The sequence below is a fragment of the Clarias gariepinus genome, chromosome 1 (assembly GCF_024256425.1).
Source record: "Clarias gariepinus isolate MV-2021 ecotype Netherlands chromosome 1, CGAR_prim_01v2, whole genome shotgun sequence".
NCBI classification, from domain to species: domain Eukaryota; kingdom Metazoa; phylum Chordata; class Actinopteri; order Siluriformes; family Clariidae; genus Clarias; species Clarias gariepinus.
The window spans coordinates 10869181-10930616 of record NC_071100.1 but is presented as its reverse complement, the minus strand read 5'-3'; the positions used below and the strand labels follow the sequence as shown (position 1 = coordinate 10930616).

The 61436-nt window shown below is 39.1% G+C and overlaps 2 protein-coding genes and 1 pseudogene across 2 annotated transcripts; all 3 read left to right on the top strand.

Moving 5' to 3' along the window:
- The first annotated feature begins 692 nt into the window (after positions 1–692).
- Positions 693–24782, top strand: LOC128522120 (SUN domain-containing ossification factor-like). The gene is made up of 24 exons (XM_053495585.1): positions 693–1000; positions 5351–5474; positions 7620–7730; positions 7816–8027; positions 9816–9917; positions 10640–10751; positions 10973–11084; positions 11218–11339; positions 12653–12720; positions 13010–13117; positions 14046–14151; positions 15877–15897; positions 16877–16932; positions 17076–17158; positions 17351–17416; positions 18021–18098; positions 18536–18623; positions 19528–20856; positions 20970–21057; positions 21491–21595; positions 21708–21865; positions 21977–22065; positions 22410–22465; positions 23388–24782. The coding sequence occupies exons 1-24, from the start codon at positions 942–944 to the stop codon at positions 23856–23858; spliced, it is 3924 nt and encodes a 1307-aa protein (XP_053351560.1). The 5' UTR covers positions 693–941; the 3' UTR covers positions 23859–24782.
- Positions 24783–45653: 20871 nt separating this feature from the next.
- Positions 45654–51330, top strand: LOC128522104 (uncharacterized). Its single transcript, XM_053495584.1, has 3 exons — positions 45654–45681; positions 49089–49156; positions 49462–51330. The coding sequence occupies exons 2-3, from the start codon at positions 49146–49148 to the stop codon at positions 51062–51064; spliced, it is 1614 nt and encodes a 537-aa protein (XP_053351559.1). The 5' UTR covers positions 45654–45681; positions 49089–49145; the 3' UTR covers positions 51065–51330.
- Positions 51331–61277: 9947 nt separating this feature from the next.
- Positions 61278–61436, top strand: part of LOC128522136 (SUN domain-containing ossification factor-like) — a 6147-nt pseudogene continuing 5988 nt past the window's right edge.

Below are 61436 nucleotides of genomic sequence, written 5' to 3'. Positions count from 1 at the left end.
ATTCAACTTAATAATAAGAAGAATATAGACTTATATTATTATGATATTATTTATTTAATAGAAGTAAAGTGTCTCTTGCTACAACGTTTGCAAGGTTTCTACATCATATCGTTCCTTTCGTGTCTTTTATCCTGTCACATTTATAGTTCTTTGTCTTTTGTGTTTGATTTGTTGATTTTTTTTGTTATGTTATTGCTGCTGTTGTTATTGTTAAATAAGTTTAATGTGTTCTGTTTGTATTGTCTTAATAATAATTAAAAAAAAACGTGTACACTCCCGTACTCTAAACATCTAAATTGAAAAAGTTTTGACAAATTTTTATTTATATTTTCTTTTCTATATTTCTATATCTGTTAGATTAATATTTTGTTCTCATTTCACTAGTTAATCTTATTTTCTAACTTTTTTTTTTTTTGGATTTTACTAGTTAATTTTGATTCCTTACGTATTGCTTTTATTCATATTTATTTTCTTATGTATAAGCTTTTATTTTTTGTAGGTCACTGGCAGTCGTGTAAGCTCTTCACTGCATATCGTGCTGTGTCTGACTGGGACAAATACAATTTGAATTTGATTTGAATTCGTACTTTAGGGGTTAAAGGGGGCAGGTGCGCTTCTGAAACACGCCCCTCCTACCACCATACGTCACAGCTCTGCTCTGTCCTGATTGGCTGCGACTCTGTACACAAACAGTCAGCTGCCTGGAGCTCGGCGCTGTTTTCACTTGTCCACGTAACGCTGCTAATGCTAAAGCTAAGGCTAACACTAACACTGACACTACGGCTAAGCTGAAGCTCCGCACTGTGGAAACAACGTAACATCGCGTGCGTTGGTTTCGGCTACAATGTAACCGGCCGTGTGGAAGCGCGCGACTCGGGGGTAACTTTTGTTCCACGTCACTTCCGGAGACACGCAACAATGTTACAGCGCACTTTGGGCTGATGATGAAGAGGCTGAACGCGGCACTGCTGTGTCTGAGCGTCGTGTTACTGTCTCACTGGTGAGTCTTTATTATTATTATTATTATTATTGTTGTTGATCATGTTAGTGTAGGTGAAACTCATGTCGAGTTATATAGTGACACCTGCTAACAGCAGTGCTGATATTAGCCTCCTATAGCTGTGTAGTAATGATTATTAACCACACCAGTGTGTCTTAATCACAATAATCATTAGAAAGCCTTTTCATTTTGCCTGGGTTATGAGCTTAGATGACAGCACGTGACATTCTGAAGCACAAGCACTGTAGTGGTGATCATGTGGATAACACATCCTGTAAATGTGTCTCTCTTGTCTCTATATACACTGATCAGCCCTCTAATATGGAGTAGGTCCACCAAAACACTAATGATCATGTGTGTCCTGACCCCTTCGTATCACAACCACCATTAACCTTTTCATCAGTCTGATCTACACTGTAGCACTGGATCGCAGCCTTCGCTCCCCATGTGCATCAGGCCACCCCTGACCCTGTCTGTCGCAAAGGTCACCGTTTTTTTTTTTTTCCTTCCTTGAAACACTTTTGATATGTCCTGACCAATGCAGACCAGGGACATCCCATAGGATCTTCAGTTTTGGAGATGCTCTTACCCAGTCCTGTAGCTGTCACACTGTGGACCTCCTCACAGCAATATCTCATTACAGTGGTGTGCGGTGGGTGGGATATATTATTAACACATAATGTACACTTTGTTCAGATTGTGATTCACCTGAAAGAGGCCTTGGATATTCTATAGTAACCCATAACCCAAAAAAAATACACTAAATACCTTGACGTACTGTATGTGCAAACGATTTCATTACATGCGATATTGGACATGATCTCTGTTTTCTGTACACCACTATCCTGATGAGTAACTGATTGAAGGGGTAGGTTGTTAAACGGCGCAATGCCTGTCTGCTGTTCGAAGCTCCATATACTGAGGATCACATTGTACATTGTTTTGTTCAGATTGCTTTGTCCTAACAATAGTTATTACAAAATATTCTAGGCCCTTTTTCGAGTGAATCACCCTGTATTAGGCTGCAAGTAACCCTTTTATCCTGAAGCTGATGTGCTGAAAGCAAAAATAAAATGGACAAGCAAAAGGATTTGATCAATTTTAGATTGTGATGTCTAGACGACTGGGTCAGAGTGACTCCAAAACTGCAGCTCTTGTGAGATGTTCATGGTCTGCAGTGGTCAGGACGTACCAAAAGTGATCCACGGAAGGGAAACCGGTGAACTGGCGATGGCTCACTAATGCACATGGGGAGTGAAGTCTGACCTGCGTAGTCCGACCCAATAGAAGCGCTAGTGTAGATCAAATTGATGAAAATGTTAAAGCTGGTTGTGATGGAAAGGTGACGGAACACACAACGCATCACTGTTTTGGTGATATATGGGAGACCTTCTCAATATTAGGCATGGATGGACTGCATGGATAAGTGTGTGAAAGACGAGTGATTATCCTAAGTGAAGGAGTTCGAGTACCTCAGGGTCTTGTTCCCGAGTGAGGGTACATTGGAGCGTGAGGTTGCCCGGAGAATCAGTATTGCGTTTGGTTCACCGCACTGTTCTGATGAGAAGAGAGTTGTGCCAAAAGGCAAAGCTCTCGATCTACTGGTTGATCTTCATTCCGAACCTCACCTATGGGCATGACTGTTGGATCATGACCGAATGGACAAGATCCTCGGATACAAGCGGCTGAAATGGCTTTTGAGAAGCTTACTCATCCATGAGAAACTCCTCTGTGTGTAAATGAGCCAGATGAGGTGGTTCAGGCGTCTGAGAGTGATGTCATAAGGATTAAGGATAGATAGAGGTATGAAAAGAAATGTTATCGGATTTTATCAATTTTTATTTACATTTTTCATTGTGGAACAACAGTAAACACTTTGTCTTCCTGTTATCATATTCCTTTCCTTATCAGTAGGGCCGCACCATTAAAAAAAACACATTTTGTAAAAAAAAAAAAAACACATATCGTGGTAGCCATTTAAACTGTGACTATTAAATGTCCTATTTTGTATTCAAACACATTTACCTGGGCTGAACAGCAAATAATCGCACAAATGGTACTGTTAGGAGTATGTGTACTAAAATGTATTTACCACCTAATTAAAAAAACAAACAAACAAATAATGAAACTACTGACAAGCCCTATATAAATTCTTCCCTATGCGTGTATTAACTTAAAACAATTCTGTTTTAGATAACCGCATTGGTCCATACTGTGATTTAGATTTAGATTTTTACCCGATTAACTGTGCAGCCCGATTTATCCGCTCGTTGTTCTACTCTCCCTCTTGAAATTAAACCAAAAGAGAGCATGTTTTAGAAAAGTTTTTTTTTTTTGGTATTCTGGAGACTGAGTTCCAGCTTGACTTTTGTCAGTAAGTGCTCACACTGGAGACTCCTTCCAAAAATACCTCATCGTAACACATTATAGAAAACCTGACCACATTAAAAAAGTATGACAAAGTTTTCTCCATGCGTTTTAGTTATGGCTGTCTCATACACACACACACATACACACACACAATCTCTTACTGAATATTTTGAAATAAGTGACGTACAAGTATGAAGTCACCATTAAACACACACACACACACACACACACACACACACACACACACACACACACACAGTTTTGTCTATTATCTTATCTATAAGTACTTATTTATTGCCAGTCAGAAGGTCATGTTCTGTATCTTCTTACTGCATTATTATACATGTTTCCCCTCATGCATTTCCAATGTCCTGACATGCACTGCATATTCTGTAACTAAAAGTATTAGCCTCCCCAAGCATCAAGCAGCGCTCTATTCCTTTTTTTTATTTATTTATTTATTTTTTCCGTTATATGTTACTTCTGATCTGCTAGATTTCACATAACTGACCTGCGAGGATCCGTTTCTCTCATATCAATGAGTTTACATATTAATAAACGTGAGCTGATAATATCACGTGGTTTATGGCACAGGCAGGGATGACAAGGGTCAGCCAGGAGGACACGCGTGTTCAAGTGACGCTGTCCCTTACAGCAAGTTGGACTTCATGCCTGTCTTACACAACAGCTTCCTTTATTATTATTATTATTATTAATAAAAAAAAAAAATCCCGACAGCAGCTGCGTTTGTGTTGTTGGAATGAAGATTATGTGCAGCTTCAGGATTGAGCGCTGTGTGAGTGTGTGGCACATGTCTCGGGTTCTGCCTGAGCCTGAGCCGCCTTTAATAAGTGTTTGATTAAGAGAAAGCTGTGTGTGTTTTTTTTAAACCTCAAACCTGTATTTCATCAGGTTCCTTTCATTTGCATATACAGTATTATTGAAATAAGGAGCCTGAAACCTGGGCCGTGTTTTACAGTGATGGTGTTATTATGGTCAGGGCTTCAGTGCTCAGTAAAAAAAAAAAAAAAAAAAAGTCTAGGAAATGCAGTATTGGCACATTTTATATCGGGATGTTACACACATTTGGGAACATACGGATCTTTAAACTAAATAATGGTTAGAAAAACATTAGATTACACAAATGACTATTTAATTTAAGAACGCAGTGTTTAAAGACACTGATCAGTAATAACAACAACTCCAACACCAGATGAAGTGAACAACATGGATCATCAATGGACATCCAGAAAGCCTGTACCATCACAGTTTAGATATTTGTTTAAGGTATTCACATATTCTAATTTATTTATTTATTTAAATATTATGTATTAGCTGTTATTTGTGTTTATTTTTAGTTATTTGTTTAGCTGTTTATTTATTTGTAGTCAGTCTTTGTTTAATTGTTCAAGTGTTTGTTTGTGTAGTTTGTGTGTGTTTAAGGTAAACCCTCGCACATTAATTCATATATGAGGGTTTATATACTTATTGTTTATTTTATGTTTACCAATTAGTGCTTATTTGTTTATTAATGTATTAACAGTTTTAGTTGTTTATATAGTAATTCCTTTTATTTATTCATATACGTATTAACGCTTGATTATTTAAATATGTGATAATTTTTATATCTCTGGATATTTATTAATTCATGCATTAGCGATTTATAAATCCATAAAAATGCGATTTATGTGGATATTTATTTTAGATTTACTGTTAATGTATTTGTGACTGAAAAATGCTGAAGCGCTGCACAAGTGAGAGTTATAGTGACGTGATTATTCTGGTCTGAAGTATGGAAGAAGTGTGTTTTCTATCTGTAATATCAATTTAAAGTAAATATACTGTATATACCTATAGTTATTATCAATGGTGTTTTGAATTATTTTGTGATATTACACAGGAATGTTTGCTTTGCAGTATTAAAGCTACAGCTGTATGTGTTATATCATAGCTTAACTACGCATTATGGGCTGTTCACAGGCATCCTGTTCATCATGGCCACTGCACAGAGCAGAATCAGCTCGACCTCCAGAATCAGCCGCTCGCCGCACCGGACGTCCCCAATGAGCAGGACGAGTCCGAGGAGAACAGGGGAAACGACGGGGTACGCTCTTTTCCTTAAATAGTTTAATGGGTTTAATCATACTCAGTGTTTAGTTTTCAGATTATTTTCAGCAAATATCTTCAGTATGCCTGTATTTAAATATAGAGTGGTGTTTGAGGCAGACAGTAATAATCTGACATTTAACGAAGATTTAACATATAGTGTTAACATGCAGCATGAAGTCTCAGTGGCTTAAAAGTAAAATATTAAAGCAGTGCTAAATCTGGCCTTTAACTGCATGTTACCTCTTTTTTTTTTTTCTTCCACCAGTTAATACAATACAAAAAGATTTTTTTTTTATTATTATTATTATTTTTACATCTTGAGGGTTTCCCCCACATGGGAGACTCTTGTCCTCTAGTCTATTGTCCTCATTCACTTTCAATAACAGGGAGGTGGTTAAGGCCATGTGGGTGGTGAAGCAGGTGGTGTGGCAAATAAGCTCCATCCCGAGAGACTTGCACTTGAAGCAGAAAATGATCATGCAGTACCAGGGGCGTTCAAGTCAAACCGAGAATAACAGAACAGAAAAACTCCCTTTATTTCTCTATAGAATCCCCTGCTACACTAATGCACTTGTCCCAGTGTTTTACTAGTGCTTGGACACCATCAAGGCAGAAAGTTTTCTTAAGTCTGATCATGTCATGGCCTCCCCGGCATAAATTTTCAGGGATTTGGTGTTCCAGGGAGCGACTGCGATGGGCTCCTCGGCCCTGTATCGTAATTCATGGATGTGCAGCCTTCTTTAAAGCATTCGCACCATTCAAATGTTTTTTCTGCAGCTAATGGTCTCATCAGCATACCGTACTTAAAGTCTTCTCTAAGTGCTAATCGGTTTATGGATTCATTCACCAGAGATTTCATTCCAGTCCCAGTTTGACTTGAACATCCCATGTATAAGTAATCTTTCATGGGTATTTATTAAATCACCAGTAATTTTGTAACATCGCTTTCTAACAGCTTCTGTATGAAATGATGCAGCAAAGATCCTGTGCTTTCTTTTTCTCTTTTTTCCTTTTCTTTCTTGTTCTTTTTCTCTCTCTCTCTTTCTTTTTTCTTTCTTTCTCTCTCTTTTTCTCTCTTTCTCTCCTTTCTCTTTCTTTTTCTTCTCTCTTCTTTCTTTCTTTCTTTTTCTCTTTCTTTTTTCTTTCTTTCTTTTTCTCTTTCTCTTTTTCTTTTTTCTTTCTCTTTCTCTCTCTTGCTTTCTCTTTCTTTCTCTCTCTTTTTCTCTCTCTTTCTTTTTTCTTTCTTTCTCTTTTTTTTCTCTTTTTCTCTCCTTTCTCTTTCTTTTTCTTCTCTCTTCTTTCTTTCTTTCTTTCTTTTTCTCTTTCTCTCTTTCTTTTTTCTTTCTCTTTCTCTGTCTTGCTTTCTCTTTCTTTCTCTCTCTTTTTTCTTTCTCTTTTTCTCTCTCTCTTCTTTCTCTCTCTTTCTTTCTCTCTCTTTCTTTTTTCTCTTTCTTTCTCTCTCTTTCTTTTTTCTCTTTCTTTTTTCTCTCTTTCTTTTTTCCTTTCTTTCTCTTTTTCTTTCTCTCTCTCTTTTTCTCTTCCACTCTTTTTCTCTCTCTTTCTCTTTTTTCTTTCTCTTTCTTTCTCTCTCTTTCTTTCTCTCTTCCTTTCTCTCTCTTGCTTTCTTTCTCTTTCTCTCTCTTGCTTTCTCTTTCTCTCTCTTGCTTTCTCTTTCTTTCACTCTCTTTCTTTCTCTCCTTTTTCTCTCTCTCTTCTTTTTCTTTTTTCTCTTTCTTTCTTTTTTCTTTCTTTCTCTTTTTCTCTCTTGCTTTCTATTTCTTTCTTACTTTCTTTCTTTTTTCAGCACCATGCCATACAGCTATATTCATGGTGAGAGTCATGTAATGGGGAGAGTTTTGTTATTGAATGGTAAAACTAGATATGATTGTATTTCTGCATATTGGATAGTTTGATTGTGGGAATGTCTGCGAGTCGTGATGGGAACTCTCTCTCGTGTCTTCTTATGTTTCATGGCAGACGCTTTTTTCCTATTAAAATGTTTTACAATTAGTTCTTTAAATTACAAAACATATTAAAATATTCCTGCTTACGGGACACATCTTACTTGCACATAGTTGCTGCTAATTGTTACTATAGTGTTTGATTATGGAGCCTGAGCTGTAATGTGGTTGTTAAACAGGATCTGCTTCAGGATGCTCCTGCCATTTCCACTGTAGAACATCAAACACAGACAGACGCAAAAGACGATCTACAGACTCAGGAATACACACTACAGGACAATGTCGATAAGGTACTTCCTACACTCACTTTTATATAGATTTGTCTCCCATTGCTATTCTTCTGTTCATTATATTAATAAATCCGATCTTCCTCAGAACATTAAGGTTGACGAGGCCCCCGTGGAGCCGGCGATACCTGAGCATCATCCTGAATCTTCCATTTACCCTGAGGATGATGCTGGATCTCTGAACACACAGGTCCCCCCTCCTCCTGCTGTGTCTGTAACTGAAACTGTGTCTGAGACTGTTGATGACACTGAGGACCTGTCCTCCACTGCTACTGTCTCAGCTGGACTAATCGCATGCAGGTAACACCAGCGCTTAACTTTATTATGAGATATCAGGAACATCCATCTTGCCTTGTTATAGTCTGTGGACTGAGCCGTGCTATACATTTACATACAGGAGTCCATCCTACACTTACATTTATATTATTTATACAACTTAAGGGCCTTAATCAATAACAGCCTGGTGCTCCTGAGATCCAACCTCCAACATCTTGGCCACACACAAACACACTCGTCCATCCACAACTAAGAGGTCATTTGGTCTAGATAATTCGGCTAACAACTAACTTTTTGGAATGTGAGATGGAAAAAGAGAGCCTGGAGGAAACCCATACTGATGTGGGAGAACAAGCAACATTCCACACAGACCCCAGATCAAAATCAAAGCAGGGCTTCTGACTTGTGTTTGGTGGTGATTCATTTTACTGTATATTTCAGCAGATCCAATAAACTATCAAACCTCACATCGATCCGCCTTAAGTTGTCTAGATTAGTGTTTCCCAAACACTGCTGCCAGGATTCTGACTAGAACCAGAAAATCTGATCACATCACACCAGTCCTCAGGTCCTTACACTGGCTTCCTGTAACATTCAGGATAGATTTTAAAGTACTTTTACTTGTTTATAAATCACTTAATGGCCTAGGACCTAAATACATTACAGATATGCTTACTGAATATAATCCTAACAGACCGCTCAGATCGTTAGGTTCGGGTCAGTTAAAAATACCAAGGGTTCACACAAAACAAGGGGAGTCCGCCTTTAGCCATTATGCTGCCCGCAGTTGGAACCAGCTTCCAGAAGAGATCAGATGTGCTAAAACATTAGTCACATTTAAATCTAGACTCAAAACTCATCTGTTCAGCTGTGCATTTATTCAATGAGCACTGTGCTACGTCCGAACTGACTGTACTATCTTATGTTTATCTAATTTCTTAAACTGTTTTATTTTTATTTGAAATTATGTTTTTATTAGTTTTACTTAGTCTTTTATTTTTATTTTAATTAAATTTTAATTAGTTTAAAGTTTTGTTGCAAACTGCATTTATTTTTATTTCAAATGAAATGTAAAAGTTTTTGTTAAAATGTCTTATTGCTATTATCTTTTATTTCATTTCATGTTTTTCTTCTTCTATGTAAAGCACTTTGAATTACCATTGTGTATGAAATGTGCTATACAAATAAACTTGCCTTGCCTTGCCTTGCCAAAGTGCGGGCCCTCTACTGGACCATGAGGGTACCACACCTGACTGGCGAGGTGTCATTTATTATGGAAAAAAATGTAAATTTTGTAATTAGGTTTAATCTTCCAATAAAATAGTTTTGATTATGTCGTTTACATTTAAAAAGTAACCAAAACGAATAAAACAAAGACACAGTATTTAAACAATGTGATGTTTTTTATTTATCTTAGTCTCATAATTAAAAGTTTAGGTGGGTTGCAGAACGGTGGCGTAGTGATTAGCACTGTCGCCTCGCACCTCTACTGTCTGGGTTCGATTCCCGCCTCAGGGTCTGTGAGTGCATGGAGTTTGCATGTTCTCCCCGTGCTTGGTGGGTTTCCTCCCACAGTTTAAAGACATGTAGATTAGGCTAACTGTTGTAACTGATGGTCATTTAAGTCCAGGCTGTGCCCCGCCTCGTGCCCTAAGTCTCCGGGGATAGGCTCCAGGTGTTAATCAAAGAGTTTTTATTAAAGCTCAATATCTTTCCCTTCAACCTATTTACACATTAAACAGTATACAAACCTGTCCAAGCGACATATTTGAGTTTCCACCTCACAATCAGTTGTGCTTTCTTTCTCCTTAGTGACGGTGATGAGTCCTGCTCTTCCCCTCCGGTCAGTCCCGTCTCTCCCACTGCTGCCTGTGATGCAGGAGAAAACCCTTCATATGACGCAGACATCAACAGGTGCTATTCCTTACATCAAGATAACTAATTAATTAACTCATGTCCCAGCTCTTGAGTTCTTCATGAGCTGAGCTGCAGCAGGGAAAACCATTAAAATGCACAATGTTTTGAGCCACGGCAATAAGATTTTGTTACCAGAACAAATGATATTTTCCAGCAAGGTAACAGCTGTTTTACTTATAGTACTGTGCAAAAGTCTTGTGCACATACAAAAATATGGCATAAGCAAAAGATGCTTTTGAAAACATTTCTGCATAAAAGAAACATATATAAAGAGCAATAAAATAAACGAGTGAAAACTCATTTTTCTTAAAATCTTTATATTATATGGAGGAAAAAAAAGGAAGTTTTTACTCTCATAACTTTGCTTTGTTATTCTGCATAATTAAAAGTCTCGGTTTGACTTGAACCTTGTCAAATTTGTGTTTTTATATTATATAAGTTACCTGAACTGAGGAATATGGGATGCTTGTGTTTTTCCAAATGAACTGGATTTTTATAAATACCTCAATTCAAAAAGGTTTGCGAATAAATCCATGCATAACTGAAGCCTATTGTTAATCTTTTAAAAATGTAATAAAGAGCTCAAGACAAATGCTGACCAAAGTCCTAAAACTGCAATCTATTATTTATCACATAGCACTCACTGTTCTGTGTACTCGAGTCATATTAATTTACTTAACCAGGCCCTTGTTTTCTTCTCTCTCCATGTGTTATCATAGTCTTCCCATGGTTTCAGAGAACAGCAACACGTCTGGAACAGGGAAGAGTATGAAGGCGAGTTTAGGCCGGGCGAGCAAGGGAACCAACACCTCCGGCATGCTGAAAGACCAGGTCAGATTATAGCAGTAGTTGGTCAAATGATCCCCATTACTAATATGATAGTAGAAGCAGAAGCACAATAATAATAATAATAATATAAGTTTGGAATAGGAATTGGCTGTAACTGCTAAGTAACGCCCTTTGAATCCATCACCATGGTTTCTAATGTCCGCGCTGTGATTTCACTGCAATGTGGATAAACACACCTGTGTCTCTATTGCAATATTCAACAGAGTGATCCAATATTAACAGAGACGGATCCAGCTCTTCCCAGCAAAGATGCAGAAGACATTCCCACTTTTGACGAGTGGAAGAAGATCATGATGGAGGAGGAGAATGAAAAAAGTAAGAGCTGTGCATGTCTGATAAGATTTTATGATCCGTTTCCTAGAAATACATTCTGTTGTAATGCATAATGTGTAGAGCTCGTTACTCGGAACGCTAATGTTGTTTCGTGTTTTTATCTCGACTCCACCAGGTCAAACCACCCACACGTCCTTTAACGGGGGCTCTAGTGTTGTTAAAAAAGTGCAGAAGACTACAAACTACGCCTCAGTGGAATGTGGCGCTAAGATCCTGGCTTCAAATCCCGAAGCAAAGGTATTCAAACCTGCTGTAGTGTATTTGCATGAGAGCACTGAATAGCAATAACAAGAACTTTTTATTTTTTTTTACAGAATTTGCTTTGTTGAAATCATTCTCACCCTCATGAGTGAAATGTTGATCAGTTTTAAGCTTTCAAGAAAGCATTTATTATTGCTATTATAGGAATATTTAGGAAACCTAAACATGCAAATAAATACATCTTCGGATCCTTCAGTATTTGCCCTTTTCATGTTTTTTTTTTTTGTTTTTTTTTCACACTTGAATAGTTGAGATTATCAAACAAATTTTTATATTCCACAAGGATAAGCAGAGTAAATACAAAATGCAGTTTTTAAATATCCTTTATTGGGGGAAAAATATCCAAACCTACTTGGCACTATGTGAAAAAGTAATTGCACCCTATACCTAATAACTGGTTGTGCCATCCTTGGCGACAACAACTGCAATCAAGTGTTTTTACATTTACATTTAGTCATTTGGCAGACGCTCTTATCCAGAGCGACTTACATTTTTATCTTATTACACATCTGAGCAGTTGAGGGTTAAGGGCCGCGCTCAAGGGCCCAACAGTGGCAACTTGTTGGTTGTGGGGTTTGGACCTGGGATCTTCCGAGCCGTAGTCCAATGCCTTAACCACTGAGCTACCCCTGGCCCAGATGTGTTTTCAATAACCAGCAATGAGTCTTTGATTTGGAGGAATTTTGGCCCTCTCTGTTTTAATTCAGCCTCATTGGAGGCTCTAACCTGTTTAAGGTCATGCCACTGAATCTCAGTTGGATTTAACAAATTAACAAGTGCAAATACTTTTTTCTATGGCTCTGTACCTACTGGTTCCAAAAAGCAGTACTCCTATAATAATGTTGATGAAAAGAAGGCAGTTAAAGGGCCCATATTTTACCATTTGCGTAATCGTTACTGTAGGTCTTCTACTGGAGGTCATTTTAAGTGTGTTTGTGAAAACTCCTGCTGTAACACCCCTCAGATAATGCTGTTTCCACCTCTATTTTCCGCCTCCTCCAAATGCATTGTTTTAGTGTCTATGTAAATGAGCTAGTGCTAAGCCCCGCCCCAGAGAACAGCAGAGCCGAACAACAATCCAGGGCGTGTTGGTCTTCTTATATGATTTGGTGCAACAAAAAAGAGGGAGTTTTCCCCCTTATATCTTTGTTTGTAGATGCGTATGGAGATTTTGAGCCTTTACAGTTTTACACACTGCAAAATAGCGCAGACAGGATGTTTCCTAACTCATTTTCAAAGTTCTTGAGCTGGGATAATACTTAATTGTGTCTTTATGCTTTTTCCATTAGAGCACTTCTGCCATCCTGATGGAGAATGTTGATGTTTACATGCTGAACCCCTGCAGCAATAAGATATGGTAAGCCAAACACGAACCCATTGACTGCATGCGCTGCTTATGAACTACACTGTGTAGAAGTATTAGGTTGGGATCACGTTCACTTGTACTGTATATTACAAATACAAGACACTGATTCAGGGTAAAGAACAAACCCTTAGACATACTTCAGCTTCTCCCTCACTCTGATATTTCTTCCTGTTTTCTTTTTCTCCTCCCGTCTCTCCATCACACCTTTTCCTCACCCAACACTCACATTTCCACCTTTTCTTCAAGTTCACCCATTCTGTTCCTCTGTGTGCACCTCTAGGTTTGTCATTGAGTTGTGTCAGCCCATTCAGGTGAAGCAGCTGGACATTGCCAATTTTGAGCTCTTCTCTTCGACCCCCAAAGACTTTCTAGTCTCGATCAGTGACAGGTCAGAGCATGAGAACGTCTGGTTTGTTGGATGTGTGTGACATGAGATTTTTACGTCATATGTTCGGGGTATATCTGTGCCTGTAACTGTGCCTCTTAGTAGTCCTTTATCCATTTAGTTACTTTTCATCCTTTCACTTGTAAGTGTGTCTGAGAGTCTAGATACAGTATAGTACAAAAACGCAAAATATATGTTAAGCAAAACTACTCCAGTATTCATTCTTTCTAGTATTTGTGCTTTTTTTCTGATTATTCATCATTTATTCACCTTTGATTGATTCTGATTGGTTAGATGGTGCTGGTCAATTTTCTATTTCTATAGCAGCGGCTTTGGCAATGGCTATGGTTTATTTTAATGCACGTGTTCTAAATCGTTATTATTGCTATTGTAACGGTGTACAGCAAATGTTCCATACAGTATAAAAAGAAGGTTTTTTTTTTTTTTTTTATAAGCAGACTTTTATTTAGTTTTAATGGAAGGAGTCTTCAGTTTTTCTTTCAGACTAGAAAGATCTCATGATAGAGGAGGTTCTTGCTTCTTTGTAACATGAGTTACAACCAGACTTACAACCTACTGAGAATATCCTGATAGGACTGGTGCAGTAAATTGTGCTGGTGTTGGTGGAGTTAAGATTTCTCAGTATAGAGATTAAATATAGAGGGTAGCCAGTATACAGCACTGGAACAGGTTCGACCCTTTGTCACACTGGCGGCACCATAAAGCACGGACACGAGGTTACAAATATTAGATCTTATTAAAATTGATTTGACTTTTTCAATTTTGGTTAATTCAGTAAAACAGTAACAAGACTAATGCATTTCTTTGTTCTTTTATCCATGCAGTTCTAACCTGCATTGATGTTTAATTATCATGCATTTTAAATATTCTGAGTTAATGGGTGCATATAAGCATTCTTGTTTGTCCACAGATACCCAACCAACAAATGGGCCAAGCTTGGGACCTTTCATGCCCGGGACGAGCGCACGGTCCAGAGTTTTCCACTAGACGAGCATTTATATGCCAAATATGTCAAGGTAAAGTATGTGAGACAGATTTAATATTGTCTGTGCAAAATCTGAGATGATTAGACAGCTATCAGATCAAATGTCAAAAGGTTTTATGTTCAAGATGAGTGTGAAATTTATATCCTGTTTTACTGTTCTCAATCTGGGTAAAATAATACTGTGGAAAATTAATGAATTAGTCGTACAGTGAAACCTCGGATTACGAGCATAATTCGTTCCGGAAGTGGGCTTGTGTTCCAAAACACTCATAAACCAAATTTAATGTTCCCATAAGAAATAATGGAAACTTTAATTATTTGTTCTACAGCCCAAAAAAATAAATACATAAAAATAATAAAGTAAATATAAGATATAAAGTAAAAATAAAACAAATTAACCTGCACCTTACCTTTCAAAAAAGATAAGTGTTTCCCCTCCTTCTCATCTTACACTTTAGAACTTTCTTCTCTCTTTCAACACACACGCACATTAACGGAAAGACTGTTGTTCTCCTTCAAATTATTAAAGCTTCTCCGCTTTATTTTAATGTTGCCCACGATGATGGTAATGATGAGAAGGACAAACTGGTCGATGCGCGTTCTTTTATTTGCTGCATTGTCAGGTTATAGTACAAACTTTCGGGTGGATCCTGCACTTATATCCAACTAAAAAAACTACTGAAGAACAAAACTCAGGCTTAATATCCTAACTTAAATCTCACATTCGCGTTCACACACACTGGACTGCATTACCCACAATGCATCTCCTGCACTGGACTACACTTCTGTAAACAGTGGTCATAAATCAACCTCTCTCTCCCACTACACTGTTTTATCTGAAAATTAGCAATAAACATCGCTAATGACACTCGTGTGAGTGTAAACTAACAGAATCACTGCTGTAAAGTAAAAAAAACAAACAAATGACCCAGCACCTCACCTCTGAAAAGATTTGCGACAGAGCAGAATTTTTTCGAAGAGGAGAGTGTGTCTCTCTCGCCTTAATTTTTGTGCACGTGTGTGTTTGTGAAGGGGGCTTCAAACACACACACATAGCCGGCACAGTGTCAAATTACGCTCGCGCGCGCGCACACCGCGTTAAGAAAGAAAATAGATTTTTAACCTCATTTTAACCTGTATTGAGAATTGCTTTTGCTTTACTCACGCGCACACACGTGTGTTATAAGCAACAGTACACACGCTGTACACACGCGCTTCCGAACATAAAATAAAATGTTTTACACACACACAGGGTCACAGTGTTGTAGTAAACAGTACACGTGTGCACGGATGTTGATTATACCAGTAAGAGACGATCACTAAGACCCTAAGAGAGAGAAAAAACGTTGGCTCAGTTGTGATCACGTGACACTCGTCGTCAAAACAAGAAGCGCATGCGTGGAACATGATACTCGGTGCTCGTAAACCAAGACAATGCTCGCTTTTCAATTCAAAATGTACTAAAAATCTTTACTCGTCTTGCGGAACACTCATAAACCGCGTTACTCGTAATCCGAGGTTCCACTGTATGTTTAATTTGATTAATGCATGACTTAAGGATTTAATCCACATTTCTTTTATCCTGCTACTCAGCATTGCTTTCTTTCTTTCTGTTTTTATTTTTTTCTCTCTCTTTTTAAATATTTTTTATTGATTCTATGCTAACTCTAATGAACCAGATTAAATTGTAAGCAAACTGTTTTCTCAACTGTGTCTCTCTTTCTCCTGTAATTCCCTGTTTTCTCCTCTGCGTCAGATGTTCACCAAGTACATTAAGGTTAGCTCGCATTTTTCTCCTCAGATGTGCTTGATCGATTGGGTGAGAATATTAACGGTGCTCAGTACTACAGTGCTGTCCGTCACAGTAGAACCTCAGTGGATTATTGACTGCACCACACTTTTATGATGCCGCATTTCACATCAAATCGATGGTTGTGTGTGAAATATAGTGTCCAGATGAGGTTCTGAACCTGTGCAGCTCAGTACTGTTATGTGGTGTGGATCAAATTATCAGAATCAGTAACACTTGTGTGGTATCGAGACAGTTTATGTGAATGATTTAAATTCTAATTCCTAATATTGTAACATACTTGTATGTGTACCTCTAATACACAAACCTCAAGAGCGCCACCTGCTGATTTCTTTAGAATAAAGCCTGACTAACTGTGTTTGTACTGGATGAGATGAGCTTGTGTTTAAATGTCCATCAGCAGATTTGTTCTTGTTTAAGGAAAAGTTAATGTGTGTGTGCTCTTTTTAACTAACTGTAACTAACAAACTTGCACTTACTTGCTATATGTCATGGGATTGAGATATACAGGTGTGTATAACCCTGGTGGTGAATGGTGTTGATTAGTTTTTCCTCTTGTATTGATTATGCAAATCAGGTGATCAGCATTCATTAAAGTGGCTGAGAGAATTTCTCCTGATTTTCCCATCATATAATATTTTAACTAACTAATTTTCCGTACCCTACAAAATAAACAATATTATACTTATTTAGTAATATAAATCTGGAAAACCTACTTTTCTCTTCACATCCAGTCCTGGAGGTCCAGCAGAGGTTTAATTCACCCACACCCAAGCACACCCACTGAACCTGATAATTAACAGATTACTGTCATTTATTCAGCTGTGTTTAAGCAGAAGAATCACACAACAGTACTGGATGATGGATTTCCAGGACTGGATTTGAAGAACTCTGTTTTAAAGTGTCCAATGCTTATTCTTGTCCTTACATTTCTGCATGACTGTAGGTGGAGCTGTTGTCACACTTTGGGTCCGAGCACTTCTGTCCTCTCAGCCTGCTCAGGTAAAATAAATAAATAAAAAGAGAAAGAGAGCTTATAGTATTTATATTATTATATATACAGTATTAAAATATTTTAAATATATATGATGTATAATCTATAATGTGTGTGTGTGTATATACGTGTCACTGTTTTATGTGTTAAGGGTTTTTGGCACAAGTATGATGGAGGAGTACGAGCTGAATATTGAGCCGCCTGAGAGACCCAACTTACAGGAGGAGGATGATGGTGAGAATCGGCTTTTTAAATTATCACTAGACATTTCAGCCTATTTCTTATTAGTGCTGTCAATCGATTTAGGAAACTTATTCTAGTTAATTACAGTCATAGTCTCTGATACTCAGATTTCCTTGTATTATAAACGTACAAACGTCTGAAGTAAAAGTCTGTAATTTTATTTTTATTTTCTTTAACCTGCAGATTATCCTAATGGATATGTTCCCTCTGATGACAAATCTTCAAAGAATCTGATTGGGTCTGCTACGGGTGAGTTCTCGTGTAGTATCTCTATGGAGTCAGATCAGTTTCATATTTCACAAATAAATGTCTTGTGATTCACAAATGCACTTTATATAAGACAAGGAAATATTTCTTAATTTTACATTTATTTATGGACTAATTGATCTCCTTTTACAAACCACTCGACATTTGTGAACCTCCCTTTAATTGGTTTATAAACCTTTAAATAGGCAGTACCTGCAGCCTGTGAGATGTCTCCCACAATTACAACCAGTTACATGAATGTTAAATTACTGTCAATGGTACAATGCATGAATTTAACTACACTGCATCTGCTGAGGGAAATCTGATAAGCCCATTACAGCTGTGCATGATTACACACATTTGGTTAAATATATTTTAGATTTGAAGTCCTGCATAGTCAGGGATGTGGCATGAAATATGTAGCTAGTTTATAATGCTGTAATAGAAAACTGGATGATTTTAGCACTCCGCATGCGCAGATGTATGCATGTGTAAGTACATGTTTGTCGGTCTACAGATATAAAACTTAGAAATATTTCTGTGTACTGAAAAATATATTTGTGGAGTCATTTACCTATTAAGAAAGGTATTATGTATTTGTTTACAGATGCCATCATTAATATGGTGAACAACATTGCTGCTAACGTGTTGGGCGGAAATCCAGAAGATGGCGCTCAGAGTGGAGGTAATTTTATACACACACAGACAAACCTGCAGCTACAGATGATCCATGATGTCCACCAGGGGGTTTTCGCATATACAGTATCTGCAGAGAACTGGTGTGGCTGCAGGTTTTAATGTCAACAAGTAATAGTACAAGCACAAGTAGAATGAGTATTTGTGTGGAGAGATGGCGGGAATTGGCTAACAGTACAGAACAAAACCTGTTTTTTTTGTTTTGTTTTTTTTAACTAAATAAAATACATAGCATTAGATAATTAAGTAACAACACTCATTTATTTTATTTTATTTTTTTTTAAGACATGAAGGTCATCCACCATGGCAAGTGGAAAGCCTACCAATGCCCACTTTGCCGATTAAAAACTTCCAAATGTACATGTTGCACAATTTGAAAATGAATTAGTAATTAGATCATTAATGTTTTTACATTGTGTTCAACAGGCAATTATTCCTCACTGCCTTTAAATGGGACTGAGACTGTAGCAGGAGATACTGTTCAGACAGTTTCCTCAGTGTCATCCAAGATTGTGTAAGTACCTAAGAAGGTTTGTTTAAAAAACATTTGATCATTTATAGACATTTCGATATATCAAAATGTTGGACATAAAATAACCAATATTAATAGGCGCTAGTAGTACGCAAAGTTGTATTGCTTACTCAGCAGTGTTTCCCACAGACCTGAAATATACTTGCAGTTGTAGCCAGTGGAAGTGACTAGCATTACCTGCTAACACAAACATACCCTACAACAAACAAATTTTGATGTATTTTTTTTTTTTTTTTTTTATTTCACAATTCATAGATCCTACATACTAACCCTGCCCTTCATCTACCCTTTAGTAAAGAGTAAGGAAGATGAAGTGCTTCCCGGGTTTTTCGAAGAAGAGCTCCAACACCTGTGCATATTTCAGTACATTCTGGTGCTGGTCCATTTTGACCTGACAGACAGATGTGGTATAAATGAAATAACATTGATGTTTTGATATTTAATCCAAAATACTGTAAATTTCGTGTAGAACATTAAATTTCACTTACCAACATTAGGATAGATGGAGGGGAGGGTTAGTAGGTTGGTGACTTTCCCTTTCTCATCCATCTAGCATCCATTGCATTTACTGATTTTCAGTACAGGGCTCTCGTGGTAGAGTGAGAGGGAACTGTCCACTACTAGATAATTGATAGTAGATAACTTCAATCTCCTGGGACAGATTTTTACAAAGGGCTCTGCAAATGAATGCAAGCAGCTGTTTATATACTGCACGCACCAAAGTATATTCCATGTGGGAAATGCTGCTCAGTTTTCCAGTACATTAATGAATGCTGCTATTTGCTAATAAAAACGAAATACATGGTAAAGAGACAGTATCATGTGTTGTTTAGACAAGTCTTTTGGATACTAAATTTCTTTAATTTTCTTTTCCTTTATTATTCAGGACAGAGAGTTTGGAAGGAGACCAGCTGGATTTAAAAAAGCCTACCGAGACCCCGTCAATGACGGAAGGTAGTGAGACAGGTCCGACAGCTCCTGTCCTCAACACCCCACTCTCAGAAACTGCAACACTGTCAGTTTCAGATGCCATCAAGACGACAGCTAATAAAGAAGATCAGATTGTTACTTTGCTGCCTGGGGATGAGTCAGATGGGTCAGACAAGACCTCCAGCCCTGTAACACAAGAGGCAGAAAAGGAGAGGGTGAAGGCTCCACAAGATCAGCAGTACTCGGGAGTGAGGGAGTGTCGGGAGCACACTCCTCATTCCTGCTCTTGTGTTATTTCACTTAAAGAGTACCTCTTGCAGAGCTGCATTCTTGTTTCACCTCATCAGAAGAAAAAGACAAACAAGAAATCTCAAGAATCACAGGCTCAACCTGGCATTTTCCGCAAAACAGAAACCTCAGTCCCAGTCATTTCAGTGACCACTTCATCCTTTACGCAAGTACCCCACACTGGGACTGTTGAGAGAACCTCTTCCGTGGAGGCTTCTGTAGTGGTTGATCCATCTTTTCCTGAGAGTAAACCTGAGCTTGATGCTGGATCTCTGCATCTTGCACCAAGTCTTAATTCAGCCCTGGTGACACTTGCATCCAGTGACACCTCCGCCTCTAGAGCCACGGATGTTGTGGATTTTCTGGACCCTTCAGCTGTTGAGAGTTTTGATGTGAAGCTTAATGAGGAGAACAAAAATAAACCAGTGGAGGACAAAAACTCTCCCGTTCTCACTTCTCATATGGAACTGTCATCCACCCCAGTTTTAACTACCCAAAGTGATGATGTGGATCAGGTTCAGGTGTCTGGATCTTTAGTAGCGAACTCTACAACTGAAAATAGCACTTTGACTCCTAGTATGATGACTAGCACGATGGATCAGGCAACATTTTCCTCTCAGTCAACCTTAACAGATCAGTCCTTTGTCCAACGAACTGCAAGCAAGGACACAGCTCCAGTTGTAACCCCAACAGCCGTCCCTGGAACAGAACCCTTAGAGGTAGTTTCAGGTGTGGCAGAACCTAAAAATGAGGAGCTGGTAGAGGAACCTCCACATGAAGGCCACAGTGGCAACAATCAATCAGAAACATCTAGTAATGCTCAACCAGTGCAGCCACCTTCTTCTGACTTCTACGCTGAAATTCCTGTCTTAACTGAGGCACCGAGCCACAGCTCTAACCAGAAGGAGTCGGTCTTCATGAGGCTAAACAACCGGATCAAAGCTCTGGAGGTGAACATGTCCCTCAGCGGCCGTTACCTGGAACAGCTCAGTCAAAGGTAACTACTAAGCTGAAAGAGAAGCAATCATGTTTGCGTGTGTTAGCTTCTTGCATTTTCATTTCAATCCTACTTGCTTGTTTCTTTCGGTTCATCCTTTTGTCTTTTCATAGATATCGAAAGCAGATGGAGGAGATGCAAAAGGCTTTTAACAAAACCATCATTAAACTCCAGAACACTTCAAGGATGGCTGAAGAACAGGTCAGCACAATGAATAACTACTTCTTGCTGCTGTTTTGTTTATAAAGTACCTCGAGAAGTAAGGCGTAAGACATCAAACATCAAGGTTGCATAATGTGATGGGAAAATTTTGAATGATAGGGTGGCATGATATGGAGGTACCATCCAAGGTTGATTATTTTATCATTGTCTGCAAGTTTTTATTAATATTATACCATAGATTTCCATAGTTATTTCAACACCTAAATGGTGAAGTCAGTTGTCCTATCAATGATTTCCATGCCATTTATTAGAAACCTGAACCTTCTGGTTTATGTAATGTTTGGGCTCGTAAACCAGCTAAATGTGGACTGGTTCTTTAAAAGGATTAAAGTGCTATGTGAATCTGCTTCATCAACTAGGTCAAAGTTTCAATGGACTTGACTGATTTTTCCTTTGTCTTTTCTTCCTGCAGGATCAGAAACAGACTGAATCCATTAACCTACTGCAGAGGCAACTGGAAAATGTGACCCAGCTTGTACTTAACCTGTCACTGCAAGTGGGACAGCTACAGAGAGAGGTATGGACCCATTTCCATTAACAAAACTACTGTATATGTACGTGTTTGAACAGTATATATTGTGTTATATGTTAATAGGTGAACTATTACTAAGTGATGCTGTTTTGTATAGGTCTCTGACAGGCACAGCTACCTGTTGCTGTCTGTGATCCTCGGCTTGCTCATCTGCATTTTCATTGGCGTTAATTACCGCCGCATGTCCCATGCGAATGTCATGACAGAACCTAACACATACATCCCAAACTCCTACAGCTACTGCTGCCTCGACAGGTGAACCTTGGGACTTACATAGATTTACTCAAAGGTTAAATGTGTTTTATTTCAGCTGGGTTTAATTAAGACTAATCCAGACTTGCTGTTGTTTTTTGTTTTTTTTCATAGGGAGTCTCCTGATTATGAAAATTTGAACCCAAAGCGCAGAGCGTCCTATCCGTTTTCACAGTCATCCCTGCAAATTGCAACCACCGAAGGTAAAAACGCAATTTAAATTTTATAGGATTATGATTAGAAACAGTTATGTTGCAGTTATATAGTAAGGAGAAGATTCTCAGGAGCAACAGATACCATGTCCTGGATACTTGGGGATTTGGGAGTTGATAAGTAAATATGTTGAACAATATATGAACAACAAGAAATTGGAAAACTTCCTTATTGATTTGTTAAAACACGTCAATGTTGGAACTATAAGGTAGTCCTATGGGAGCTAGAACTACAGGTGTTCTAAAATCTGACGCCTTCGTAGGCAAGAACCATAACAGTAACTGTTTTTATTGAATAAGATGTAATACAGTTGATGTTTTCTCATTTTTTACAGGTCCAATTGAAGCATATGATGTTGAAACTAGACGGAATTCAACTGGAAATAAAAAGGTATTCTGACTTAAATATTTTAAACTCGAACACAATCTATAGTATAAACCTTATAAATCAATTACACAATTTATGTGTGTTTCCCTTTGTACAGTGGATTTGAAATTAAGCAATTGAGATGTGGCTAAAGTTTAGACTTTCATCTTTTCTTCAAGAGGTTTAACAAAATTATTACATTAACTGTTTAGATATGTCCTTTTTTTTTTTTTACATAGTTCTTGCATTTTCATAGCCTCAAAAGTTGCCTGATAAACAGTTTGATGGTCAGTTGTGGCCAGTTTTTTAGTTATTTCATGACAGTTAAAATAGATAAAAGTCTGGAATTGAGTCCACATGTTTGTAAGTGTCTGAATATTGGCATTTGGTAGGTGTTTATGGGATGGTATGTGGTCAAAAAGGGGCCGATGCAAGTAAAAGGAGCTCTCATTAGGTCTAAAAAAAACAAAGGATATATATCAAGGAGAAACTTTGGGTCTACAAATCAGCAATTTGGTACATTGGCAGAATATTCTTAAATTCCATAGTCAGTCACTTTATTGTAACCCAGTTGAGAAAGATCCTCAAACAAGCAGGCCTAGTAAAGCCTCTCAAGGAAGGAAACTCAGCATTTGGTGTTAACCGTGGTTTCACACCTCAGGCAGTCATTGACTGCAAAGTTTCTCAGCGTTAAAAATAGTCCTAATTCTTGAGTTGTGCAATAATATTTAATTTTGTTAAAATGGAGGAGTATATAAAAAAATGGATGCAATTTCTAAACAGTTAATACAGAAATTATTAAACCCATTGATGCAAAGATAAAACTCTACATTCTGGTGTCTGAAGGCAAAAATATAAAAATTATGTAGCTTACTGACTGTGTGTAACCTTTTCTTATTGGTGAAACAGTTTTTTAAATAAGCAAATTCTCTGTATGTCCTTCCAGAAAAAGCGTTGTAAAATGAAATCCATCAAAAAGCCGGAGACGGTACCTCCTGCTTCACTCTCCACTAAGGCAGTCCCCAATGGTGGACTGCAGGGTAACCACCACTGTCCTCACAATCTGGACTTAAAGCTGCCTCCTCGAAGCCCTGGCCCTCCACCCTTCTCTTTCGGGGACTCTCCCGCAGAGGAAAGCTCTGATGACTCCTCGCAATCAGACGAGCCTTCGTTTTGTGGCATCACCTCCTGTAGCCGCCTCTGTGATCCTCTTCCCACTGCAAACAGCCGCTCAAGAAAAAAGAACCGCTTGAAAAAGAGGAACACAGTACTCGAGCAGCTTCTTCAGCCTGTTAAGTGTAACGGGCCGCCAGTTGCACCTAAATTCACTTTGCATGGTTTAATCACAGGCTCCACAGAGCTGAACTCAAACAGACCAGGAGTCCCACTGCTTCCCAGAAAGAACAGTTTAGATTGACAGTGCTAACAATGCTGATAGCTATAGATTGAGTGGTAGCTCACAGGTAAGCTGCACTGGTAGCTTTAACTTGTATGTATTCTGTGGATGTAGGAAATATACAGGTGAGCCTTGGGACAGCATTTTGGACACAAGGACAATCATCAAATATCATCTGCCTGGCAGAGAGAAATCACACTCATGACTAAAACATGATTTGAAATGTCCTGCTTTATAGAGGGGAAAATAATTTGCACAGTTTTTAAATTGGTAAGGCTTGCTTATGCTTTACATTTGTTTTTTAGTCTTTGATTTTAAAATATTGTGTGAACGCAAATTGTTGATTACAAAATGTTGCTATTTTTGATAAAAATCAGTCAGAAACTATGAGATTGTGTCATTCATTGCTTATTATTTTTACAGTTGTTAGATTGAGTTATGTTTTTCTGTATTCAACTGTGGAACACTGGGGAGGAAGAGGATATGTGAATTGAAGGCCTTCTAGAAAAAGAAAAAACATTTTGGTACCTAAAGTAGCCAAAAAGCTCCACTCCACACCCAGTGCTGTTGGTAAAGCCGTGACATCCTGACCCAGTGCTTAACATTGCAACGTTAACTGTAATCAGACTGTAGTATTTAGATTATTTGAAAAAAGGATAGACACTTAAAATGACCTGTAGGTAGTAGACGTTCAGAAAATTAAAGCCAGTATATCAGTGGCAGGATGTTTCTATTTTCACCACTACAGTGGATAGAAAATTCATAAATCACCACAAAAAAAGCAATTGTAATGTAGGTAATATAATAATCGTGTTACAACAGTACAACACAATAGTATTTCTCCTCCAATTTTGACCTTGTTGATGCACTCCATAAAATTATCAATCTTATCCCAGTACACTAATGACAGGATCATGAGCACCCATGCTTAGCCATGCCTGTGGGGACCAAAAGCCAGCATGTCCAGTCTGATCCCACTAACAAAAACCAATGCATCATAGACCATCAAGTCCGATCCATGGAGGCCCCACCTCACAACCCACAGCACCCAAAGGATCTGCTGCTAACGTCCCCGGTGCCAGACACTGCAGAACACACCTAGAGGTCTTGTGGAGTCATGCCCAAAGGGCCAGAGCTGCCCTGTTAGAACAACGGAAACCCGTAACTGCAAGTGTTCAAAGCATTGATATGATTAAAGTATGTGCATCACATAAACTGCATTTTTACACTTGCAAAACCAAGTCAAGTGTGTTTTTGATCATTCCTCTATGTAGCGTGTATGAATATAAATGGCATTTCTGAAACTGGTAATATCAATCTGGATCTCGTGATGTAGCCTTTCTGCACTCTTTTGATGTTAAGATTTCTTAATTTGCTTATTTGTTTCATTTGTATTAGTCTCCACAGAGCCACAGACAATCTTACCGTAAGCCAGAATCAGTTCTGTGCCCCGTAACAGAACCATTAGAAGGAAGTTTTAGTTGTTGCAGAACGTAAGAGTGAGGAGCTGCTAGAAGAATCTGACCATGAAGACCACTGTGGCAACAACCAATCAGGAAGTTATAGTTATTAATTGATCAATGCAGCTGTTTACTTCTGGCTTCTTTGCTAAAATCTCCTGCTTAAGAGATGCACCAATCCATGCCGCAACCAGAAGGAAGCGACCTTTATGAGGCTAAACAACTGGGATCAAAGCCCTGTAGGTGAACATGTCACTCAGCACCCGTTAGCTGGACCAGCTCAGTCAGAGGTAACTACTGAGCTACATCAGAAGTAACTCAACAGACCGCTTTATTTCTTCGCCATGCGGTTTGTGTTCTGACGGTTTTGAGAATATATGTCTGAGTATTTAGTTTAATGTTTTCGTTTGGTAATAATAAAAAAAAATATTTAAAGGTAGAGCTGAATTATGAAACTTTTAAGTATGGAAGTGAACGTGTTAAATATGTTACACAGTGTTGACTTTGTTTGTATATTCAGTTTTAAGGGCTTTCTTCAAGTAAAATACACTCAAATCAATTATAGCATCTGATTCTTTCTTGGAGGAACTTGTTAGCAATCAGCCAAGTTCAAGTTCAAGTAGGCTTTATTGTCATTACAACCATATACAGTTAGTACACAGTGAAACGAAACAACGTTCCTCCACGACCAAGGTGCTACATGCAACATAAATTAACAGAGACACTAAACTAGCTAACCAAGAGGCCTAGTTAGCTGGCTAGCATAGACAGGACAGAGAGACCTACCATAAATTACAACATAAATTAACAAAAAACTAACTAGCTAAGTATAACATTTTTATAGACAACATAAAGTGCACATGCAAATGTGCAAACAAGAGCAACAACAAAGTGACAGTGCGCAACCACGACATAACAGAACATAAAATATGGTGTTGAGGTAGTGGAGAAACATAAACATTCCTTAAAACAGCAACAAGAATTGAGGAATTAGTGCAAAAAATTAGTCCAGTAATGATAAACATTGTGCAAAAGATAAACAGTGAAGCATTTACAGGTTGGTGTGTACGATAGTTTGGTGGTGTAGGTCAGTGTGTCTGCACTTGTGTTGATTAGTCAGTCCAGTCCCAATATTTTGAGGTAGTTGAGTTAAGCTGTGTGATAATGTTTGTGTGTGTGTGTGTGTGTTTGTGTTTATCAGTCCAGTCCCTTTTTGTTGAGGAGACGGATGGCTTGTGGAAAAAAAGCTGTTGCACAGTCTGGATGTGTGTGCCCGAATGCTTCGGTACCTTTTTCGAGATGGCAGGAGTGTGAAGTGTGTGTGAGAGGGGTATGTCCGATCAGCCACAATGCTGGTGGCTTTGCGGATGCAGCGTGTGGTGTAGATGTCTTCAATAGAGGGGAGAGAGACCCCGATGATCTTCTCCGCTGTCCTCACTATCCGCTGTAGGGTCTTGCGGTCTGATATGGCACAATTCCCAAACCAGACAGTGATGCAGCCGCTCAGGATGCTCTCGATAGTTCCTCTATAGGAACTAGTCCAAGCTAGTCAGGGTTGAGCACTTCACTGTGTGGGGGCAAAATATTCTACAAGGAGAATGAAAATGAAAAGCACTGTTTTTAAGCTTGTAGGGCTTGGTTACATTTTTTTTTTTTTTACGCTTTAGGTTAATTCAAATAAAATTGGATTCTTTAGATTCTTTTATTTTTAAATAAATTAATTTAAAATAATGTGATAGCTGTTTGGTGCAGGCTCTAAGGACCGGATCTGAAACACCCTTTGGTCCCTCTGGCTTATCAATGTTCACCCACTTGAAGGCGCCGTTAGCACTGTTATCTGCACGCCTGAAACGAAAGTAGAAAGTGTTTATTTGTCAACCAGAGACATGTCCACATACAGCATTCTGGATGGTGTTTTATGGTGTATAAATCCACAGCTTCTTATTTTAAATTTGGACAGTGAACAGAAGGATCGTAACAAACCCCAAGTCATTATTTACATTTTATATATACACTGTAATATTACAGAAAATCATACATACAGGTCCTTCAAAAAAAAAAATTTGCATATTGTGATAAAGTTCATTATTTTCTGTAATGTACTGATAAACATTAGACTTTCATATATTTCAAATTCATTACACACAACTGAAGTAGTTCAAACCTTTTAATTGTTTTAATATTGATGATTTTGGCATACAGCTCATGAAAACCCAAAATTCCTATCTCAAAAAATTAGCATATTTCATCCGACCAATAAAAGAAAAGTGTTTTTAATACAAAAAAAAGTCATCCTTCAAATAATTATGTTCAGTTATGCACTCAATACTTGGTCGAAAATCCTTTTGCAGAAATGACTGCTTTAATGCGGCGTGGCACGGAGGCAATCAGCCTGTGGCACTGCTGAGGTGTTATGGAGGCCCAGGATGCTCCGATAGCGGCCTTAAGCTCATCCAGAGTGTTGGGTCTTGCGTCTCTCAACTTTCTCTTTACAATATCCCACAGATTCTCTATGGGGTTCAGGTCAGGAGAGTTGGCAGGCCAATTGAGCACAGTAATACCATGGTCAGTAAACCATTTAGCAGTGGTTTTGGCACTGTGAGCAGGTGCCAGGTCGTGCTGAAAAATGAAATCTTCATCTCCATAAAGCTTTTCAGCAGATGGAAGCATGAAGTGCTCCAGAATCTCCTGATATCTAGCTGCATTGACCATGCCCTTGATAAAACACAGGGGACCAACACCAGCAGCTGACATGGCACCCCAGACCATCACTGACTGTGGGTACTTGACACTGGACTTCAGGCATTTTGGCATTTCCCTCTCCCCAGTCTTCCTCCAGACTCTGACACCTTGATTTCCGAATGACATGCAAAATTTGCTATCATCCGAAAAAAGTACTTTGGACCACTGAGCAAAAGTCCAGTGCTGCTTCTCTGTAGCCCAGGTCAGGCGCTTCTGCCGCTGTTTCTGGTTCAAAAGTGGCTTGACCTGGGGAATGCGGCACCTGTAGCCCATTTCCTGAACACGCCTGTACACGGTGGCTCTGGATGTTTCTACTCCAGACTCAGTCCAATGCTTCCGCAGGTCCCCCAAGGTCTGGAATCGGTCCTTCTCCACAATCTTCCTCAGGGTCAGGTCACCTCTTCTCGTCGTGCAGCGTTTTCTGCCACAGTTTTTTTCCCACAGACTTCCCACTGAGGTGCCTTGATACAGCACTCTGGGAACAGCCTATTCGTTCTGAAATTTCTTTGTGTCTTACCCTCTTGCTTGAGGGTGTTAATGATGGCCTTCTGGACAGCAGTCAGGTCGGCAGTCTTACCCATGATTGCGGTTTTGAGTAATGAACCAGGCTGGGAGTTTTTAAAAGCCTCACAAATCTTTTACAGGTGTTTTGAGTTAATTAGTTGATTCAGATGATTAGGTTAATAGCTCGTTTAGAGAACCTTTTCATGATATGCCAATTTTTTGAGATAGGAATTTTGGGTTTTCATGAGCTGTATGCCAAAATCATCAATATTAAAATAATTAAAAGGCTTGAACTACTTCAGTTGTGTGTAATTAATCTAAAATATATGAAAGTCTAATGTTTATCAGTACATTACAGAAAATAATGAACTTTATCACAATATGCTAATTTTTTTAGAAGGACCAGTATACTGTAATATTCATTAATATATATATTTTTTTACATTTTTTTTATTTGTTGAATTTGTGTCCTGAGTTTCTGTGAACACCTTCAGACATTTCTAATAAAATAAATACAGTCAGGAAATCTTGTGGTCAACCGAAACTCTGAGGACCTCTTCATGACTTCCTATTAAATCTATTAAATCTAATCTAATCTAATTAATCTGTTCATCTGCTCAGGTTCATGTATAATGTGGAATTGGTGACTTATTGTATAGCAGTGTTGACAAATACATCCAATGTATTTTTATTAAAATACTTTTTACATTTTCTTTAGCAAAACATTCATTTTTGTTAATTTCCTTTTAATATTAATTTATTTTGTTTGATTCATTTCTTTTAAATAGCACACACATATACATGCTCATTCACACACTACGGGCAATTTGGTAGTGGCAAGTAACCTAATCTTCATGTCTGGACTGTGGGAGGAACCTGAAGTACCCAGAGGAAACCCACAAACCACAGGGAGAAGATGCAAACTCCATGCACACAGACCCCGAGGCGGGAATTGAACCCGGACCCTGAAGGTACAGGGACACAGTGATAACCAATAAGCCACTGTGCCGCCCAATTCACAATTCAGTGGTTTTAAAAATATGAATGAAAAGTTCGAAAAGAGTTTGATGATAAAACGTTGTTACATTAAAAATGTTTTGAAGATGTGAAAATTGATTCCAAAGTGTTATATACTGCATAAATCTATACAATGCAATTTAATAGTTTAGTATATGTAAAACCTTTCATATCTTTAAAATAATTTTTCTCTATAACTATAACTTACTAGAGGTAAACCACGGCTCCACCCCCATACATGAGGTTTACCCGCAGCTCTGCCAGCGTACATTAGGTTTACCCGCAGCTTCGCCCGCATGCAGATCCTGACGCTTGCGTGCTACTTTTTTTTTTTATATACCAGATTCTGGTAAAGGAATTATAGTTTTAAGTCTATTTATATTAGTTATTTATTATAGTTTAGAAACTATTGTTAATAATATAGCATATAAGGTCAAAATAATGTCATTTCCCTGCATTGCCCACAGCAACCAAACATCCAGCTAGAAAAATGCTACCAATTGATATCAATTGTCTGTGATCGGACACAGCTTGTTGATCATCATTGTTAATGGATCTCGGGCTTTCTTATGTTAAAGATTTTTGAGAATTAGACCATCCAGCTAAGATAAATGTTATGTCGTTGACTGATAAAATCTGGATTAAGGATATTTTATTTTATTTTGTTTTATTTATTTATCCCCTGAGGTATTGCCACCTTATTGTGGTCAGGGGGTTTGCGTGCCTCAGCGACCTTAAGAGCTATACGAGCAGGAGCTTAGTCTTCAAGTGGGACACCCAAGTTGGACAGGTCTGAAGGTAGAGGCCTGACAAAGTGCAATCCACTTCTCCAGGCTTCTGATGCAGCTAACAACACAATTCAGCAAGGATAATACTGTTACTATAAGCACAGGGAAAAAAACAGTGCTCGAACATGATGTGTACACATGATGCCCCCTTCACATTTCTCACTGCCCCCCCATATGTGCCTGACGCCTCCCCTTTCTTTTTCCTCCCTACTGAAAATCCTTTCCTTTCACTATTTTTCCTAATTGGTTTGAATTTTTCCTATTCCTGATTCCTTATTACCCTTTTCCCGTATGACCTCGTCTCCTGTCTATGTGTCTGTGGTGCCACCCGTGCGAAAGATCTTATGCTACACTGTCTTATCTGATTACAAATGTTGACACACAAGAAGTTCAGAAGACTTTGTTCAATTTAATGTACTGTTGTAAAATGGAATTAATGCAGATGCTCTTGCCGAATGCCAAATCTTACATGCAGGTTTGCTGGAATATTCACACAACAGATGCCACTGTGGAGCATGGAAGATATGGATGCACCCTCAGTCCCGTCTCTATTATGGAGAGATCATGATTTAGCACCTGATCATCTATAGTAGCTTTAACCACTTCAGGAAAAACAAACTTAGCACACCTGTGTTTATGTAGCTTGTAAAGAGGTATTGCCATGCTAGAACAGGTTTAAGGCCTAATACAATACTGTACAGTAGCTTCAGTGAAGTAAAATCTAGATTCAACAGTACACAAAGACTTTTAGACAAGTATGTGCCAAAAGCTTCAGGAAGGCCCACTGTTACAGTGAGGTGTCCATATACTTTTGGCTATATAGTGTTAATAATGGTTTATATATATTTATTTCATATGACAGTGGTAATGCAATAATAATAATAATAATAATAATAATAATAATAATAAAACCTGAGTAACATACTGCTTTACTTCTTGTTATTCTCCATTTAAAAAAAAAGTCCATGGTTTCTCAGAAAATAAGTAAAGATTACAATAAAGGGTGTGGTTTGTTACACTTTTGCGCTGCAGCCTCTGCTGTAACTCTCAATCAAGCAAGAATGCTGCAAGATTAGACACATGCTAAACACAAAGTTAGGTAGATAAAGTGAATGTGTGCACACTTGTGTACATGTGTATCTGTGGAGTGAAACAATTACCAGCATGATTAAAAAAAAAATGATTGTAGGTTTTTTGGCAATTATGCCATTTACTTATACAATCAAACTGATATGATCAGTTTTTGTGGCCTTTTGTGGTAAGGAAGCAAACGATCTATCACCTTTGCTCAATAATGCAGAAAGAGAAACATTCAGCTTATACTTAATGTAAAATTTAAGACATCTGTATCTATCACTTTCATTCATGTTCAAGGCCAAAGACTAATGCACTGTGAGCCTTCAAGAATGTATAAAATACAGTGCATCCGGACAGTATTCACAGCGCATCACTTTTTCCACATTTTGTTATGTCACAGCCTTATTCTAAAATGGATTACATTCATTTCTTCCTCAGAATTCTACACACAACACTTCATAATGACAATATGGGAAAAGTTTACTTGAGATTTTTGCAAATTTATTACAAATTCTTTTTGAAAAATTGAGAAAGCACATGAATACAGAGTGAATACAGTGAATACAGAGAATACAAATAATTAGCAAGAACTTTAATATATATATATATAAAAATATATCAACTTTGAATTGTTTGGTGGGTATCAAACTCATTTTACTTTATGGGCCACATACACACCAATTCAATCTCAATTAGCATATTTTTTTACTAGGACTATGACTTTAAATTCAAACTGACATCTAGATAGGTTCCTCTTATTATATGTGTTTGAACATGCAAGAGTGTGGTTGTGTATGTATGTGTGTGTGCGTGTGCCTGTGCACGCCCTGGGATATTTATGATGGTGGGTTTGTGTGATAAACACAGGAAATTCTTCTCGTCTCACACTGTGCTCGCATGCACATAAGAAATGCGGATATGGTTCTGCATCACCCAAGATTTACATTTTGTAGCTTTTCAGCCTGAAATAAAAGCAGACCCAGTTTTTTTTTCATTCAATTGTATTTACTGCAACTTTTAACATCCAAATGAAAGATGTAATACCAACATGTCAGAAAAACTAGAAAAAATATGAAACGCTGATTTAGAAAAGGATCGCCACCTTCTAAATATTACTTAAAAATTCAATCAGATGAAGCTAATCAACTTCTCAATGGCACATAAACCTTTGCACATCTAGATTTTGCAGCACTCTTCTTTGCAGAACTGCTCAAGTTGAGTTAAATTTAATGGTGACTGTTTGTTGACTGCAGTCTTCAAGTCATTTCAATGGGGTCTGGGCTCTGACTGGGATATGCAAGGAGGACATTTAGCTTTTTCTCCTTCAACCCCTGTGTGGTCAGTTTTGCTGTGGGCTTTGGGTCACTGTCATTACCTTCCACTTCTTAATAGTAGACTTTGTGCTTCTAGACAGTGATAAAGCCTTTAAAATTTGTGTTTAACCTATCTCTTGACTTGTGTCTGTGCAAAGCATTATCTCGGAGATCTTTTGACAATTCCGTTGCCTCCAATAGTTGATTGTTTGCTTCAGTTTCACGACCAGGGACTCTAGCTTTTCATACTGAGCTAAACAATATGACCACAGCTGATCACAATTTCAGCTCAACTGGCTTTGTGTGCCTTTCAGAAGGTGATTAGCACCTAGTCATGTCTGTTATGCCCTGTTTTTATAGAAGGGCAATGACCAATGTACTGTGAGCATTCAAAAACTTACATCTTTTTTTGTTTGGCCCTAAGTAATAAAGAAAATGATGTTCATCCTTTTACACATAAATGTGGTTGATTTGTGTACAAGAGACACGCTTCTCCACACAATGTCTATGGGAAGATGTTCCATTCACAATATCTGGTTCCAGTCGCTACATCTAGTTCTCCAATAGGATTTCTGAACTACATTATAATTTAGTTTTAATTTGGTGTAGATGTGTCTACTATAATTAAGTGCTGCCATCAACTACTGAAGTGAAAATAAACTAGTAGTGGAGGAAGTAGTGAAGATTTTAAATTAACTTTTTGAAAGGCTAAAAATGACTCACTACAAAACCACAGTCAAATCACGAAGTTTCTATATTTTATTTTAACTCATCAAACATATTATTGATACTAAAACATATATTAAATTTACCACAAACACAATTTATTTATCAATTGTGACTAAACAGTGGGAGATGAGGTTCAGAGAATATATTCTTTAAATTCTCCAAGAGCACAAAGACGACTAGAGTTCATTTAGAGTTACCAGCGTCAGAAATCACCAGTTAACAGCACCTCCGGTTAGTGCCCTTATAAAGGCTTTACAGACCATAAGTAGAGACACATGTCAATATCAACTGGTTAGGGATAATTTCTGACCAGTAAGAGCCTGGAATTAGAAGATCTGTACAAACATTTGCCTGGAAGTAGAAGTTATGACAGTGAATACAGAGAATTCAAATAATATGCCTCCATTAGCACGAACTTTGATACTGTATATAAATATAAAAATGTATCAGCTGTAATTTGTTCAGGGGTGTTAAACTCATTGTATTGCATGAGCCACCTGTGTGGTCAGTTTTGCTGTGAGCTTTGCGTCACTGTCATTACCTTCCACTTCTTAATAATAGACTTCACTGTGCTTTTAGGTTGTGATAAAGCAGTGATATTTTTTTTTTGTATCCAGCTCCTGATTTGTGCCTGTCCAAAACTTAATCAAAGAGATCTATTGACAGTATAGTTGATTCTGTACTTCTGTTGCACTCAGAGATTGAAACGCTTCACCTATTCATGCTAAATTAACCCAAATGATCACAGCTGATCACAGTTGAAAGTCAAAGGAAGGGTGATCCTTTTTCCATATGTGTAATTCTTTTTTTCCCCTGATATGCTGATGTTATATCTTTCACTTGTTGATCTTTCACTTGGATGTTAAAAGTTGCACTAAGTAAATACAGCTGGATGAAACAAAAACTGTGTAATTTAATTTATACAGCAAAGCACAAATCTTACTTTAGTATGGATAGAGAGCTTACTATTTACATCTATAAACTCATAACGATGAGTCAGTACAGCAATTTCTAATCTCAAGGAGAATACTACGATCATTGGTGTCAAAAGCTGCAATACGGTCAATTAACACAAGCAAGGAGACACAATTCTAATCAGAGGACAGTAAGAGTCATTTATCACTTAAACCAGCATTGTTTCTGTGAGGCCTAACTCCTTAATGATACTTTTTATGAAGGTTATACTTATTTAAATTTTGAGCATAGCTGCTGCACTACTACATTTTCTAGGATCTTGGAGATAAAAGGGAGATTTGATATGGGCTTATTTGGACAGCTGACAGGGGTCAAGGTCAGGTTTCTTATTTAAGGGTTTAATAACCATCAGTTCAAAAGATTTACTGTGGAAATATTGCTGAATGAAAAATTGAGTATTTGTAAACAAGATTAAGTTATTTCTGACGTTGACTGTTTGAATGAATGTACAGCTACAGGATTTAGTACACAAGTTTATAATTTTGGTCAAGAGATTAATGAAATTGATTCAGTCTCTTAAAAGAGAGTAAAATATTGTAAGTGCTGATCTGATTATTGTAGGTTATTACCTAGATCATTATTTATTATTTGTATCTGGATTTTAATTTTTAAAGTAGTTTTTTTTTTGCCTGATAATTAAAATTCTGTTGCTAAAAAAAATCATGAACTCCTCCCTCCTACAGTACATGTTATTGGCATGCTCTGTGCAGTAACTGACGTGAATGTACGTTTAATACTGAAGCACAGCAGTGTATGTACATTGTTACTGAAACAAATTTGAGATGAAATAATGATCTGAAATAAATTCAGACAATTTCAGCATCTTTCTATATTTAATCTAAACACAATATTAAATCTAGAGGATGTTCAGCTTCATGAGTGGATCTTGTTATGCACTGATTAAAAAAAAAAAAATACCAGAAATTCTGGAGACTTTATCAATTTAAAGTACATTTGTAAAATGGAATTCATGTGGATTCCCTTGCAGAATACTACATCTTAGTCTGTAGATTGGCTGGATTATTCACACAACAGATGGCACTGTGAAGCATGACAGAGATATGACTGCACCCTCAGTCCAGCCCAGTGGCGGCTGCTAGCTTTTGAAACGGGGGAGGCTCATATTAGGCCTTCAACATAAAATTCATTATGTTCTTTGCGCTTTTTATGCCTTTTGTATGCCCTGTCAAAGTAACCCAGATCCCCAAAACCAACGATTTACCAAACTGTATTCTCATTCTCTGAGAAGGTTTCGTCAGGAGGCATGGCCAATAGTACATTTTCTGTCACAGCACTTCCAGTCAGCCAGTTCACCTTGTCATACCAGGAGAGCTGAAAAGACCTGTTATTTTTTCCTGATTTTTGCACCAGATCAATTTTAAGCATTGGTCTGCCCTGCCGTTTAATTCTGAGTCTCTTCTCGTAAGGAAGACTACTAAATGGTTTTGCCAAAAGCAGGTCAACAATATTAGCACTGTCTGCGTCTGCCATTATGCACAGCTTGCTAGCTGGTTAGTTTCCCCTTCCACAAGCTACTTTAATTATATAAATGAACTAACTTTACAATGCTAAAACATGGAGCAAAGTCAAGAACGCTATAATACGTTTTTTTTATTATTTAAAGAATGATTTGTACAAACAAAAATGGTTTATATCACCAGCAAACAATACAGAGTGCAGCAGTTCTTCGTACCACTTCACCTGCAAATCTGCATGGGACTAAACTCAAATGTCAGTAGCACTGATGTATACTTAAGACATGCTGTCAATCAAAAAAGTGGTTCCGCCCTTTAAACAGCTCCTCGAATCATCATGCAGAAGCCCAGCGTCCAGGCCAGCCCACTCCTCATTTGCTCCTCATTCACCCCCAGAGAAGCTGAGCTTCCGTGGGCGGGACATAATCGCAGCGTTTATCCAATGACCGTCTAGTTTCAAAGCACTAAAAAAAAAACGTTCAAAGCAGCTGCATTGAAGTTAATAGGTGCGTTCGACTTCATGCGGTGCTGCACAGACCGATCGGCGGCTGACTCGAAGTAGTGCATGCCGGTTAGAAATTTTGTCCGACTTGAACCGGCGCCGACGCCACGTGACGTTCACGTGTGGTATCAAAGTAACGCGAGAGCGTTTCGAGAACAGCCAGCTTGCTCAGCCAGCGCAGCATTTCAGGAGCGACTGCACCTGAAATGCTACGACTGATGACGTCACAGCTTCTCATGATTGGCCACATTCACCACATTTACATCCAGAGCGACTTACATTTTTATCTCATTACACATCTGAGCAGTTAAGGGTTAAGGGCCTTGCTCAAGGGCCCAACAGTGGCAACTTGGTGGTTGTGGGGTTTGAACCTTGGATCTTCCCAACCGTAGTCCAATGCCTTAACCACTGAGCTACCCCTGGACCACATGACGATGATCACGAGTGTTTCGTGCTTCACTCCATATAATTGCATAACAAATCAATGTGCATGCCATTTCGTAAATAGTGGACAATACTTAGTGGACAATTGATGACGCGTCGTAGCTGGGAAACGTGGAACGTAGGGTGGATCCGTCGCATGGACGAGGGGAGTAGGAGTCGAACTGCACATGGGTTGATTATCCTGGTGATGGTGAAGGGTCCGATAAAACGGGGGGAGAGCTTGCGTGAATGGGTTCTCAAGGGAATGTCCTTAGTGGCGAGCATGACTCGGTCTCCTACCCGGTATCTGGGGGCCTTGGTGCGGTGGCGGTCTGCCTGTCTCTTATAAGAGGAGTGGGTTCGTAGCAGGGTGCGTCTAACGCGTAGCCATGTTTGATTGCAGCGGCGGACGAAGTGTTGGGCTGACGGGGTCTCCACCTCTAGTTCCTGGGCTGGGAAGAGTGGAGGTTGGTAGCCTAAGCAGCACTGGAACGGGGACAAGCCCGTCGACGAGGAGGGCAGAGAGTTGTGGGCATACTCAACCCAAGGGAGGAATTTGCTCCAGGTGGTCGAGTCCCGAGTTGTCATGCAGCGGAGAGAAACCTCTAGGGCTTGGTTCATCCGCTCGGTTTGTCCGTTGGACTGAGGATGAAATCCAGACGATAGACTGGCAGTCGCCCCGACAAGTCTGCAGAATGCGCCCCAAAAGCGAAAGGTGAACTGAGGGCCCCGATCCGAGACGACGTCGGTGGGCAGACCATGGAGGCAAAACACGTGGAGGACTAACTGCTCCGCAGTCTCCTTGGCGGAGGGCAGCTTAGGGAGTGGGACGAGGTGCACTGACTTCGAGAAGCGATCTACTACGGTCATAATGCAGGTGTTGCCCTCGGACAGAGGCAGGCCAGTGACAAAGTCGACGGAGATGTGGGACCAAGGACGGCGGGGAATCGGTAGGGGTCTGAGAAGGCCAGCAGTTGGTTGGTTGTGAACCTTAGCTCGGGCGCAGATGTCGCAGGCTGCCACGAATCTGGAGACGTCCCTTCCTAGCGTAGGCCACCAGAATCGCTGTTGGGTAACGACACGGGTCCGGGCGGCCCCTGGGTGGCAAGATAGACGGGAACCATGGGCCCATTCCAACACCTGAGAACGTAGACGGACGGGGACGAAGAGGCGATTCGGGGGAACATTGCTTGGGCCAGGCTCCAGGGTCAGGGCCTGCTGGACTTTGGTCTCGATGTCGAATCTTAAGGCTGCGATGAGACAGGAGGGAGGTAAAATGGTGTCGCATGGAATGGAGTCCTTAGAAGAGGGAAACTGGCGTGATAGGGCATCTGGCTTAACGTTCTTAGAGCCTGGTCGATAGGAAAGAACAAAGTTAAAACGTGAAAAGAATAACGACCATCGAGCTTGACGTGCGTTGAGTCTCTTGGCGGAACGAAGGTACTCGAGGTTCCTATGGTCTGTCCATACCAAAAATGGGAGCTTAGTTCCCTCTAGCCACTGTCTCCATTCCTCCAGAGCCAGCTTGATGGCCAAGAGTTCTCTGTCTCCCACGTCGTAATTCCTCTCAGCTGGGGATAGGCGACGGGAGTAGTATGCGCAAGGGTGCATCTTATTATCCTGGGCGGACCTCTGGGAGAGAATGCCACCAACCCCGGTGTTGGAGGCGTCGACCTCCACCACGAACTGGCGCGAAGGGTCGGGGATAATGAGGATGGGAGCAGAGGTAAATCTCCTCTTGAGCTCGGCGAAAGCCTTCTCCGCCTCCGTGTTCCAATCGAAACGGGTCTTCGTGGAGGTCAGGGAGGTGAGTGGGGCGACGACAGAGCTATAACCCCGGATGAAGCGGCGGTAGGAGTTGGCGAAGCCCAGGAACCGTTGTAGGTCTTGTCGTGAGGTCGGAGTGGGCCAATTGGAGACTGCCTGGACCTTGGCTGGCTCCATCTCGATCCTGGAAGGGGAAATGACAAAGCCCAAGAAGGTGGTGGAGGATGTGTGAAACTCGCACTTCTCTGCTTTGACGTAGAGGTGGTTTTCCAAGAGCCTTTGTAGGACTTGACGGACATGACGTCGATGTTCCTCCAGGTCGTGGGAGAAAATTAAAATGTCGTCTAACTAGACAAACACGAAGACATTAAGAAAGTCGCGCAGGACGTCGTTAACGAGGGATTGGAAGACGGCAGGGGCGTTGGTCAGGCCGAAGGGAACGACCAAGTATTCGTAATGTCCTGTGGGTGTGTTAAAGGGCGTCTTCCATTCGTCCCCGTCCCTGATACGGACCAGGTGATAAGCGTTCCGTAGATCAAGCTTGGTGAAGATGCCGGCCCCCTGGAGGAGTTCAAAGGCGGTGGTCATGAGAGGAAGTGGGTAGCGGTTCTTAACGGTGATCTCGTTGAGACCTCTATAATCGATAGAGGGGCGTAGGGACCCATCTTTCTTCTTCACAAAGAAAAATCCTGTGCCTGCTGGAGAGGAGGACGGGCGGATGATTCCAGCGGCGAGGGCTTCAGTGATGTATGTGTCCATGACTCCTCTCACTTGGTGGGTTAGGGAGTATAAGCGACCCTTCGGAGGTGATGAACCTGGGAAAAGGTCGATGGGGCAGTCATACGGTCGGTGTGGTGGAAGCGACATGGCCCGGGTCTTGCTGAAGACCTGCTTGAGATCATGATAATCAGAGGGGACTTTGGAGATATCCGGAGTCTCCTCAGGTTTGACTGGGGTGGGGAGTGCGTGATGCGCGGAACGAAGGCATGAAGTGGCACAGGAGGGGCTCCAACCCGTAATGATCAGCCTGGTCCAGTCTATCTGGGGGCCATGGAGAGTTAACCAGGGGAGGCCCAGGACCAGGGCGGCATGAGATCTTCTTATGACGAAGAGACAGATCTCCTCAGAATGATTTCCTGATGACCTCAGAGTGAGCGGAAGCGTTCTCTCCGTGATGGACGGGAGGGAGCTCCCATCTAGGGCCTGGACTGCCAGAGAAGTGCTTAGGGGTGTGCAGGGAATCCTGAGAGCCTTGACTGCAGCAGCGCTGATCAGGTTCCGGTTGGAGCCGGAGTCCACGAGGGCCTGAATGGAGTGAGCTTGGCCGTTCACGATTAGCGTTACAGACAGCAGGGGGCGATGTTCTGGGAGTCTGTTGGAAGGAGCGCCCTCTAGGGCTCCCAGTCTGACTAGAGGGCGTTTTCCTTTTACCGGGCAGTCTCTAAGAACGTGATCGGAACTACCGCAGTAGAAACAGGCTCCTTCCAGGCGGTGGCGGCGTCTCTCCTGTTCGGAGATGCGGTTCTGCCCAGCTGCATGGGCTCCTCCTGGTCGCTCTGAGATGGGAGAGAGGATGGGCGAGGTGCTCTGGGAGGAGGTGATCTCCTAGCAGGGGGAGACCTCCGGGTAGGGCGTCTGGAACGAAGACGTGAGTCAATCCTCCCCACAAGATCCATAAGTTCGTGAAGGTCTGAGGGAAGTTCACGGGCGACAAGTTCGTCCTTGAGTGCCTCTGACAACCCTTCCAGGAAGACGTCCGCCAGGGCTCTGTTGTTCCATCCACTCGAGGCGGCTAGTGTCCTAAACTCAATAGCGTAGTCGTACGCAGAGCGTGATCCTTGGCGAAGGCGCAGTAGTCTGGTCCCGGCCTCCCTGCCGACGTGAGAGCGGTCAAAGACCCTCCTCATCTCTCCTGAAAAGCTCTCAAAGCTCTCACAGCATGAATCGCGGGCGTCCCAGAGGGCTGTACTCCACTCCCGGGCTCTTCCGGTGAGGAGCGTGATCACGTAGGCCACCCGGGACCTTTCTGAAGAGAAGGTGGAGGCTTGTAGTTCAAAGATCAGTGAACATTGAGATAAGAACGATCTGCAGGTTCCCGGTTCCCCTCCGTAGGTGGGAGGGGCTGGTAGGCGTGGCTCGCGTGGGGGCTCTGAGGTTACGACCTGAGCTGTGGGCGTCTGGAGATGCTGCACGCGGGCTGTGACATCAGCTAGCGTCTGCCTGGTGGTGATGAGCTCCTCCTGGTGTTTTCCAAGGAGCGCGCCTTGACTCTCCAGTGCCTGTCTCATTCTGTCCAGTCCTGCTGGATCCATGATGGCTGGATTATTCTGTCAGGGGAGCTGGCTTGGTGGATGGATCCAGAAGCAGGTGCAGGAGCAGCACGCGAGTAGCTCTGGCCGAACACTGTAGGTGCGTGACTGAGTCAGCAGGTGCGCGCGCTCGGGGCCGTGAAATCCGTATGCGCGGAGTAAATGCAGGGGCGTGGCGGTGTGCCGTAGTCGGGAGAGCGTGAGCTTGGGTCTGAGCCGTGAAATCCGTCAGCGTAGCGTCAATGCCAAAACGTGAGGACAAGCCGTGGTCGAAAGAGAGCGAGCGTGGGTCTGAGCCGTGAAATCCGTCAGCGTAGCGTCAATGCCAAAACGTGAGGACAAGCCGTGGTCGAGAGAGAGCGAGCGTGGGTCTGAGCCGTGAAATCCGTCAGCGTAGCGTCGATGCCGAGACGTGAGACTAAGCCGTAGTCGAGAAACGAAAGTGAAAGTCCGAAGCCGTTAAATCCAAGAGCAGTACAAAATCAGAATCGTGAGACAAAAGGCGAAATCGAAAAGACAGGCGAGGTTGGCAACGTGAAACTACATGAACAAAAACGCGAGAAAACTGTGGCGAAACAACACACAATAATCCAGCGGCGAGGCAGCGCGCTGCGCTTCCTTATAGGCTGGATGAAATCAGCGCTAGATAGGAAACCGGTGTGTCGGCGGGGCGGTCCGGGAGGGGCGATGACAGCGTGGAAAAGCATGACCACGTGATGAGAGCCTGACAGCGTGGGAAAGGAAATGTCAAATAAATGACACGGTCTTTGATCAGCGCGGAGCGCTGAGAGCGTGACAAGGACCTACCGACTACCACCCTAAAAACCGATGTAGTGGGTGGTAACCCTTCAGAAGCCAGAAACCCATCCTCCGTCCAGATAGACCAGCCTGAATCACAAGGTATGGCACCTAAGACTGGAAAAAAGATGCATGTGTTTGCAGTGGTGAAAAATCACACACAAAATGACGTTGCTACTTTTGGACCTTACAAAAACTTATCAGCAACAAAACTGCTTTTTAAAAAAAGCTACAAACTACTTTTTCACAAAAAGGATACACCTTGTCAAGTGAAAAAATTAGAAAAAAGTTAACTAACATGTTAACTACTTACAAAAGAGTTAAGGATCGCCGCCATGCAACTGGGGAGGGAAAGCAAACCTGGGAGTACTACACAGGAAGTCTAAGACTGCACTGTATAAGATAATTTAGCATCTTATTACAAAGTCACTTTCGTATTACATTGTGCTTTTTCTGCAGCAAATGGATGAGTTATTTGGGTCCTCTGGGATAGAAACTGCACCACCTGGAACTATCTGGTTTACTCCTCCATGTGTGGAAGATCCACCTTCTCAAAACGGGCCTCCATCAATCTCTCTTCCTCAAGCTCAGGCAGCAGGTGCTTCTGTAGACGAGGAGCCGTGACCTCTGCCAGTACAAGCATGTCCAGGAGGCAGAGATCCTCAACCCTCACAATTTTTGAGGCATATGAAGCGCATGCAGAATGAATAACAGCTGTGCTTGAGTCTCTTGTAAGGCCGGACCTGGAGAGATGGCGTCAACTAAAAGAGAGGCGCAGACAATCTTTTGAAAAAAAAAAGATGTTGACCAGTTTGGGAACTGTTGTGGAGAAGCTAAAGAAAATCGGAAGACAACAAGAGCAAATTATACAGTTACTAAAACCTTCTTAAAACCATGGCAAATAAAGCTTATTCTGTTTCAAGCAAATGTCTATGTACGTTTATTGTCATCTTTCCAATGTTATAAATTGCCTCTTATTTTCAGTTACAATTTCAAAATGCACTTTGAGGTGACACTTCAGAGCTTCTGCCTTGCATTTGTTGCACTTTTACTAGTAAGTCTTATAGACTAAATTATATTAAATGTCTACAATTTTTAACTTTCACTGAAATGATCGCATGTTGGTACTGCAACATAAGACCTAACATAACATCACTAAACAAAACATAATTTGATTAAGTATAAGCTTGATTTGTAAAACAGTATTTGTTCAGTTACTTTAAAATGAAATGATTTACACATGCACATATATTGTTTATAAACTTACCGTCGTTGTTCACCCTGCTGCATTTATTCCAACAAAAAAGGTATTTCTACAGCTTCCAGTTCATCTGCAATAAAGTAGGCAAATGACTTTTTTTGTTTTTGTTTGAGGAAGCAACGAGATCCCCAACGTGTCCGTCTTGACGGCTCCATTTTCAGCTCCTCCCCGACTGCTTTCGGCTAATCTCGCCGATCGGTCTGCACAGCGCACCATGAGCTCGAACGCACCTAATGGACGCTGAGCTTCAACGGGGAAATGCACTGTGACGCTACGGGAATGTATGAGAAGAAAATCAAGTCAGCCGACTTGCTATATCTAACTGATTCTGAACGAACTTGTCTTTGAGATGAACGTTTTCTAACGCATTTTTAGTCAATAAAATGTTAATACAATAGTACATAATTTGACCATTAATTTTGTGACATTATAGGGGAAGCTGAGCTTCCCTTGCAGTCTTAAAGAAATCGCCACTGGTCCAGCCTCTCTCATGTACTGTAAAAACATTGTGAAAACTTGGGAGACGAAGACTAAATAAGCTAAAAGAAAGTCAAGTTGAGCAAGCAATTTATCTTCACTGTGATGCAATCACGTGATTTATCAAAACCTCACCAGACTGACGCTATCAAACTGCACTAAAGAGGTGAAGATGGTCGTTTTGTGGACTCTTTATTTTGGGTAAGTATTTATTTATTTATATATAATAAAATAAGCTTGTTGGTTTACATTAATTTTAGACAGTTAGTATTATATTGGATACGTGGGGCTGGTGTGTTTCCGCTTATTGTTATACTGAGACACACTAACATTACTGAGGTGAGCTTAGCCAACGTTAAATTTCATGTTACCGCACTGCGGTATTATCTAGCGTGTTACCTAGCTAGCGAGCTAAACTTTCAATAACCGTATCTATCTTTTTTTCTCCACTTTGCCCTGACTTTTGCCCATCAACAGTGTCATGCTCCACCCCAGCACACCCCAGAAAAACCCCAGTTAATTAAAAGTTAAGAAGTAACGGCGCTTCAGTACTTGGTAAGTTAAGTGATATAAAATGGCTGTGTTTCTTTGGCTTCAGAGTCGCTAATGCTCATCTATAAGTATTATATTGGTGAACTTATCTGTGATTATCACATACCGTGGTAAATAAATACGCTTATGTTTCCTTCCCGGAGAAATACACACACACACACACACACACACACACACACACTATATATATATATATATATATATATATATATATATATATATATATATATATATATATATATACACACACTCACCTAAAGGATTATTAGGAACACCTGTTCAATTTCTCATTAATGCAATTATCTAATCAACCAATCACATGGCAGTTTCTTCAATGCATTTAGGGGTGTGGTCCTGGTCAAGACAATTTCCTGAACTCCAACCTGAATGTCAGAATGGAAAAGAAAGGTGATTTAAGAAATTTTATACGTGGCATGGTTGTTGGTGCCAGACGGGCCGGTCTGAGTATTTCACAATCTGCTCAGTTACCGGGATTTTCACGCACAACCATTTCTAGGGTTAACAAAGAAGGGTGTGAAAAGGGAAAAACATCCAGTATGCGGCAGTCCTGTGGGCGAAAATGCCTTGTTGATGCTAGAGGTCAGAGGAGAATGGGCCGACTGATTCAAGCTGATAGAAGAGCAACTTTGACTGAAATAACCACTCGTTACAACCGAGGTATGCAGCAAAGCATTTGTGAAGCCACAACACGCACAACCTTGAGGCGGATGGGCTACAACAGCAGAAGACCCCACGGGGTACCACTCATCTCCACTACAAATAGGAAAAAGAGGCTACAATTTGCACAAGCTCACCAAAATTGGACAGTTGAAGACTGGAAAAATGTTGCCTGGTCTGATGAGTCTCGATTTCTGTTGAGACATTCAAATGGTAAAGTCAGAATTTGGCATAAACAGAATGAGAACATGGATCCATCATGCCTTGTTACCACTGTTTAGGCTGGTGGTGGTGTAATGGTGTGGGGGATCTTTTCTTGGCACACTTTAGGCCCCTTAGTGCCAATTGGGCATCGTTTAAATGCCACGGGCTACCTGAGCATTGTTTCTGATCATGTCCATCCCTTCATGACCATCATGTACCCATCCTCTGATGGCTACTTCCAGCAGGATAATGCACCATGTCACAAAGCTCGAATCATTTCAAATTGGTTTCTTGAACATAACAATGAGTTTACTGTACTAAAATGGCCCCCACAGTCACCAGATCTCAACCCAATAGAGCATCTTTGGGATGTGGTGAAACGGGAGCTTCGTGCCCTGGATGTGCATCCCACAAATCTCCATCAACTGCAAGATGCTATCCTATCAATATGGGCCAACATTTCTAAAGAATGCTGTCAGCACCTTGTTGAATCAATGGCACGTAGAATTAAGGCAGTTTTGAAGGCGAAAGGGGGTCAAACACCATATTAGTATGGTGAGTACTATAATACTTTAGTTGAGTGTGTATATATATATATATATATATATATATATACACACACACACACACACACAGTTTGTGCCAGAATATATAATATTCATTCTCAGTGATTTTCATTGGCTGATCGCACATGACATCATCCTGTGGGATGTTCCTGAGTATATATATTATATGTTCATAGTTCTAATGCCAGTCTGTGTTTGTTTCTCTCTTGGGCTTCCCTGAAACACAGGTATGTACCATTTACATTTTCACTAGTAGTCTTGAATCTTAAACAGAATGCAGATGTTTTCACATTAGGTTTTGGTTTGTAAGATTAAATCTCAACATTATAGCATTATAAAGGTATCAAAGCTAATCGCAACTAGGCAAGTTTTGTGTAATTTCTGACTCCAAACAAAATCATTAATATTGTCTAACAAACAAAAAATAGTAGTGGTCATTTTTTTTTTATTTAATATAAACATATATATATATATATATATATATATATATATATATATATATAATATTCCCTTGATAAAATAGCATAAATAAATAATGGGTAGTGTATACCAGTAATTACAAAAAAAAAAAAAAAAAAGAAAAATACAACGCATGTTATGATAAGTTTCATTTTCAAGGCGTGTGAAATTCCCAGTCTTTTCCATTTCAGGGTTTGAAAAACACTAACAAGGTCATATTTGGCCTTTACCGCATTCCGTAGAACCTCAGTTGTGCGCGCATAACCCCTCGCAGGCGAGCCTTCTCCTAAATGCGCGTTCCCTGCGCCGTTTCACTGGGGTGGGGCTAAGAATACGCACTGCGACACAACACCGGCAAACAGGTCTGGGTGTATAGAACTACAAAGTGTTCAAAATTAAATAAATAAATAGGACATGATAAAATAAATAACTCTATGAATAAATAAGACACAGATATGTAAATATGAAAATGATATTGTGAAATAATGAAACATATTTAAAAAAAAAAAAGAAGCTTATTATTGTGAAATATATTACTCTCTGCTACAGTATATAAATTTACTCATTATTATGAAATAATATTTCATGGTCATTATTTTTCCCAATAACAGATTATTGCAGAGGCATTTTATTTAGTTCCAGCTGTATACTGTATATATACTGTGTGTATATATATATATATATATATATATATATATATATATATATATAGTGAAACCTCAGATAACGAGCATAATTCGTTCCAGAAGTGTGCCCGTTTCCAAAATACTAAACCAAATTAAATTTTCCCATAATAAATAATGGAAACTCAAAGTATTCGTTCTACAGCCCAAAAAATAAATATGTAAAAATAATTAATACAAAAAATATAGTAAAAATAAAACAAATTAACCTGCACTTTTACATTTAAAAAAGGAAAAATAAATCCAGACAAATAAGTGTTTCCTTTGTGTACGCAGGCACTGTGTGTGTGTGTATGTGTGTGTGTGTAATGTGCGTGCGCACACACACACTCTTAAACCATGTTACTCGTAATCCGAGGTTTCACATTATATATATATATATATATATATATATATATATGTGTGTGTGTGTGTGTGTGTGTATAAAAATATAAATATAAAAAATAGTATGATGTATATCATATTAATATAATGTTAACATATTATCATAATATTATCATAGGTCAATCTATAACATTTATCAATAAATTTAAGATTCAAATATATATACAAGTTTTTCCTTTTCCTGAAGTGTGTACAGTATATATATATATTTTTTTCTGACTCTGTATACACACATTGGTCAGATCTTTATCTTTATCAGATCATATCTTTACAGTACGGTTAGGGTAATACATTGAACGACTCAAAACCCGTCTGAGAGACATTTTCTCTGTCTGTCTGTCTCTCTGTCTAGCTAGATTTTGTCACAGCATCACAGAAACCTGTCTGGACAGAAACTAATAAAACTTTTTCAGTAATTAGATCTCTGCCTTAAGATTAACCTGCATGAGTGAAAATGAAAATGTTGAGTAAAGACATTATTTTTACAAAAGTTACAAAAGTTATGTTCTGTATTTAATAATCTACTTTAAAATAATCTACTAATGCGTTACTTTCTCAGTGTAAACAAACACCTGCACCAATAAATATTAATTAGAAAAGCTAAACTGAATCTTTTTACTTGGATTAGTTCATATTTTCACTTTGGCTAAAAAAACAGCGCTGAAGTGGTGAATAAGTGAATTTTAACACATAAAGACAAAACATCTTCATCCGATCTACTTTTTCCATTTCTCATCTGTGATTCACTCTCCAATTACCGAACATGTAGTGTGTTTGGCTGAAAGAAGTACAACTTGATGTAAAAAAACTTTTCTATATCCTCTTTTTCCCATTGATTGTAATAAGATGAAATGGCAGTAGATTTAAAATCTTTCTGTGAACTAGGTACATTTTGTATAATATCCTAATATTTAGCCACAAATCTAGTGAAAATCAATACCATATAATGTCACACCAAACAAAACTTGTGCAATTGCGGTTTTAAAAAATGATAAGGTTCATCTTTATTGCAGGCAGACACACTTCAACCTGAAATAATGATAACATCACTGATTACTTTAAAGCTAAACAGATTTTTTTTCAAACATTTTAACTATTCTTACAAAATAGTTTACAAAACAAAATTTTCCTGTCAAGGACGAGTACTAACGCTCATATACTTATATTCTGCATATGTATTTGTTAATACTGCGCCCTAGTGGAGGTAAAAATATCTGCTTTTTTCTCATTGACAAGGTGATTCACACTATCTGTGTACCATTAATAAGGGCTTTTTATCTCCTTGCATGCACCTGACCCCTTAGTAAGGTCAGGGTTAGTAAACCCAGAGTCCAGGTTTAAGCCTGAGTTTGTAAGCCTGATTTGTGAAATATCACCACGTTTAACTCTTGTTTAATTAACATAACTAATAAAATGTGTGATTGTAGTGCATGAAACCAAACACACAAAGCCAATGATTATCTCATGTCAGCAAATTCTTTTCTTTTTTTGTGCCTGTATGATCAATTTATGGTGGCACAGCAAAAAAAGGTAATTTCTATTCTTTATTATTATTATTATTTTTTTTTTTTTGCAAAAGAGAGACAAGCCACAGTGAAGCGATCTGTAACTACAGACAACAAGTGAAAATTAAATCACATCTATTAGTACCCTTTTTCAGTAGACTCCCACAGCAGAAAATGCAAGATAAATATAACAGATATACATTTTTACAGTGACAACCAGAGCAGGGGGGAAAGAAATATTATTTTGGCCCATTATTTTGGCCCATGCCATTGCAGGCTTTTAAACAGAAGCCAGGAATGCCCTCATTTTCATCTAATAGTTTTAATTATGTCAGAACACACATCTCTGCAGTCTGCAAAGTTTTTTTTATTTATGTACCAATGCTGTCTTTACATGACAAAACAGAAAAAGCTTAAAATCAATACTTCTGGCAATCAGGAAATGAAGTATACTTGAGAACACTGTCATGCTGGGAGCCCAGCAGAAGAAATAAATCTAGAAGATATACTGTGTCTGACTTTATATTTGGGAAATCAGTATATTCCTAATTGTGTTGAAAACAGGTGTTTAGATCTTAAGAATAATATTTATTGACTTCACAGGTCCTTCTGTATCACTGGAATCATCTAAGATTTTCAGTTCAGACTTCCACACACATTATGGCTACTAGGTGAGTAAACAGATGGAACGTTTTAATATGATATAATGTTTTCTAAATAAAATATTATGTACTTTGGGAAAATTAACAAATAAAGATATATATATATATATATATATATATATATATATATATATATATATATTTTTTTTTTTTTTTTTTTTTAAAGAAAAGAGCTTTTGCTTAATGTATGATTTTAGAAAATGTAGTAATTTACCAGTAATTTTGAACTAATGTTTGAGACAGTATAGCACACATCTAAACAGAAAATGTCAATATCAAAGTAAATTGTCATGAATGTTTATTACACTTATTAGATTACAAGCAGCATCAGAGGCCGTACGTGATGTAATTAAGAAGAGTCAATTAATATCCTCCTCTTCTGAAGATCCACCTGTGCGATATCGTCTCCTAACAACAAGAACTGATCTTAATGAAAATGGCTCAGTGAGAAAATGGACATTTGGACAACGAGACAGCAATATGCAAAACAAAATCCTCCTTATGGTTGGAGAAACTGGAACAGGCAAAACTACTCTGATCAATGCCATGGTGAATTATATACTCGGTGTGAAGTTTACAGATGAAGTGTGGTTTGAAGTTACAGAAGAGGAAGGAGATAATCCCATGTCAGATCAGTCACAAAGTCAAACAAGTGAAATCACTGTGTATGAGGTCTTTGCCAAAGACAACCCAACCTGTCTTACCATCATTGATACTCCAGGTTATGGAGACACCAGGGGAACAGATGTGGATAAAAATATCGCTGAGAATCTGTACAAACTGTTTCACAGTGATACTGGAGTAAAAGAAATTGATGCAGTCTGTCTGGTAGTGAAGGCATCTATAAATCGACTCTCTAACAGACAACATTACATCCTTGATGCAGTTTTATCCTTATTTGGTAAAGACATAGAGAACAACATTGTCATGTTTATCACTCACTCAGATGGAATGCCACCAGGTAATGCTCTTAATGCTATCAAGAGAGCAGGGATTCCCTGCAGGAAAGATGAAGAAAATGAACCTGAGCATTACTTATTTAACAATCGGCAAACTGAGAAGAGGAGAAAAAAGTTTAATAGAGCTCTCCAGACAGCTTGGGAACTAACAGAGGATAATTTAAATGATTTATTTGGCTCACTGAAAGAACAGAACAGAAAAAGCTTAGGGAAGACTCAAAGTGTTCTGAAGGAGTCCAAACGACTAGTAGCCTGTATTACTAATCTACAAAGCTGCATTGACTATGTAGAGTGCAAAGGGAAAGAACTGGATCAGATTCAGAAAGCACTTGAGGAAAACCGAGAAAAGATTAAGAAAAATGAAAACTTTACTTTTGAAGTCACCAAATATTACAAAGAAAAAGTTCCTATTGAAAATGCTTTATGGTCAGACAGGAAGGCCACCACTTGCTCTGTCTGTAAGGAGAACTGTCATGAATATGGCTGCTGGAGCGCCTGGAATGCCGGGTGGTGTTATATCATGAAAAATAACCACTGCACTTCATGTACAGGTAAATGTCACTACACTAAACATGTTAGAGAGAACATGAAATATGTTACATACAGTAAAGTGGAGACATTGACACATGATGGGGTCAAAAAACAATATGAAGACAACAAGAAACAGGAGGAAGAGAATAAAAGCATAGAGGAGGCACTGAAAGAAGACATCGACAAATGGGAAAAGAAAAAAGCCGATCATGTGGAAGAAGCCTGCACCAGCATCATAAAACTGTCTGAGATTGCTTTAAAGCCAGACTCTGCCTTCATTGTTAAGACTCTTGACTACTGGATCCCTCACGCTAAAAAAAATGGAAAACGCTTTGTTCAGAAACTAAAAGAGCTGAGAAACATACAACCTGAATCAGAGAAGAGAGTTAATGCTGCAACTGGGTATGCAAGAGCAGGTTCCACTTAAAATGTGAAACATGTTTCATATAGAAAATGCATATACATCATGAGAGTAAATATGGCCATTTAACATATTTATCGTAAGGTTTTTTTTTTATAATAAAAATGTTACCTCACATGTACCTTATTACTTGTGAAGTCATACTGTTAATGGATAGATGTCTTTTAACCTGATTAAGTAAATGTTTTTAATTCCACTCTTACTTTTCTGCCTGTTTATCTGATTTTATTCATTATCTAGTTTTATTCATTAAATATCTGGTACCTCACTGAGCTTGACCCACTTTTTTCTGATAAATTCTGTTCCCTTTAACAATAACTTGACTAAAAAAGAGACAAAATGTCCTTTTTTTCAATGAACAAAATATTTGTTTTTGATCTTTTTTTAATCTGTAATGCTTGATTATGTTTTACATAATTTTTTTTTTACACTTTATGTTCAAAATGTGGCGGCATTGTTCTGTAATGGTTAGCACTATAACCTTGTACCTCCAGAGTCCGTGTTTGATTCCCACCTCAGGTCTGTGTGCATGGAGTTTGCATGTTATCCCTGTGCTTGGTGGGTTTGGTGGGTATACTACAGTCCAAAGACATGCAGATTAGGCTAACTGGTGTTCCCAAATTATCTTTTGTGTGTGAGTGCGCATGTGTGTTTGTGCAGCGATGGATTGACACGCTGTCTAGGGTGTACAATGTCCCGTGCTCAAAGTCTCTTGGGATAGGCTCCAGGCCCCCTGTACAGGATGAGCAGTATAAAAGATGGATGAATAAAAAATAAATGATTTAAATGTACTGTGACTCAAATTGTATTGTTAAATAATTTAAGGGTGCTTTTTTCTGAAATTTTCTGAAAAGAACAAAAAAAATCAGAAAACATTTTGTTAGGTGAACACTCAAGAACACAGCTCTTCTATTCTATTCAATTCAATTTTATTTGTATAGCGCTTTTAACAATAGTCCTTGTCGCAAAGCAGCTTTACACAATCAAATGAAAACTATGGACATTTTTATGAAATATAAAAAATGTGTCTGAATCAAAATGATCAGATTCGATAATAGAGTAGATGATTAGACATGTCAAAGACCACAACACTGCTGTCACCCAAGGTGCAGGGTCGCCACAGCGGACCATCTGATCCACATAACAAACTTAAATAAATAATTGATATTACACTGATTATAGGTCTTCTATCTTTGGTGCCGGTATTAAATAAAAACCAAGGAACAAGAAAGACAGACAAGGAACCAAACCCAAATGTGTATTATACAAAAATATACATAAACCTTACGATGCACCAGGTACCAATATTTACAAGTTATATACAATGTTTTCTGTAAGTGGATGGATGTATTGGATGTCCAAAGTTCGGACTGTGTGGGGGTGTGGGAGAATGAATCGGTCACACTGGTTCAGTGAATCAGTTTGGGAGCACGATAATGGATTAAGTTTACAGCTCCCAACAGCTCACAAAAAGTCAGCAGCAAAAAAATGCCTTATAAGCAGGACACGGTACCACCATCAACTGTTGCCACGTGCTTTAACCGAGATCTGCTTCTTCTTTCTCTTTGTTGTTTTTTTGGCGGTTGGAAAACAACAAAATGGTGCATTACTGCCACCAACTGGTAAGAAGTATGGGTCAGGTTTTTGTTACATCCTTTAATCTACTATTTAAAGAAAATAAATTATATTCTCTTAATTATTTAGAAAAATTTGGGCTAAGATACTGTTATATATGTCAATAGCTCACATGCCTTTTCCTTTAAGATGTCTATAAGGTCATAGTTTTGTTTAATATTTTTTAGGTTTTGAGTTAGTTCCCTTTTTCTGTTTCAAAGCACTGACAGTGCAGCATGACATCCTCTACTGTCTCTTCCTGACTGCAATAGTTGTATTGACCCGTATTGTGTTTGGCTTTGAGTAGTATTTAGTTTGCTTTGTCCAAATCTGAGTCTTGTTATTACAGTCTCATCTCTCCTGTTTCTTCCAGTGCATCTCATCTTCCCAACTTTCTTTTGGATTGTATCATCCTTTCCAATCAACCACTTGGTCCATACGGGAGAAAACTAATAATCTCAAGGGTCTCGGATCACAACTGTTAATGCAATAGCTATGTCCGGGTAGCATGATCTATGCAAGCTAGTTACTTCATGTATCACCTTTAGTTAACTACTACATAGGCCGTTAGAGTTTACTGAACCCATTCAGAGAAAATGACTTGTACACCGTCATCATGGAATTATGCACTTTTTATTAAAAGAACAAAAATGTATTTGAAAACAAAATTATACAATTTTAAACAAAAAGATTAGATAATAAAAAAAACAGCTGCAGCAAAAGAGTCTGAGTAATTTCTTAATGTAGAAAATTCAAAAAATGTCTCCTCAAAATGTGCTTCCACACAATACTGGGAAGGTCTTACTTGTGAACCGTGAAAGCAACTTGAAAACTTAGTCACGAAGTTCTTGTCCGTCAAAGACATCAGCGGCGTCCATCTTGAGTGTCACTGTGCGTCCACAACCTCCACCGTTGAGCTGGACAGGAGCATCCACCAGTTCACATACCACAAACAGCGCCGAACCTCTCCACACTATTTTTCAAGAAATGACAGTTTAAAACACGTAGAAATCCCAGTATGTAATGGCTGCACACATGCACAGGAGAGCACGCTAAACTTTCTCTCCTCTCTGCCATGCAGCATAAAAATATCTACTTCACCCTCAGTATCAGCATCAGAACACTCAAAGCTGCCCCTAGTGGTTATCAACGGTCACAGCCAGATGCTGAATTAAATAAAATGAGAAGAAATAAACAAAAATAAACTTCAACTGAGATGGCTGTTTAAACCTTGTTAATAGGTTATAGAAATTATACATTATTAATACATTATTAATAATAATTATGATTATACAGTAATTATACACTAAGACATTATTAGTGTTGACTGGGTGATATCAGCAGCTGAACATTCAAAGAAGAAAGCTATATTAGCTTATCCCCAATTTTGGGTAGGGTTACATCCTCTGCTAAACCCTGACGTCCTCGTCAGACCACCTACATAGCTGCATTAATCAAATTCATTAGCATAGCAGTCTGAGTTTGCATTATTGCCATAAGACTTAAGTAATCTACTTGTGGTTTTCTACTGTACCAACTAGCTGTGGCTTACAGCTGGCATTCCACCCAACATAATCATTAAGTTTTATGGGAGGGTGGCGGTCCCTCTTGGGTCTGCCAGGGAATTTCGCTTGGTCTTCTTTAACAGCCTCCTACAGACATTCCCCCATGAAGCCTTCCAGAACACGGCACTGTCTGTCTCAATTGTTTCAAAGCGTTCAGTGGTACTCAAACCATCTTCAAAAGTCCGACTACAACAGATTAATTCCACATCTACTGGAAAAAATAACATCTCCTCCATCATAAGAACTAGAGTTCCTTTCATTAACTATAGATTGATGAAACCTTTATCCCAGCATCCTCTAAGGAATTGTTTCAAGAGATTGGGGTCTGCCTGTTTGCTGACAATGCCTTTCTTTTCAAGAACATCCTGCAGGAGTGCATGCAGACGACTTGGATAGCTTAAGGCAGGTTCGTTATTCATTTGATAAGTTTCAAGGAACTGGATATACAACTCTTCTCCTCCATTTACATTCCCGTACACTTTCTATAGTTTACCCAAGTAAATTTGTGGTGGTGCATTTTCTCCCACACTAAGGGCCACATTTAGAGCAGGTGGAAGAAGGCTGTTTAATATTTGTCTCCGCTTTTGAGTCTCTGTCAAGGATTCGTCTCTTAACACACAACCTCCAAGTACCAAAATCAATTTCCCCGGTTCTTTGGTGTTTTCCAGAAAAAGTGAGAATCTCTCACTTGGGGGAAAGATAGTTTGTTTGGCTCATATCATGTTTAACAATATGTTCTACTATAACTCTCTGTGCTTCATTAGGGATAGTTAAGGTTAGTTGGGATGGAGCAGGGGCTTTACCTCCTATGGTGGTTTTATCTGAGCCAGAAGGGTTGGGTGTCTTAAGGGGGTTTGGGATTTGAGGATAAGGAGTAGATGTGTAAACTCTAGGCCTAAAGACAGGAGTTATAGGAGATGCTGCAGTTTTCTGTAATATATTAACTAGCTTTTTCATTAATGCTGTTGTATGTGTTTTCATTAAATAGGTGGTAGCATTTTACAATGGTGACATCTATAAGTACAAAGTTCTTGGCTAAATCATCTGTGTTTGATAATACAGCAGTCAATGCAAGTCAAAATCCTCAGTCAGACATTTGAAATGAAAGAGTATTTATTTATTTATTTTCCAGAGGCCGGATGGGAATAAAACAACATACAGCAGTGTCACTGTGTGTTTAATGTTATATTTGAGCCAAACATTTTAAGTCAAAATGTGGCTGTCTTGTTTCTGCATATCACGAGGAAAGCTTAATGGTAAACTCTGGATATAAATTTAAAATTTTACCTTCTAAGTTTTTTTCGAAAACTAGTGTGGCTTATTTGATTAATCAACACTTCTCTTAGGAAATATAAAAACAGGATTGTGGACACTGGTACAATCATTGTTCATAATCTGCCCAGCCGAAAGGAATCAGTTATGGTCAAAATCATGAAAAAAAAAAACTTTATAATGTCCTAATTTACTCCTATTTGTAGATGGCAAAATTATTCTGGCCCAGATCTGTCCCGGCCAGCTTATATTTGCACAATGGGCCAAATACAACGCAGATCTGTCCAGCACATCTGATGTGAATCTGTGCCAGAGCTGGGCCAGCCCAACCTTTAATTTTATTAAATTTGGCCCAAATTACAGGAAATTGCACATTACAGGAAAAAGGTTAGGACTTTGGAGCAATGGAAAAAGTTCATGTGGCCTGACGAGTCCAGATTGAGCCTATTCCAAAACAATGGGCGCATAAAAAGAAAAATGCATGAAGTGCTACACCCATCATACAGTGGTGTGAAAAACTATTTGCCCCCTTCCTGATTTATTATTTTTTTGCATGTTTGTCACACTTAAATGTTTTTGCTCATCAAAAACTGTTAACTATTAGTCAAAGATAACATAATTGAACACAAAATGCAGTTTTTTAATGATGGTTTTTATTATTTAGGGAGAAAAAAAATCCAAACCTACATGGCCCTGTGTGAAAAAGTGATTGCCCCCCTTGTTAAAAAATAACTTAACTGACCTGAGTTAAATTTCTGTAGTCACCCCCAGGCCTGATTACTGCCACACCTGTTTCAATCAAGAAATCACTTAAATAGGAGCTACCTGACACAGAGAAGTAGACCAAAAGCACCTCAAAAGCTAGACATCATGCCAAGATCCAAAGAAATTCAGGAACAAATGAGAACAAAATTAATTGAGATCTATCAGTCTGGTAAAGGTTATAAAGCCATTTCTAAAGCTTTGGGACTCCAGCGAACCACAGTGAGAGCCATTATCCACAAATGGCAAAAACATGGAACAGTGGTGAACCTTCCCAGGAGCGCAGAGACAACTCATCCGAGAGGCCACAAAAGACCCCAGGACAACATCTAAAGAACTGCAGGCCTCACTTGCCTCAATTAAGGTCAGTGTTCACGACTCCACCATAAGAAAGAGACTGGGCAAAAACGGCCTGCATGGCAGATTTCCAAGGCGCAAACCACTTTTAAGCAAAAAGAACATTAAGGCTCGTCTCAATTTTGCAAAAAAACATTTCAATGATTGCCAAGACTTTTGGGAAAATACCTTGTGGACCGACGAGACAAAAGATGAACTTTTTGGAAGGTGCGTGTCCCATTACATCTGGCGTAAAAGTAACACAGCATTTCAGAAAAAGAACATCATACCAACAGTAAAATATGGTGGTGGTAGTGTGATGGTCTGGGGTTGTTTTGCTGCTTCAGGACCTGGAAGGCTCGCTGTGATAGATGGAACCATGAATTCTACTGTCTACCAAAAAATCCTGAAGGAGAATGTCCGGCCATCTGTTCGTCAACTCAAGCTGAAGCGATCTTGGGTGCTGCAGCAGGACAATGACCAAAAACACACCAGCAAATCCACCTCTGAATGGCTAAAGAAAAACAAAATGAAGACTTTGGAGTGGCCTAGTCAAAGTCCTGACCTGAATCCTATTGAGATGTTGTGGCATGACCTTAAAAAGGCGGTTCATGCTAGAAAACCCTCAAAGAAAGCTGAATTACAACAATTCTGCAAAGATGAGTGGGCCAAAATTCCTCCAGAGCACTGTAAAAGACTCGTTGCAAGTTATCGCAAACGCTTGATTGCAGTTATTGCTGCTATGGGTGGCCCAACCAGTTATTAGGTTCAGGGGGCAATTACTTTTTCACACAGGGCCATGTAGGTTTGGATTTTTTTCTCCCTAAATAATAAAAACCATCATTTAAAAACTGCATTTTGTGTTTACTTGTGTTATCTTTGACTAATAGTTAAATGTGTTTGATGATCAGAAACATTTTGTGTGACAAACATGCAAAAGAATAAGAAATCAGGAAGGGGGCAAATAGTTTTTCACACCACTGTATATAGTGGCCATTGTACAAGCCGCTGGAGGCAGTGTTATGATCTGGAGTTGCTTCAGTTGGTCAGGTCTAGGCTCTGCAATGCTATGTGGTAATAAAATAAATGAGCAGGGTATCCCATCATTTTTTTTTTTCCCTAAAAGCACATGACTTGGCCTCCTCAAAGGCCTGACATTAACTGCATTGTAAGTCATTGGGAAGTGCTGGAGAAAACTTGTCTGAATCTCCCATTATAAATCTCAAGCCAAAAAATAGTGCAGCTCAATTAAAAAAAATTGATGTTGCATAAGTTGGTTGAAACAATGGCATGGTGAACATGCTATAATCCAAGCTAAAGATGATTAAATAAATTATAAGACTAAAATTTTATCATATTGTAAGACATTGTAATCTAATAAGAAGAGTTATGTGCTCTGAGAAAAGACCCCTCACTGTGCTTCCTTATGCTTTCTGTGGTAACACCTTCTATATCAAACATAACGCTTGGCATGGCGCTGACCCGCTGTCTGCATGCTTGAACTGTACCGTAGTCAGAATACCGAAATGGGCAAATTTACAATCAGATGTTCAGTTGTTTTTCATGTTGGTTTTTTATTAAAATATTCTTGTTTGTTTTGCAACTAAAGCTAAGATCCCAGTAGTGTGTGGATATTTAACTGGAGTATGATAATGATACGGCTGGTTATTGTTGTATTTTAATAATGCGCTGTCTCTGTGGTTGCATAAAGGTAACCACTTATATAAACTGGTTGTAATGTTGCTTTTTAAGTGAATTTTACATGATCAGTGATTGTTTCTTTGTCTTCTATATAATCTAAATGACCGCTTTATAACAAAATAGGAATACAGAGAACACTCGTTGTTGACTACCATACCAATAACTGATGACTTGCTTGTAGTTAGCTTTGTTATTATTCCATGTTGATTTTTTGTTCTATCAGGCACTGAGTGCAACATTTGGCTCTATTTTAGTATTATTTCATTGTAGTGTTGTATTACTGACAGTAAGTGTGCTTGTATTGTTTTGTCGCCATGCAATGTCACTGCTGGAGCAACATCTGTCTGTTAAAGTTATAATCTACAAGTGTACAGTCGTGGCCAAAAGCTTTGAGAATGACACAAATATTAGTTTTCACAAGTTTACTGCTAAACTGCTTTTAGATCTTTGTTTCAGTTGTTTATGTGATGTACTGAAATATAATTACAAGCACTTCATACGTTTCAAAGGCTTTTATCGACAATTACATGACATTTTTGCAAAGAGTCAGTATTTGCAATGTTGGCCCTTCTTTTTCAGGACCTCTGCATGGTTTCAGGATGCTTTACTGTTGGCATGGCACCTTGACACTTGGTGACACTTAGCTCAGTGGTTAAGGCATTGGACTACGGTTTGGAAGATCCCATGTTCAAACCCCACAACCACCAAGTTGCCACTGTTGGGCCCTTGAGCAAGGCCCTTAACCCTTAACTGCTCAGATGTGTAATGAGATAAAAAAAATTTAAGTCACTCTGGATAAGAGCGTCAGCCAAATGCCTAAATGTAAATGTAAATGACACAGGACTGATGGTAGCGCTCACCTTTTTTTCTCCGGACAAGCCTTTTTCCAGATACCCCAAACAATCGGAAAGAGGCTTTATCTGAGAATATGACTTTGCCTTGCCTCTTCAGCAGTCCATTCACCATACTTTCTGCAGAAGATTAATCTGTCCCTGATGTTTTTTTTGGAGAGAAGTGGCTTCTTTGCTGCCCTTCTTGACACCAGGCCATCTTCCAAAAGTCTTCGCCTCACTATGCATGCAGATGCGCTCACACCTGCCTGCTGCCATTCCTGAGCAAGTTCTGCACTGTGGCACTCCGATCCCGCAGCTGAATCCTCTTTAGGAGACGATCCTGGCGCTTGCTGGACTTTCTTGGATGCCTGAAGACTTCTTAACAATAATTGAACCTCTTTCCTTAAAGTTCTTGATGATCCTATAAATTGTTGATTTAGGTGCAATCTTAGTAGCCACAATATCCATGCCTGTGAAGCCATTTCTATGCAACGCAATGATGGCTGCACGTGTTTCTTTGCAAATCACCATGGTTAACAATGGAAGAACAATGATTTCAAGCATCACTCTCCTTTTAACATGTCAAGTCTGCCATTCAGCCTGACATAATGATCCCAATCAGCCTGACATAATGATCTCCAGCCTTGTGCTCATCAACATTCTCACCTGAGTTAACAAGACAATTACTGAAATGATCTCAGCAGGTCCTTTAATGTACTAAGTGGTGAATGGTGTTGATTTGTTTTTCCTCTACTCCACTGGGTTGTATTGATTATGCAAATCAGGTGATCAGCATTCATTAAAGTGGCTGAGAAAATCTCTCCTAATTTTCCCATAATTTAATATATTAACTAACTAATTTTCCGTTCCCTACGAAATAAACCAATATTATACTTATTCAGTAATATAAATCTGGAAAACCTATTTTTCTCCTCACATCCAGTCCTGGAGGTCCAGCAGAGGTTTAATTCACCCACACCCAAGCACACCCACTGAACCTGATAATTAACAGATTATTGTCATCTAATCAGCTGTGTTTGAGCAGAAGAATCACACAACAGTACTGGATGATGGATTTCCAGGACTGGATTTGAAGAACTCTGTCTTAAAGTGTCCAATGCTTATTCTTGTCCTTACATTTCTGCATGACTGTAGGTGGAGCTGTTGTCACACTTTGGGTCCGAGCACTTCTGTCCTCTCAGCCTGCTCAGGTAAAAAAGTAAATAAATAAATAAAAAGAGAAAGAGAGCTTATAGTATTTATATTATTATATATACAGTATTAAAATATTTTAAATATATATGATGTATAATCTATAATGTGTGTGTGTGTGTGTATATATATATATACGTGTCACTGTTTTATGTGTTAAGGGTTTTTGGCACAAGTATGATGGAGGAGTACGAGCTGAATATTGAGCCGCCTGAGAGACCCAACTTACAGGAGGAGGATGATGGTGAGAATCGGCTTTTTAAATTATCACTAGACATTTCAGCCTATTTCTTATTAGTGCTGTCAATCGATTTAAGAAAATTATTCTAGTTAATTACAGTCATAGTCTCTGATACTCAGATTTCCTTGCATTATAAACGTCTGAAAGTCTAAAGTAAAAGTCTTTTTTTTTTTCTTTAACTTGCAGATTATCCTAATGGATATGTTCCCTAAGATGATAAATCTTCAAATGTAGTTCTCATGTAGTATTTCTATAAAGTCAGATCAGTTTCATATTTCACAAATAAATGTCTTGTGATTCACAAATGCACTTTATATAAATGACAAAGAAATATTTTTTAATTTTACATTTATTTATAGACTAATTGACCTCCTGTGGGATGTCTCCCACAATTACAACCAGTTACATGAATGTTAAATTACTGTAAATGTTACAATGCATGAATTTAACTACACTGCATCTGCTGAGGGAAATCTAATAAGCCCATTACAGCTGTGCATGATTACACACATTTGGTTAAATATATTTTAGATTTTAAGTCCTGCATAGTCAGGGATGTGGCATGAAATATGTGGCTAGTTTATAATGCTGTAATAGAAAACTGGTTGGTTTTAGCACTCCGCATGCACAGATGTATGCATGTGTAAGTACATGTTTGTCGGTCTACAAATATAAAACCTTCTTTTTTATTTCTGTGTACTGAAAAATATATTTGTGGAGTCATTTACCTATTAAGAAAGGAATTATGTATTTGTTTACAGATGCCATCATTAATATGGTGAACAACATTGCTGCTAACGTGTTGGGCGGAAATCCAGAAGATGGCGCTCAGAGTGGAGGTA

Excerpts from the sequence above, each read along its gene's own strand:
- LOC128522120 (XM_053495585.1), top strand. The coding sequence starts at position 942 with ATGATGAAGAGGCTGAACGCGGCACTGCTGTGTCTGAGCGTCGTGTTA. Across the intron at positions 8,028-9,815 it reads GCTGGACTAATCGCATGCAG|TGACGGTGATGAGTCCTGCT; the intron begins GTAACACCAGCG and ends CTTTCTCCTTAG. Across the intron at positions 15,898-16,876 it reads TGTTCACCAAGTACATTAAG|GTGGAGCTGTTGTCACACTT; the intron begins GTTAGCTCGCAT and ends GCATGACTGTAG.